This window comes from Lepisma saccharinum, chromosome 7 (genome assembly GCF_977018435.1).
Source record: "Lepisma saccharinum chromosome 7, izLepSacc3.1, whole genome shotgun sequence".
Taxonomy (NCBI): domain Eukaryota; kingdom Metazoa; phylum Arthropoda; class Insecta; order Zygentoma; family Lepismatidae; genus Lepisma; species Lepisma saccharinum.
The window spans coordinates 395,573-467,661 of record NC_139235.1 but is presented as its reverse complement, the minus strand read 5'-3'; the positions used below and the strand labels follow the sequence as shown (position 1 = coordinate 467,661).

General features: G+C 37.3%; 1 protein-coding gene across 1 annotated transcript; it reads right to left on the bottom strand.

The window, feature by feature from the left end:
- Positions 1–17,221: 17,221 nt before the first annotated feature.
- Positions 17,222–70,537, bottom strand: Glyp (glycogen phosphorylase). Its single transcript, XM_083124877.1, has 16 exons — positions 70,164–70,537; positions 56,685–56,786; positions 51,303–51,488; positions 49,214–49,345; positions 47,073–47,184; positions 39,356–39,501; positions 37,010–37,183; positions 35,303–35,449; positions 33,798–33,961; positions 31,785–31,899; positions 31,303–31,485; positions 27,584–27,709; positions 26,532–26,753; positions 22,308–22,570; positions 19,713–19,779; positions 17,222–18,409 (listed from the first exon to the last, which is right to left on the bottom strand). Exons 1-16 carry the CDS (start codon positions 70,404–70,406, stop codon positions 18,242–18,244), a joined length of 2,550 nt encoding a protein of 849 aa, XP_082981003.1. The 5' UTR covers positions 70,407–70,537; the 3' UTR covers positions 17,222–18,241.
- Positions 70,538–72,089: the final 1,552 nt, after the last annotated feature.

The window sequence follows — 72,089 nt, the reverse complement described above, 5'->3', positions numbered from 1 at the left end:
ATTCACTCATTTCGTGAATGAGTCTCCATTTATATAATAATTTCGAATATTTTGTAGTTTATAATATTTATTGTTGTATAATAACATTTATAACCTTGGTAATAATACTTATTATTTATCTACTATTCTACTTTTATCATTTGCCCAACCCTCCCTGGTGACGCCCATGCATCATGGGTATTCATTGTGAATATCATCATCATCACTAATCATCACTCATCTTCATCATGGCAATTAGTCAAAAATTGCAGAAATGTGAACACAAGTAACAAAATTACAGCATTTGGTAGCAGTAATAATACGTAAAAGAAAACCAATATTCATTGTTAATGCATATAATAATTATGAGTCAGTTACTGGGGCAGTCAGCCTAAACATTGAATAGAACTGTTTCCTGACTTACTGTGTATATTGAGAACAGCCCTGAAGGAAGCAATATGATGTGTTTGCTTTGTTGCTGTGTGGTTTGCACATTGTGCAATGAAATGTGTGCTTATTCATACAATTGTCGCTGGTGTTGTGATTTTTTATAATTATAGAAACTGAAAATATCTTTGCATTTTATTTAGCTAATAAGAGCAACAAGATAATGTTTACACCCAAATCACACAAATCTTTCCAAATGCCACAGGTAACATATGCAAAGTTTCCAAGAATGTGTTTCTGTGTGTTTTAGGTTCAATTTAGTACTGATGTATCTCACCTACACACTAAATTAATTTTGTTTCCGCCACAGGCCCTTTGGTAAGAGTATGAAAAAGGGCCTCCCCAATGGCGCAGTGGCAGCATCGTTGCCTTGTAATCAAGGGGTGACATATGATTCGGATCCCACTTCAAACTGTAGGTCCAGTCCCGATTAGCCTTACTGTGCATAAAGTGGACTTAAAACGCAAACTTAATCAATCAATGATGGCATAGTGGTAACATTATCGCCTTGTAAACAAGGGCTCCTGGGTTTGATACCCAGTGAAGTTTGGTTCCGATCCCAATTTAAACTGTAGGTCCAGTCCTGATTAGCCTATATGTGGACTTAAGTGAACTTTAAACAACTAGAATTACAGATAACAAAAGCATCAAGTAAGAAAAACAATTTAACATTTACCCTGATTTCATATACCCCTAGCACAGCGGCGTATACTCTGGGTCACCTAGGTAATCGGAGATGACCCGACTATAATTTTTTAAAAAAGTTGTTTTTTATTTCTTCGCAATATCCTTCCGAACCAATCTTTGATTCGCATATTTCTTTACTTCCAGCGCGCGAATGCTTTTCAAACGTTTGCCGCTGAATGTCCGAGAGGCTTTCAGCCACTTCCTCCAGCTGGTGGAATCTGGTGACGTCAGGGTGAGATTCCACCGGCTCCCTTTAAATCCCTTGACGGGAGGGGAAGGAAACACTGCTTCTCAGGCGCGGTTATTCCGTGGCAAGGGTAAGCTGCTTCTGGAGAGAGTCCATCGGTCGCACTCTCCACCCCAGAGCCTTTGCCGTTCCCTCGGCTGGCACCCTCTTCTGCCATTCTTCCCCGGTGGCCTTTGTATCCTAGGAGCTGTGTTGTTTACGACAGGGAAATTTCTCAGGAAACAGAATTCTGGGTTCGCAAATTACGTACTGAAAAGGAAAGTAGAGAAAATACATCTGAAAGTGCGCGAGAAACAGGGAAATGTGAACAACATTTGCGAACCAATTCTATGTTAATTCTCATTTTACATTTGCTTCTGTCTTCCTGATATCTGCTATTTCAACAGATATTGTCATAGGAAAAAAAAAGCTTTAATATTGAAGATGACGGTAATTAAATAAATTAAAATTTAACTAGAAATTCAAGACCAACCCCATATGCTAATGAAATTATAGGTGATTATCAATGTGGATTTAAACGTAACAGATCAACTACAGATCAAATTTTTCACATCAGACAGACACTTGAAAAAAAGTGGGAATATAATCAAAATGTCCATCAGCTAGTCATTGATTTAAAAAAAAACATATGATTCGGTCAAAAGAGATAAATTATATAATATATTAGTAGAGTTTGGAATACCTAAGAAGCTTGTTAGTATGATAAAAATATGCACCAGTGAAACAGAAAGTAAAATTCGTGTGGGTATTAATGTCTCTGACAAATTTACAATTCATGATGGGTTAAACCAAGGAGATGCATTATCTCCAATGTTCTTTAATTTTAATATGCTGTTAGGAAGGTAAGAGAAACTGAAGAAGGACTAAAATTAAATGGTGTGACTCAGTTGTTAGCATATGCAGATGATGTAGACTTACTGGGGGATGATGTGAATACAATTAAGAATAATGCTAAAATATTTTTCAAAACTGCTAAAGAGATAGGTTTGGAAGTTAACAAAGAGAAAACTAAATATATGCTTACAGGCCGAAACCAAGTGTTAAGTAATAATCAAAATCTAATTATTGATAACAACTCGTTTGAACCAGTTTCCAAATTCAAATACTTAGGAGTAATATTAACAAATGAAAATTATATTAAAGAGGAAATAAAATGTAGGCTTAATTCAGGAAATGCATGTTACTTCTCTCTTTATAAACTTTTGTCTTCTCGTTTAATATCTAAGAAACTAAAAGTTAAAATATACAAAACAGTAATTTTGCCTGTAGTATTATATGGATGTGAAACTTGGTCCCTTACATTGAAAGAGGAACATAAATTGAGAGTATTTGAAAATAAGATCCTTAGGAAAATCTTTGGACCTAAAAGGGATGAGGAGACAGGTGAGTGGAGAAGGTTACATAATTTAGAACTACATAATTTATATTCATGTCCAGATATTATTAGAATAATTAAATCAAGAAGACTTAGGTGGGCAGGCCATGTGGCACGAATGGGAGAGGAAAGAAGAGTTTACAGGATTCTTGTTGGGAAACCTGATGGTAAGAGACCTGTAGGAAAGCCAAGACGAAGATGGAGGGACAACGTTGAGATGGACCTAAGGGAAATCGGTAGGGATGGAAAAGAGTATATAGAATTTGCTCAAGATAGGGAAAGATGGAAGACCTGTGTTGCTGCAGCCATGAACCTTCGGGTTTAAGAAGGCTAGGGAGTTAGTTAGTTAGAAATTCAAGAAATTACATAGACCTCTGTGGCGGAGTGGTTGCCACAGCTCCCTACGACGTCAGAGCTCCAGGGTTCGAATACCGGGCTGGGCATGGGTGCTCTTTGTAAATGTCCCTTCATCAATTTCATATCCTCACTCTTAGTGATTAGCCAAAAGTGGCAGAAAAGCGACGTCAAATAACAATTTAATAAATCGATTAATGAAGTAATTAAACTATTTATATGCTTACTTTTATTCATTTTTGTATTTTAAAATGCGTGATTACTTTCTTTGTAGCCTTCAAAACCAGTGAGAGTATTTCTTTCACAGAAATGAATAATTTTTAAAAGGGAAAGCTATCAGAAATAAATTATATATATACGTACACACATATTAGGTAATTTAAGTTGCTTCTCCCCCCTCTCTAGATTAATAATGATCATAATGATAAAATATGTTTGAATGTAAAATATATAAACAAAAAACGCAATGATTCCAACTTATAGAACCTCGCGCATCGCAGGGAATATGAAGTCTGTGTCAAGCAGTAAGGAACCACAATAGAAGATTGGCGCAGGGAATTGAATGCGTGTTGTAGCGATTCGAGAATTTAATATTTGTTTAGCTGTTAGTGGTTTAGTATTCGTGTTAGTGCCGTGTTTAAAGTTAAAGGCAATGGATATAATATAATATTTTCGTGTGAAAATATTTGGAACGGGATCTTTTCCGGAGAAATTGCAAATAGTTAATGTAGGTAGGCCAGTAGAATCTCTTGTACCACAGGTCTTGAACTCAAACTTCCGTGTATAAAAACAAAAATCAGGAATCAGAACTGGGTACTGGGGTAACTTGAATTTTACACTTCAATTAATATTGAGGGTTTTTATTTCACTACCGAATTCCTTTCATATTCTTTGTTACAGGTTTTTTCTTATAGATTTATTATATTATCTTGTTTTATTGTTTGAAATTCTAAACGTAGATTAACTGCAAGTGCAATCACAACAATTATTCCACTGTGGTCGCAACAATAAGGTAACATTTTTCACACATACATTCGTAAATCCTGTATGAATGTTGAGGTAAATTTGCAGGGAGACTTCAGGAGTGGGTGGATGAATCAAGTGTCTGAGATTACCCACTAGTTAAAACCAGCATACGCCACTGCCCTAGCATACTGGTGCAATGTGCTAACCACTCTGCCACGGAAGCCGGCTGGGTAATTGTAATAAGGCCAGTGGTGGAGATGGGGGATGGCGGGATGGTATCCCCCAGCTAGAAAAATTTTCAATGAGCATCATCCCCCAATTGTCTCATTATCAACATGTTAAAACCATAGGAGCATCCTCCCTTGTTTAGATGTGAGGGAGATAGTGCTGAATGAATACAAACTTTCATGTTAAAAACAAACAAATCATCTTGTGGCAATTTCTGCAAATTTCCAATAAAGTGGCTGATCACTGGCATACGCAGGATTTTTTCGAAGGGGGCTGACATTGTAAAGGTAGATATTACATAGCAATAGCTGCATTCTAGAGGAGGTGGGATACCCTATAAAATATTTCGAATGACAATATTTAACTGTCTTAAATGTTCCAAGACCAAAAAAATGCAACTGGGAGTTATTTTGAGGCGTGGTTTCAGTTATTAATTTGGTCTCCCCCACCGAGATATTTACTGCTTTCATTTCAAAATTTTGATTTTCTCAAAATTTCGGGAGGGACTGTAGCCCCATCAGCTGCCCTCTGCGTACGCCAGTGTGGCTGATTGGTGATCTTCTGTGCAGGCCCGTAGCTAGAACTGATCTCCAGGGGGGCCCACGAGTTATCAGGTGGGGGCTTCGTAAACCAAGTTCAATTTTCAAAAGTTTAAGAGTATTAAGCTGGGCGAGTTTCAGCTGTTGCTGGTCGACAACCTAATCCCAAAAAGTACAGATTAAAATAAAAATAAAATAAAATTCAAGATTACAAAGAAATTGAACAAGAAAGTACAATAAAATACAAGAGGAATAAAATCCCATACAATGGAACAGATTAAAATTAAAATAAAATTCAAGATTACAGAGAAATTATGTGTGGGGGTAGGAAGGGAGTTACAATAAAATTAGAAATATCATACAAATACTATATTTTTTTATATCTTTTAAAACATTGATTTTTGAAGTGTTGACTGCTACTGAAATAATCCCTTACTGCACACACCATACTACTTTTAATGAAAAGGATATTTATATCACACAAGGAAAAATGCATAATATTTAATCATAGCGCCTACAGTACATTCCACCTCCCGCAGAAGCAATGAAACTCCCCTTCGTTCCGAAAACTTGGGAGCTGTTGACCTGTGACGCAGATGCGGAGGGAATTTGCATGATGTCTTTAAAGTCACAGATTGCAACAGGGACAGCGAAGGTACAGATAAAGAAGCTTCCCTATGAAAGAACTTTCTAGAAGACTCATAAATACTTCTAAATACTTGCTGCTACTTAAGACTTCTCCGAACAAATGTATTAGCAGTTGTTCACGTTCTGTGAATTTATTCTTCACCAAAGTTGTGAGCAAAATAATGTCTGCTGTCTACATTTTCACTCTTCACTGCAAACAAATTACAGAAAATAGATTTACCTAATATCAAGGGGGCTGACGGTAGTGCCAGGGGGGGGGGGGGCTGAGCCCCCACCCCCCTTGCCCCTGCCTGGCTACGGGCCTGCTTCTCTGTAAAGGTAAGGTGAAGAACGATTGATTTGGCTGTATCCCGGTACGCATACCCTAACCCCTTCCTCCACGAATAGTCTTCTCAGTCTTGATGCTTGTATTGCCTATGATTGCTTGTAGCGTTGCTTACAAAATAATTATAAACAACCAACTTACTAAAAACGTTATCTCAATTTGATTTGATTTAGTTTATTTTACTTCGCGTTTTGTGCCTCTTGGCTAATTTGCGAAGATGGGGATGAGTGATGAAATGATGAAATTGATGAATGGACATTCACAAACAACCAAGCCCGACCGGGATTCGAACCCGGGACCCTTGGCGTCGCAGCGCGATGTGCTAACCACTCGGCCACAGGGTCGGGCATACGTTATCTCAAGTTTGCGAAGTTCAGGTAAACACAGACCTAGACCACAAGGCTAGTCACTTTGTGCGAGTGTCTTTCTACATTTTCAACTTTTACAACAAAAAACTCTTAAACTGTAATACAACGGCGAATCTGAAAGTGGGGTAGTAAGTGTAAGCAGGAACGTCGGAACCCGGGGGGGGGGGGGGGGGGAGGGGGCAGGGGTTTTTCCAACTTGTGTTTCGTTTTGAAAAAAAAAATGGAAAAATATTTTTGCACTAGTTAAATGAACGTGGACCAAGTTTCCATGTCAGCAAGAAGTACGTGACAGAAACATTCATGTGCAGATAAGAATCGCAGCCACGTCTCCGCAAATCAAGCGTAAGGTGAAATTATCCAGTGGCTCAGGAACGTTTTTCATTTGGGTGGTACAAAATTCAGTCTCCCATATATATATATATATATATATATATATATATATATATATATATATATATATATATATATACACACACACGCACGCGCGCATATATACTTGCGTGCAAAGTATAAAATGTTTACTTGTTTACTTATCAGAATAAAGCAATTTAGGTTTACTTTAAGCGTTATTAAATGATCTTTCAAACTACATACTACTTCATACGACTTTTATTGTCTTATTTTCTTATTTTTTATGAAAAACATTATGTCAAAACTGTGAGGTGGGTTTATTTCTTTGCACGCAAGTGTATATACTACGCATATAGCACTACTTCAAAGGTAGTACAGTGGGATTCACTAGTATTGCTCGACAAATTGTCCATGACTATTTTCATTAATTTATTTCGTACATCCTATGTGTTTTTAAGCGATGGATTTTTATGTATATTGGTGCAGAAGTTGTTAACAGCTTGTTTTAAGTTTCCTTTTAATAGTTGGAGCTCTATTGGGTCAATTAAAGTGCACGAACATGGTGATGGACAATTTGCACTGTAATACTCATGGATCCCACTGTACCTATAGGTATAACGTGAAGGCATCGGAAATATTCCATTTTTGAACAGCATACAAATTTCCTGTTTTTTTATTTAAAAATTTGCATACATATTTTTTTATTTCTTTGTTTTTGTTAGTATATTTATGGTCATTTTAAAAACAGATTTTAACCATATAACAATTCCGAAAAATATAAAGATCTGGACTTCGTTCATGGGCTCATTTTGAATTTAATGGAACGGAATATTTCGGACGCCTAGACACAGCGTTACTTATTATAGTTACTATTATTGTTTGCGCTGTGACGTAACTATGACGTCGTTGCGTTTATTGTTAACCGAAGATTTCAAGTCAATGCTATCAATTTTACGCGTCAGGCCCAATTTCGTCTTAATCCGGTCCTAGTGGGGGGAGGGGGTCCGGAACCCCTAAGTACGTCCTTCGTGTCCTTCAATGTCGTATGGTCCCAATATAATTCTTGTCTTCCAATAAGTTCAGAGGAAATTATACAACAAAGGCTAAACGAATATATTTTTCATTATTTAATTTTAGACATATCAAGTCTTCCTGGGGGGGGGGGGTTCGGACTTCCCCCCTAATTACGTCCTTGGTAGTAAGGAGTGAAAAGTAACATGGCCCTCTCGCTACTCTACTCAGTCTGTTGCAAAGAGCATACGATGGATGTCCATCCAACCTTTTTGATCTGTTGTACAGTCACGGACACTTCTGGGTTACTTTCAATTAAATCATTACAACCCAGCAGTGTCCGTGACTGTACGATCGACACATTTGCTTACCGACAAACGTTGGCGCATGGTGCACCGATTAGCTGGACATTGTTAACATTCAGTTCCCAGGCACAAACTCGCAAGAAATTCTAAGAAAGAGCTTCTTGAAAGCATAAGCACGTACAATAATAGTAGTTTGTTCAAATTCCCATTACTTCAAGAATGTTTGTTTATAACTGTCCATCACTTCCATGAGTTCGTTAGCCATTATCATAGAGATAAGTTCGAAAACTAGAAAAGTGAAATGACAAAAGCGCAAATTAATGCAACAAGAAAACGGATAATGGATTTTATGCAATTTATACCCTCGGACACTTTTCACTAGAATATGATTCCATTATTTTACTACAATACATCTTCCCCGCACACACATACATATTTCAGATTGTTATGCGCATTAAAATGTATTGATTAGCTTTCGTACTTGCAAATAAGAGATTAGTATAGTATTTAATGCATAGTATATTTAAAAAAAGCTCCACTAAAACGATTTTTGTTTGTTTTTAGTATTATAATTACATTCCTTACTGAAAAGACAATATTTCCAGCAATTTGTCTGCACACAAAATACGTACTTTCCCACTTTATAAATAATAAGACTTGAAGCCATAAGAGTATATCGTGCTATTATACATAAATATCATGTGGAAAATTTGCGGTGTAAATATTTCAATTACTCTCCAGAATTCCTCGGATGATATGAATGGGAATCGGGGAAAATCAACCGTCCATTAGAATATATAGGTCAGTGGCTCTCAACCTTGTTAGCCTGCGGCCCGGTAAATTCGTTTCTTAAACGTCGATGCCCCGATTCCAACAATTTTAATCGTAATTTTAATTTTTAAACTTTATGTGCTAATTAATATGCACACCTGAAATATTAGCCTAATAAAATACCCTTTAACATTAATAAATAAATTATTGCATAATTATAGAGAGTAATTACGTTTAGGTTTGTTGCCAATTTGGTTTAAATTAGTTAATAACGACTGGATCTAATGGAACCTTTTAGTTTCCTCTGACCAATATCATTAACATTTATTCGGGAAGTACTGATTTTCATTGGCATGTTCCATTTCGGACACCGAAAAATTCCAATTAATCAGAATATTCCCATTTCACTATATATGTTTATGAAAATTGCTGCGCAAACTAAATTGACTGTGGTGCCCGTTCGTCAACCTCCAAAGTTGGAGGCGGGAAGCGACGCGCCCATGGTTAGATCGTTTGATCGCTAACCGCTACAAGACCAAAAGCATTTTCTGTTATCGCAGTCGAACTCAAACCCGAGCGAAAGATCATCTTCCCAGTTGGTTACCAAATCGGGCTCCAAGTCACAAACTTCAGGATTACTTCTCGCGGCCTGGTATCAGTAGCGGCGATTTGATTCCAAGACTGGGGGGGAGGGAGGGGAGGGCAAGGACACTTTACTTTCCCTTGGTAGATAAAGTTTAGCATAGCGCAGGGCAAAAGTGACAAACACTGGGGGAGTGCAACTGTCCCCCTCGCCCCCCCCCCAATCGCTGCCACTGCCTGGTATTATTGACGCCAGAACCAGGCACGTATCCAGAGGGGGGCTTAGGGGGCTCGAGCCCCCCGAAAGTTTTAGGTTTACACTAGATAAAATGAGGTTTTTGGTTTCTTGTGGTGTGAAATAAAATAATGTGACAATAATTTAAGGAGATAAATAATTATCGAGGCAAGACGGAGAATGTTCCGTAACTCTGTTATTGATAATAGCACGTATCCAAGATGGGGCACAGGGGGCTCCACCCTCTCCCCAGGAAATTTTTCAGTTTACGTTAGATAAAATTAGGTTTTTGGCTTCTTGAATAATGTGAAAATAATGTAAGGAGAGAAATAATTATCGAGGCAAGACGGAACATTTTTATACCCGTTATTGTTAATAGCACATATCCAAGGTGGGGATGAGATGGCTCGACCCCCCCCCCCAGAACCGATACCGGGCCGCGGCCCACCGGTTGAGAAACACTGCTATAGGTGACAGACTGGGATACCTGAAGCCACGGCGTTTCATTCTTTGCAGTGACAGGCGAGGGGTGGGGGAAGTAGAAATGGAAACCGTCCGTCAGTCTTCCTTTCCACGGCAGTCCCTACCTGGTCTGTAACCGGCCAGGCGGTCGAAAAGGCTACCCTGCAGTCTGCCTGTTGATCGCACCGAGGGGTGAGAAGCGCGTGAAAAAAGTGGGCTGCATGAACAGTCACTTCGATAAGACAACAAATATCGTGATATAAAGATAATAAGATGCAAATTGATTTATATATTACTGCTAGACTCGCTACTCAGTGCTCGTCACTGCCGCTACCCTGTTTCGAAGGAAGTGTTCGTCGCATTTGACAAGCTTTGCTTGTATTAAATTACAAAATATGTTGCTGTTGTGGCGAAAGAAATTAGAAATGAAGCAAGTCAATACTAGCCTTCAGTTTCATTGGCATATTTTCATAGAAGCCTACTAAACGTTGATTGATATTTTATGTAGTGGTTAAAGCATGCATGTTTCATTAATTCCATATTTTCAACACTGCATCCCTTAAATTTCATTCCGCACCGTAGATTAATTCCAGTGCTGCCGCTGACTGGTGGAGCAATGACACGGTATGTCAGAGATACAGTGAGTTCTGGCCGAGTCTATATTTTTACCTAACACATTTCTTACACAGCATATATCCTTTGGGTGTCACAAAAACATGCCTGAATGTTTGCTGTAAAAAAATCTGGACATTTTCGAATCCAGATTGCATTGAGACAAACAGTTGGATTTAAAAGAAAGGATTGTCCCAACTAAATTGCGACGTCTTGAAGCCTACTTTTGCTAGCTATAGGTAAAGGGTGGAGCCCTACACATTATATCCATCTCGCACCAAGTTCCAACGCCTTTACCTCCCAAGTAACCATTTAATTGAGGCTGGGTGAACCCCACAGCCTCGTTATGCGGGGACAAGGCCGGAAAAGCTTCGACCTTAGATCAACCACCCCGGGAATCGAACCCGGGTCTCCCATGTGGCAGACAGAAGCCCTACCAACTGGACCACCGAGGCTCCGCTAGCTATAGAGGAGAAAGTAATTTCAACTGTGTAACTGTGCGAATTGTACAGTATTCCGTATTCCCATATGAAAGCTGCGAGTGAATAATCTGAAACTGTGTTAAAATACGGATTAGAATTTAACACACTACAGTTAGAAAAACATAACATTTCGTAAACACAAGTTCTCGCGCTTCGTACTTTTTATTTCGCCTTAAAAACACTAGTGATTACGAGAAAATAAGAATTTCCTCTAAAGTCGTAGGACGACGTATCGGATCCGAGCAAAATAATGGGGATTGATTGATGTAGTTTATTTTACTTCGCGTTTCGTGCCTCTTGGCTAATTTGCGAAGATGGGGATGAATGATGAAATTGATGAATGGACATTCACAAACAACCAAGCCCGAGCGGGATTCGAACCCGGGACCCTTGGCGTCGCAGCGCGATGTGCTAACCACTCGGCCACAGGGTCCGGCAAAAAATAATGGCTAGTTTTACGCGATGGTGAGGAGTGATCTGATGATATGCATATGTTCAGAATCTTCCCCACATACACAATTTTGGATTTAATTCGTCGAAGTTTGTTTATTTGCGTTTGAGAGACTCGTGAAGATTGAGTTGACTAATGGTTGCACAGCACCCACGCCAACTACGATTACCGACCCACTAGCGGACTTAAAACAATTTTTGATAAATTGTTGTCACGATTAACATAAGAGAGGTAGAAAAGATACGTAAAATAACAATAAAAAACAGAATGAAGCGGAGTGTTAAAGTAGAAATCTGATAAAATGCTTTCACCCTACCTTATTCTGTCGAATGGTCCCTCGGTTTGGCGTCGAAGAAAAAGATTAAAGAGAGTTGTCCAAGTAGGTGATAGTTCACTCTTATTGACTGTTCATATTCCACACATGTAACACACCACATACGTAGATTACACGATATAACACAAATAAGACACTGTTTAAACTTCTCAAAGAAACCGACAATATGACAGTTTCGAAATCTCCTTGATGTCGACAATCAACGTACTTCAATGTTCTCTGCAGTTAGGATTTGACGAAGCACAGTTTTTGCTCGCTAACGAATGCACACGCTCTAAATTTTATTTTAAACACTCAAATTTTAACAAGATTACGCAAGAGCAGAGAAGCGAACCCAAGCACATGCAACAACAACCGTGCTCAGGAACTGACGACAGGTGTCACTACTTGTACTGCCTCTTGTAAACAGTTCATGACGGTTCACTTTTAACATTAAAATATTATCTGCGATAGCGAATAGTCTGGTGACAACTGACGTACACAGAGGGGGTTGATAGGGTTACAGCCCCCCGAAATTTTGAGAAAATAATTTCTTTTCAACTCGGGATAAACCAGAGTGGTTATTTGAACATCCCCCTTGAAATTACCCCCAATCAGAGGCGCCAACTTCACAAATATTGACGGGGGTACCAAGATTGAAAACAAAACAATATATTTTATTTTATATATAATGCATATGCTTCTTGATAATTTTTTTGGGGGGGTGAGAAGTGCCTTGCTCCTATTTACACTTTGCAAGTGGAAAGTATACGAAATATCTTACTGTGTTTGCCGCCCTTACTTAGAAAGCAGCTATGTACAATTTTTTACAATTTCAGCCCTCCCCCGAAAAAAGTCTTGCGTACGCCAGTTCTGGTGATGCAAGCCGATTGTTAATTGCATTTTTCTTATTTTACATAGTCTTTCTGCCACTTTCTGTCTCTCGATGATGAAGACGAGCCATGATTAGAGAAAATAGATGAAGGGACAATTCCAAAGAAACTCCCAGGCCAGGACTCGAACTTCGCCAGTGTTTCAAATTTTAAGTCACAAGCCGCATCAATATAAATGGCAACTTTCTCCTCTAGTTTCCCAGCAGCTCTTCCCTCTACATTTTCAAGCTGGCTTAAATCTACAACTGAAAGTGCTAGGCCACTGAGCCTTTAAAATGCTTGCTAAAGACCTAATTGATCCCGGTTCATGAGGATGAATATTGTTGAAATTGTCCTTGGTTTAGACTTGTTTTAACTTGATGCTGCATGTAGCCTATGTTTAATTCCACTTGGGCCCGCTTTACAAATGACCATTTCAAAGAACTATCCAATATTCCAAATACAGGGTGCTGCAGAAATAATGAGGCGATTTAAATTTGCAAAATCTATATTATACTTCAGAATAACAATGAAAACACTTACATGACTGGAAAATAGATACAAAAGCATTTCATGTGATGTCTATGTCTTTAAAATAATGTCACTCAGATGGGCACCACTCTCCCTCAAACAAACTTCTGCACGTCGACGTACAGCAGTCATTGCCTTGTGCAGCATCTCCTGCGGAATTTGCTGTATTGCAGCACGAATATATTCCTTTAAATCATACAACGCGCCAGGTCGGGTCATGTAGACCTTTTGCTTCAACCCCCCCCCACAAAAAGAAATCACACCCTGACGCGAGATGATCATTCCTGGAAACATCCCATGAAGAACAGTCATCGATATCCCCGCTATGCGAGCTGAGCAACCATCTTGCTGAAACCACGACATTACCACGGAGCCTATGAAGAACGAGCCTGACTAGAAAGTCTGTCAGCATGGTCACATATTGGTGAGATGTTACAGTTACGTCACTGGAGATACTGCACAAAGATATGACTGTTGTATGTCGACGTGCAGAGGTTTGTTTGAGGGAGAATGGTGCCCATCTGAGTGACATTATTTTCAAGACAGACATCACATGAAATGCTTTTGTATATATTTTCCAGTCATGTAAGTGTTTTTATTGTTATTCTGAAGTGTAATATAGATTTTTGCAAATTTAAATCGTCTCAATATTTCTGCCGCACCTGGTAGTTGAAAAGTTATCTATTCAAAACTTTCAAAGTTTTTAATGTTCTTACATTGCGTCATTTTTCTACCTCTTAAGATTAATTTCAATGATAAAGAAGATTTATGGATCAATGAAAAGAATTAGGGAACTGCTACAATGAAACGTCCAGACCTTACCCAAGGTTCAAACCTGGCAACCCTGGTTTTGTAGATGTCTACTGGATTGTCTCCACAGTGTCTTCCTATACTCTATCCTGGGAATCTCTGGAACAAGGCCGCACATAAAGGCAGAGCAGGGGTGAAAGAGTGGACAGAGTGAAGCAGTACACACTGTTCCAAAGGCTGGTAGCTGCAGTCATGCAATCCCGTTCTCACGTGTTCATTGGTCAAGCCCTCTCGAGTTACTACTTGCACAGAGACTTACTTTTGTTCTCTTGCTCCAGAGTACAGGTAATTTTATAGCTTCTAACCTGGACTAACTTAGAAATGAAGGTCTCTGGTGTAAAACATGGTAAGTGACATTTTGGTATTTTTTGAGTTACAAAGTAAAATGTGCCATCCTTCAAATTTCGAGTGAAATTACCATGTCACAGAATTTGCATTGGACTCAGTGAAGCCTTCTGAAATTGGTAAATGCAACACTAAAACAATTTATCTACAATATATTTATATTAAATTTGTGAGTAATTCGCACAACTTTCATCATGAATTCGAATTTATCTACAGTATAGCATCTAATAACATTTTTTTTTAATGAACTCTGAAATTACCAAAATGTCACCATGTTTTACACCCGAGCCCTTCAAATGAAAACTAAAATATAGTGAGTACTTTAGAGGGAATGAGGAGAGGGTGAAGGCATGTAATTCATCAATCTTTGACCAAGCTAATGGTATAAATGTAGGGTTTCATCTGAAAGTTTTGTTTCATACCTTTTTTGAGTGTGTAAACGAGCCTTTGTTCTCACTTTTGTATTTGCTCTTTTTGTGTCATGTTTTTTCTTTCTTTCTTTCTTTTTCTTGTTTGTTTGTTATTTGTACAAACATTTAGTGTGTAGTAGTATATGTATCCATTGGGGTTAGGTGGCAGAACAGCTGCAGGCTGAACCTCGCCCTTCAATAAAGGAAAATTGAAATTGAAAACCATCTCACATTTTGTTCGGATTCCTGATAACCTAAGTTTAAATTATTGCTTGCTTTGTACCTCTGTGGTTAGCCAACTTGCATTGTTTATTACATTCCAGACTGTTCTGTTCTAGCCTAACAGCACATATAGCAAAGTTAAATCTTTCTAAACTGCATCATCTTTTTAGGTTTGCCCACATTCTAGGCATAGCTTGGAGTAGATTGCTATACATAGCCTCTCCAAAAATTTTACATGTAATAGTTTATATAATAAAATTATGATTTGTATTTTTGCTATTTACAGTCTCCTTCCTTTCACATTTGGCTAATTGTGGCAATGAGGATGAGTAATGATTAGATGAAACTGATGAAGATATGTATGACACATTCGATATGGTTAACCCATAAGGATGCACATATGGGTAAAAATAGCCCAGGAGATTTTGAAATATATTTTTGATCATTTCTGATGAGTGCCTGAAGCCATTCTTCTCAGTTCCATTGAACTCTTCAGACTGCTGGAACCTTGAATCAGCAGTCTTCATTAGTACTATTTGAAGGACCGTCGAAAACATGCCTGGTAAAATTTCATCCATACGCTCATCCTTACGTTCTTCCTTTCTCATTTTTATCAATTGCATGATAGAATAAAAATGTTTAACTTTAACATTACTTACGTGAGTGAGTATGAAGCTTTTTTGGTACAACGTTTCAGGTTCCTACTGCCCCCTTCATCAGGTTCGTAAATATTTTCCTAAGCACTGAACATAGTGTCACGTTAAAAAGTGTTAAAAAAGGATTCGGTTGAAAACACAACACTTTCCCCGACACATTCCTAATTAAAAACTCCACATATTAGAAATCCCATAAAGACAAACCACCTATTTCGATTGAAACCACTTAAAAACAGTTGCTGGCCTTGCAACTGACGTGGGTTTTTATAGATTCCAAGTGTTCCCGTTTTTAAGTGGTTTCAATCAAAATAGGTACGTGGGTCGTTCAATATATAAGTTTCCGTATGCTGTAAAATATTTTATTTTTAACATACATTAGAAAACTATACATACATGTGTAGGAGGATCCTTCCTCACTTCTCCACATAATCCCCATAGAGATTCAGGCATTTGTCCCACCGTTGCACCAATTTGTCCATACCCTTTGCAAGAAAATCAGGGCTCTGGCTATTGAGCACTATTCTCACATTCCGCTTCACTTCGTCATCGGTTTCAAAACGGTAACCTTGCAATTCAGACCTTAACACCGGAAAAAGATTGAAATCGGTGCTAAATCCAGGCTGTGTGGAGGGTGGGGCAGCTGTTCCCACCCCAATTCTTCAATTTTGTGTTGTGTTTGCACTGCTGAGTGGGGGCGAGCGTTATCATCAAGAAGAATGACACCAGCTGACAGGAGACCTGGTCGCTTATGTCGAATTGCGTTTTTCAGTTTATCCAATGTTTGACAATAACGGTCAGCATTAATTGTTCTTCCTCGTTCCCAAAAGTCCTTAAGCAGAACGCCCTTAGCATCCATGCTTCTGAACTCCTTATGACGCGAGCCTGCGTTTTCCAAACAAGCATTTACTTTTCGCCCTTGAGCGCATGCGCCTTCACGTCTGAAACGAATCAATTGTTGTTCCTTGTAGACGAAGGATGGCGCTTGTCAACCATGTGCTTCTTTTTAACTGCATTGCTTTATACAATATTTTATAGCACAGGGAAACTTATATATTGGACGTCCCTAGTAGTTTGTCTTTACGGGATTTCTAATATGTGGAGTTTTTAATTAGGAATGTGTCAGGGAAAGTGTTAAGTGTTTTCAACCCTACAGTCAACCTAATCCTCTTTTTAAAACTTTTTAACGCGGCACTATGTTCAGTGCTTAGAAAAATATTTACAAACCTGATGGAGGGGGCAGTAGGATCCTGAAACATTGTTCCAAAAAAAGCTTCATACTCACTCACGTAAGTACTGCTAAACTTAACATAATACAATTTTTAACTTTATTTCATTTAATAGTGAGTAATACACACCAATCTACAATGATTAAGAAAATTAGTTTCATCAATAATGGCATTATTAAATTTACATGCTTTAAAGAATTATAATTCGAACTTATGACTTTATAAACGATTTGTACATAATGTCCAGGAAGCAAAAAGTATAGCTTGCAACAGAGGTGTTGCATTTCCAAAGGAAGACATGTCAATAGTATCCCCTCCAACCCCATGTACTTATCGCCATTACAAATAGGTAGATAGAAAAAAAGCATGTGCAATTACAACAGGAGAACTCTGTAAAAAATGGACATAAAATATATGAATTTCATATTTTATTGCAAAAAATAAAGTAATACATCAAAAATTTTTGCAACAGTCCTCGACATAGTTTATTCTCATCTAAATTGGATTGAAAAATATGTGGATGGAGCATAACAATAAACAAAGTCTATTGATTTCTGTTGATAGAACTTTTATAAACAAATCCAAAACTACAGCTCAGCACAAAAACTGCTAACAAACATTCTACACAACTCGTAAAAAGTAAATATTGCTATAGGGAAAAATGTACTGCATGGCACAAATTAGAAATTTATATATTTCACAATGAAAATAGTATTATGAACATATTGCATTGGTGCGACAGTAGTAGTCTTTTGTTAAGAGAATATTGCAAATTGTTGGAAGATACACATAGGAATTCAAATTTTCTGAATGTACAACTGACACTTCTCCATTACAGTTATCACAGATTATTGTAGTTGTGCTACTATTGCGTTTCTCTCAACAAATAAGATCTGTTCTATTTTCTTCTTTCGGAATAAATATAACTTGTTAATATTTCAACAGACATTACAAATTTACTCCACTATACTCAATAATATTTCACAAATCTTGTAACAATATGGCAACTTTTTATAATAAATATACAGTTACACAACAATGATAATTTTGGCACTACTGTACTATTTACAAAAAAAAAAGTTCTGAAAATTTTATCAGGTTTTACTGAGTATTATCCACAAACCTTTATTCTCTTATTACTTCTAGATATTTGGAACATATAAAAATATTTTTCAAACAAATTACTGGACTGAGTGTAATTCACATTAAGAGAATTCATTCAATAAATATTCAAAGTAAACAATGTTGGTATATTTCCACACACAATGAGCATTGCTTACGTTGTTATTGCTGAATTGAGGTGTGTGAGCTGAACTTACAGATTACATTATGGCAGTGCAGTCAGCCCACTCACACACTCCAACATGTGAACACCTGAAATTTAACTAGGCTATTCTTAGCTATGAAGTATGAAGTACCTATTGGCTACATTTACTTGGCTGGCTCTTCCTCCCGTGGCTCGTGAGGAGCCGGAAGCTTCTCCCAAGTTGGCTCTACTCCCCAGATTTCTCGAGCGTACTCTGAGATTGTTCTGTCGCTTGAGAACTTACCTGAAGATGCTATGTTGTATATTGCCATTTCGGTCCACTTCGTTTGGTCCTGTTGAGAGACAAAAGTTAAAAAATAAGTATAACTATAAAAGGATAGGGCAGATTAATTGGCACTCTATTGGTTTTGGTCAATACTGATTGATTCAATTGTTGTCTTAAGTGCACTTTATGCACAGATAGGTTAACTGGAACTGGGCCTAAGTTTAAAGTGGGATCTATACCACTGAACACTGTGCCTCCACCAGGTATCAAACCTGGGAGCCCACGTTTACAAGATGATGATGTTACCACTACGCCATCAGGGAGGCATGTTTTGGCCAATATAGGCATATAGCAGTTTATCAGTGAAATTACTAATAATTTCACCTAGCCACTGTATCTATAAATATCCATTTTGTAACAATACAAAACAAATAATTCATATCCCTTAGTTTTAGAGTAAATGTCTAATTGATTGATTGATTGATTGATTTGGTGTTTTAAGTCCACTTTATGCACAGTAAGGATAATCGGGACTGGACCTACAGTTTAAAGTGGGATCCGAACCACTTGTGCCTCCACCAGGTATCGAACCCGGGACACCTTGGTTACAAGGCGACGACGCTACCACTGCACTATCGGGGAGGCCCGGAGTAAATGTCTAAATACACAGTTCTCTTTCAAACCAAAACCCATTCCAAGGGTCTCGTTATGTACATTAATTAAGGAGGTTAATGAACCATTTATGTTCAAGAAAAATTTGCAATTTTATATCGGATCAGTTGAATATTAGTTATTGGTATTGGCAAAATTTTCATAGCACTCCAACCCTAATATAAATTAATGACTGAATGTGATAATGTGGAAAATACAAAACATGTGATCTTTATAATCTGAAGAATAACAACAAAATGTCAGAATTACGCAATTCAAATTTATAAAAATATAAAAATACCAGTAAGTATAGTCGACGTGCTAGCTACGTTAATGACCGGCTGGCTTTGAAGTTGACAGAGAGCACCCACCAGCTCCAACAATGTGACTGAGACTCCACGTGGAGTAGACTAGTACAATGACAGCTGCGCCATTGACTGAAGGTTGAGTGTCATTGGAAGAAAACAACTCGCCCGCTAATTATCCTCACCAACGTTTGTGGCGGTAGTTTCCTTTGTTCTTCGACGTTAACGAGTCAACGCATGGACTATACTAACAAGTTACTGGTTGATTTATCACATTCCAATCATTATTAATATATTACAATAACTTCCCATGATGAAAAGGCAATATTCGAATAATTATATTTTAGACTTCACAGATAACACTAAAATACAGTTAACTTCCCATTCAAAAAACAAAAATTCTCCTATACTCACCAGATATGTTTCGCTGACAGTATCTTGGCATTTTATGTATGCATCATAGTCAGCCAGCAGCAGGAACCTTAAATTAAAAATAAATAAATAATAAACTTTTAAGTAGGTAGCGATATCTTGAATGCATGCAATTTTCGTACACACATCAATTTACCTGGCATTAATATTTAATATGTGTAGACACACATACACAAAATATGTTATCCTTCCAACCAATAATAAATCAAACAAGAATTTACAGAAGCATGGGAGGGGGGAGTAAATTATAAATAACTAGAAGTAGTTCCATTGCTGAATATAACTGGAGTCAAAATAAAATTCCAAATAGTAAACAGATAACAACTCCATGGTTAATACATGTATTTCATTATCAAAAGATGTATAACATTTTGTGAACATGCTTCGGAATTCTGAAATAAGACTTTGTTCAAGAAAATTATTAAAAAAGGGAGTTAAGCCCTTGGATTGGGCTCAGGACGTCAAAGTCAAAAATGCAACTTTACAGCAAACAGTTTTTTTTTTTATGTTTATGCTTTTAATAGCAAACATTACAGACATGATATATGTGTTATATCATTGCTGTTTAGAATCTTTGCATATGAAATTATACTTACGATATTTTCTTTAATTGATTCAGAACTTAAACAAAAGAAACAGAAAATTAGTTTTTGACTTAACAGTTGGGCTGAAAAGTTCGTAGGCTAATATAGTAAAAAATATTTTTTATTCGATTTTATTATTCAATATAGTTGCCTTCGAGGGTGATACAACGATTATAGCGGTCATACAATTTTTCGATGCCATTTTTATAGTACGATTTCTCTTTAGCCTCAAAATAGGCCTCAGTTTCGGCGATTACCTCTTCATCAGTGCTAAATTTATTTCCAGCAAGCATTCTTTTAAGGTCTGCAAACAGGAAAAAGTCACTGGGGGCCAGATCTGGAGAATATGGTGGATGGGGAAGCAATTCGTAGTCTAATTCATATAATTTTGCCATCGTTTTCATTGATTTGTGACACTGTGCATTGTCTTGATGAAACAGCACTTTTTTCTTCTTCAAATGGGGCAGGACTTCATCCTTTAAACGCTCCAACAACGCTATGTAATAATCGCTGTTGATGGTCTGGCCCTTTTTGAGGTAATCGATGAATATAATACCATGCGCATCCCAGAATACTGATGCCATAACCTTGCCAGCCGACTGTTGCGTCTTTCCACGCTTTGGATTCGGTTCATCACGTGCAGTCCACTCTGCTGACTGTCGATTGGACTCTGGAGTGTAGTTATGGAGCCATGTTTCATCCATTGTAATATATCAACGGAAAAATTCGTGTTTATTACGGTTGAATATCGCTAAACATTGCTCCGAATCATCAAAACGTTGTTGCTTTTGATCGATTGTGAGCACGCGCGGCACCCATTTTGCACACAGCTTTTGCATGTTCAAATATTCATGCACAATATGTCCAACACGTTCCTTTGATATTTTTAAAGTCTCAGCTATCTCGATCAACTTCACTTTACGATCATTTAAAATTATTTTGTGGACTTTTTTGATGTTTTCGTCGGTAACAGCCTCTTTGGGGCGTCCACTGCGTGCATCATCTTCGATGCTCATTTCGCCTCGTTTAAATTTAGCAAACCACTTCTCAACGGTTGATTTTCCTGGTGCAGAGTCCGAATAATGTTTATCAAGCCAAGCCTTGGCTTCAACAGCATTTTTTTTCGCCAAAATGCAATGCTTTATTAACACACGAAATTATTTTTTATCCATTTTTTCACAATAACAAAAGCTGCTTCACTCACAATGCTATATCTCACGAACTAATTATCCGGCAGCTGTGAAATTTATACACGTATCTTTTGAAGGTTAGTACTAAGTAAAAATCACATGGATTTAATTTTAGTAACGCCATCTATGAGTCAGCCTACAAACTTTTCAGCCCAACTGTTATGTGCTTTTTCCTGAACACCCTAGAACTAACCGTTCCTCCCTTAAAAAGTAGCTGGACCCTTCCATATCTGGTTTTATCTTTATGATATAAGGTAAAGCAAAGTTTCCCGTGCCATGAAGGCACATTTACGGCCCCACACATTCTCGATCTCTGCTTTTTTGGAGGTGATGCAATCAGCACTATGCTCCTGCCACCTTTACCCCTCAGGGTTGGGCCCAGGTGAGCCCCAGAGTCGCTTTATGTGGGCACAAGGTTAGAAAAATTCTGACCTTAGATAACCCAACAGAGGAATCAAACCCAGATCTCCCACACAGCAGTCAGATGCCCTATCAACTAGCCCACTGTGGCTCTTTGTAATATGCTTGTTGGATTGAATATTGTGCCAATTGAGTGCAGAACATAAGTTATAGAAGGTGATGTCCAAATTGTGGCTCGCCAAGGAGGAAGTGAACCTGACTCTGAAATCATGTGACTGAGTCATCACTGAGCTGCTACGTCAACCACAGAGTTTTAATAACAGACTGTTCTGAACATTTCATTTTATATTCAGAATAAACACCATAGTAAATTGTCTCCAGCCTCTGGGAAATGATCTCTACTCAGAATCTGACACATGCAGCTGCCGTTATCTCAAACCCACCTGTCATGGTAGAGGAGGACATTGGACACATCCTTGAACTCGTCAGGGTTGCCAGGACTGAAAAATCCATTTTGGATCTGATCCACGCACTGCCTCAGTTCAGGGTTCCTGTTGTAGTAATCAAATGCATTGTAGCCTCTCTTCTTCAAGGATTCCACCTCATCCACAGTCATTCCGAAGATGAAGATGTTCTCTCTGCCCATCTCCTCTGCCATTTCGATGTTGGCACCATCAAGTGTTCCAATGGTAAGAGCACCATTCAGCTGCAACAAGGAAACAATATTTTACCTTTATACTCTATGAAGATAAAATTTCCACTCAATTTTTTGTTACAGTGACAATATTGGAAGCAATGGCATGCAATTTTTATTTTCATACGTTGGTTATTTTATGCTGCTTTCTACTTGTTGGGTGAATCATTAGAATGAGGATCAATGATGAACTGATCAAATGGATGATTTGAGAAACACAATGAGACACACAAACCAGGATTCAAACTTGGGACCTCAGGCTTCATACCAAGTTATATTAATCATTCTGTCCTGGAGGTGGCAAACCATTAAACATAAACTGATCACATCTGGGACCAGCATCTGTTAACCTCATATGCTGGCTGATGGCTCTTTAGATGAGCAGCACACGATTCTTTCTTACCATTTCTCTAGGACATTTCATTTGTTCTGTTTTTAAATTTATACACACATTGGAAGTATGGCATACATATTTGAATTTCAATGCAATATGAGTATTGTAAGTTTGTCAAAAGTGGTTTCTTTTTAAACATATCAATTTAAATCTAAAAGCATGGGCTTTTGAATACAAGGATACAAAAAGGATAATAGAATGAGAGCTGTTTGTTACAGAAGGTTATTGTAGGATTTACTCTGATCAGACTTTCATAAGAACTATGATTTTGCTCTCATCACCTTAATACAAATTTAATTGATTTGATTGAGCCATACTGACTCACCAAATGAAGAGTTTAGGATGAAATTACTATTTCTCTTCATCTTGTAACTATGCTCCTTTGGGGGGGGGGGGGAGGCGGAGATAAAAATATTAAATTTTCTACAAGAGCATGGTGTTTCCTTGCAAAAACAAAAACCAACTGCAACTGTCTACAATAAATAGTTTTCTTAAACGATATTCTTTTACATAACAGGATTTGAAAAGAAGGTGCCTGAGAAAATGCCCTTTGAGAAAAAGTTATTAGATCATACATTATAATTTATAAAATACAAATTGTTACAATGTTACTTACAAACATGGTTAAAAAGTGATGCTAAAGAAGCTTTGTCAAAACGGACAATTAAGACTAAATATGTATGAAGATTGGTTGAACTTAGACTTGTCGCATCTATGATATTTTTCTTCAAGAGCGTCATTTTAGATCTGTTTAATACTTCTTCTAGGAGATCTGTGTGTGGACTACATTAATTGTTGTGAAGGTAATGGCAATGAAAACAGGCTTACAATGCTGGAAACTTATTGCAAATATTTGGAGAATAGGAAAAGTAATCCATATAAAGATTCTTCCAAATGCTTCAAGAGGAATTCTAAATACATGTAAGTTTTAAAAATTTAGAATATGAATATGGTCCTTAGAAATTAGATATTTTCAAATAACAATTTCTAAGACAGGGCTAAGATACAGAAAAAACCTTTGAGGTACTGGGGGGGGGGGGGGGAGAGGAGGGATTGTCCCTGCTCATTTCCCTAGATTCATATATACAGATATATACAGTGCGTCCATTTCGATCTTCAGCCGAGAGATCGGGAGAAGCGTGGCGGGCGGCGCTGGCGGACATGCCGACATTTGCGGCCTGTAATGCTCGCTTATTTTTATGGACATATGCAGACATTTATATAAATATTGCAAAACGAGCACTAACCCGTGTTATAATTTATCATCTGTAATTCATCCAAGTTCTGCCCTTATATACACAAAAAATACGCTTTAAAAAACAATGTAAAGAGCCACAGATAATAAAGCATTTTAATCATAGTTTTGACCAGTAACGTCCTTCTTAAGTTTATATCCTTGAAAGAGTTTTGTGTCGATGGGGATCGTTTGGAGGTTTCGAATGTGCAACACTGTATCAAGATTAAGCTGTAGACGAAACCGTTAAAAGTCAATGGTGTTCGTGAGCTTCCTTGCAATCCGAAATCTCCCAGCTCGAGTTTTTTGTTCCTTCGCGACAAGAGCTGTGAATATAGTGGCGAGCAGATGTAAACCAAGAGCGTGTTAATTTCGTACTGTGCGCAAGAGTGTTATTATTGGTTACTTGCCGTTACTTGTTTGTGTTATTGCAGTGTGTATGTGTGTTGTGTCAGTGAGAGGATTGGAATGCCAGCAGCAAGGTTCACGTTACGAGGGGGCTGATAAGTTCTCGGCCCAACCCAGAAGGACTTTAGCTACAGGCACGAAAGTTTCAGGCTATTCAACGTATTCTCCCCGAAAGTCTACACACTTGGCACTTGGTGGATATCAGTTTGAACAACTCTTATAACACAGGTTAGTGCTCGTTTTGCAATATTTATATAAATGTCTGTATATGTCCATAAAAATAAGCGGGCATTACAGGCCGCAAATGTCGGCATCTCCGTCAGCGCCGCCTGCCACGCTTCTCCCGATCTCTCGGCTGAAGATTGAAATGGACGCACGGTAGCTGCGCATAGTATCTATGGTCTTAGAAATGACACTGAATAGTATGTACGAGGTGTGTTAAAAAAAGACTGATTTTTTTTAATAGCATGCCAGCGGTTGCAGATGGTGTGATCAGGCTACTGTGCACAAATAGTGGCATATTTTGGTAAGAGAGTGCCTTTTACTGGGTTCCGATCTATGCGTTAGTTGTCAAGTAGCAGCTGATTGAGTGAGGTCGTGCACAAGCAACTCGAGTTGGAGGAACAATGCGTGTGTGTGAAATTTTTCATAAAACTTGAGAAAACTTTTACGAAAACATTCCAAATGCTGAACCAAGCATACAGGGATGACTGCATGAGCTGAACGCAGTGCTATGATTGGTTTAAGTGCTTTAAGGAGGGCAGGAGTTCGAATGCCGAAGATCCAAGGGCTGGACGACCTTCTACGTCAACAGACGACCAACATGTTGAGATTGTTTGTGCTGTGATTCGTGAAAATCATCGTTTAACTGTCCGTGAGGTTGCTGAAGAAGTTGGCATACGTGTAGGATCCTGCCATAAAATCCTGACTGAAAAACTTGGCATGCATCACGTCAGTGCATATTTGTGCCGCATTTGTTGACAGATGACCAGAAGCAGAATAGAGTTCAAATCTGTCAGGAACTGCTTGCAAATGCAGACAAAAACTTTCTCAAAAAAACATGAAATGAGACATGGGTTTATGAATATGATGTGGAAACGAAGATGCAATCTTCGCAATGGGTGGGTAAAGGGTCTCCTCGACCAAAGCGCGGATGAGTCTGTCAAAAATCAAGGTGATGATGGTTGTGTTTTTTGATTAGAAAGGCGTTGTGCACCATAAATGTGTACCACCTGGTCAGACAGTAAACAAGGAAGTCTGCCAGAGAATTCTAACACAATTGAGCGATGCTGTGTGTAGGAAGAGGCCTGAACTGTGAGGGAATCAGTTGTGGATGTTGCATCATGACAACGCTCCTTGTCACAAGTTAAGGTAAAAAATCGCACTTCTGTTGTGCCCCATGCACCCTATTCTCTGGACGTGGCCCCTGCAGACTTTTTTCTCTTTCCCAAACTTAAAATAAATTTGAAAGGACGGCGTTTCCAGACCATCGAGGAAATTCAGGAAAATGCGACGAGAGTACTGCGTGCCATCGAAGAAAGTGCGTTTCAGCAGGCATTCCAAAATTGGAAGAAACAATTGCAATGGTGTATTAATGCTGGGGGGGGGGGAGTAATTTGAAGGGGATAGTGGTTGAAAGTGTGAATCATGAGCAATAAAGCAAGAACATCAAAAGTTTGGTCTTCTTTTGAACACACCTCATATGGTGTCAGGAACTTTGGTTCTCAAGATATATAAATGGCAATTTTGAGCCAGCAGTGTTGGTAAAAATATACACATCTTAATGTATCTTCACATTAACTCTGAATAATATAATCCAAGTTCTCTGCATATATATTTTCTGTCATAACAGTTATTTTCTACTAATTATTTATTAATAGTAACTTGAACTTGCAAAGAAAGAATTTTGAAAATGTTCTGGAAGTTCTAAAGCTCACCATGAATTTCATGTTCCCAGTCCCAGAGGCCTCCGTGCCAGCTGTCGAGATCTGTTCACTGAGATCAGCTGCCGGGATGATCCTCTCTGCAAGAGTGACTCTGTAGTTCTCCAGGAAGATCACCTTCAGCTTGTCTCCCACAATTGGGTCATTGTTGATGACATTTGCAATGCAGCAGATAAGTTTAATTATCTTCTTGGCCATGTAGTACCCTGGGGCAGCCTGGAATTGAAAGGATATCAAGTAAGCATATGAAAGTATCACCATGGAATGAAGCTAATATGGAGAGAATTTATTAATTTATTCATTAAAGCAAACACACTTCTTATCAAGAACTAAAACACCTGAGATGAAAGCTTGGGCTGTACAAAGGCACTCCACATGTACAAGGACAACACACACAGTCTCTGCAGAACATTATCCTAACATTATCCCCACTCCCAAATCACATCCTGATTTTGTCAGAAGAGTCCCAGTGTTTAACCCAGAAGTTAATTAGGTAATATTTTCTGAGTAAATAATTTTATCATTGTCATCATCTGATAAATATAACAAATCATATGGTCAAACTGGTTTTCTTGTAAGATTAGGAATACTTCCATTGTAGTTAGCATTGTGTAGGAATGCAGCAATGCTTTACATTTTTGAGGCAGCAGATTATATAGCGTCGCATTGGCAAACTATACATTTTAATCTATCTTCACATACGTTTCACTCTCACAACATAAATTAATAAAATGGTTACAACATTTCTAAACTCTGTATTGCTTTATTTGATTTTTTAAATGTAATTCTATTTTAATATTAAAGACTCCAAGCCTACTGATACCTGTGACTTGTCATGTTTCTGCTGTTGCATTGAAAATATTGAATGGTAAGTGCTGAACCAAAGAAAAAACTGAGTGTCCTGATTTTCCCCCTTTACACCTCCAGATTCATCCCTGGAATCTCCCCCACCCCCTTTAGTTCCCACCCTGAATGCACCCAAGTATTAAGCAAGATCTGAGTTTTGTTTTAGCAACTGTGACACAAAAGAAAGAAGATCCACTTACTTTGCCACCAATCATGATCGTGCGAGGAACAAACGGAGCACTTGGATTCTTCTTGATTCGGTTGTACAGAGTGATGATGTGCAGGCAGTTCAACAGCTGCCTCTTGTACTCGTGGATTCTTTTCACCTGTAAGAAGAAGTTGCAACAGTTACATCACTTTACAAATGACCAAAAATTACAAACTAAGTTTCACTTTATGCACATAGTTAAAATTGTGAAATTGAATCTGCATTGTAACATATTTTATTTAATGTGATTTGTTTTAAATGCCTTGTATTATGATTAATTTCACTAATTTGTATATCATATACATACACAAAGGTAATGCATTTATTGGAATGTAAAAAGTAATCCAATGAAACATACAACAAACCCATGAATATCTATCTTGACTGAAGCTCAATCAACTTAACAAATGAACCAAACTGCTCTTGAGTATACATGTTTTTGGAAATCTTAGAATAAAACTGTCCAAAATATAAAAAGGGAAACTAAAGATATCCATTTGGCAGTTACATGGAAATGGATAATTCATTCTAATGATTTCATGTTTCATTTTTTCTTCGCATAGTTTTTATTTGTTAGCGATTTCGTCACCGCAAACGCAAGTGGCAACAAAAGGAACCACACCACCCGAGGCAAGACAGTACCAAGGTGGCTACTCTAAGACTATGATAAAATTCAAGTATAATTCCTGGTTTTCAAGGCGAACTTTCCAAAAATTCAAGGATACAAGTAAGAATTTCTTCTATTTCAATCTTATTTATTACCGTTCTTCACCCCTACACACACACACACAAAATATATTAACAATATGAAGGATCATTGTGATTCCAATGTATCCAGACAAACAATGAACTGATGCTAAATACAGTCAAATTTCTGTCATAAAGGAACTCTTATCTTAAAATATTGGAAAAGGTTGGACTTGGCGCCATCCCATGACTAGCATTTCCTGTCAAAGAGACTTATGCGAGGAACGTTAACAAAGTATACGGACTGAGAGAAATCTGTTTTGTTTTCCACTGCAGCTTTCTTTTACTTCCTCGATAAACTGTGAACAACGAACCCCAGAGCATAGATTCAATGAGATTTGGATTAATAGAAGTTGCAATTTTTCATGTATAGGGAGTAAAATTCCCGCAGAATTCACGGATAATACCCGGAGCCAATAATTCACGCGTAATTCTCAGAATTCAAGGAATTCCCGGTGAGTAGTCACCCTGAGTACACAACTGACGAAGCCACCAGATAGGTGGTGAAATTGATCGTGAATAAAAACTACGCAGAGAAAACAAGAAACTTGAACTCACTAGAATAAATTATTCAACATGCATGCCTTTTGTGGCTTGATACGAAGTCTAATTGCTTTCTGCTAAACGCTACCAGTTTTGTGAAATTATTAACCAACATTGGATAGCATTTGTTTGTGAAACAAACAGCAAAAATAAAAATATCAGAGATTTATATAAAGGTGTAAATGAGTTTAGAAAGGGGGTGGCAACCTAAAGTAAACTTGATAAAAGATAAAGACTGTGATTTTCTAGCTGACCCAAGCGATATTCTAAATAGATGGAAGAACTACTTTAATGACCTTTTAAATGTTCATGTAGGAGATAAATCAGAAGTAAATGAAGTCCACACAGCAGAACCTTTAGTTCCAGAACCTAACTTGACTGAAGTTAAAGATGCTATTAAAAGGCTAAAGAATAACAAAGAACCTGGCATTGATTTAATACCAGCTGAGTCAATTAAATATGGTGGAAATTCATTAATATGTCAAATTCATAAATTAATTTGTTTAATATGGAATAAAGAAGAAATCCCTCAACAGTGGAAAGAATCCATAATTGTTCCTGTGTTTAAAAAAGGTGATAAAATGAACTGCAATAATTACCGTGGAATTTCTCTACTCTCAACAACATATAAAATATTATCTAACATTCTTTTAACAAGACTAACCCCATATGCTAATGAAATTATAGGTGATTATCAATGTGGATTTAAACGCAACAGATCAACTACAGATCAAATTTTTCACATCAGACAGACACTTGAAAAAAAGTGGGAATATAATCAAAATGTCCATCAGCTATTCATTGATTTCAAAAAAAGCATATGATTCGGTCAAAAGAGATAAATTATATAATATATTAGTCGAGTTTGGAATACCTAAGAAGCTTGTTAGTATGATAAAAATATGCACCAGTGAAACAGAAAGTAAAATTCGTGTGGGTATTAATATGTCTGACAAATTTACAATTCATGATGGGTTAAAAGAAGGAGATGCATTATCTCCATTGCTCTTTAATTTTGCCTTAGAATATGCTGTAAGGAAGGTAAAATAAACTAAAGAAGGACTAAAATTAAATGGTGTGACTCAGTTGTTAGCATATGCAGATGATGTAGACTTACTGGGGGATGATGTGAATACAATTAAGAATAATGCTAAAATATTTTTCAAAACTGCTAAAGAGATAGGTTTGGAAGTTAACAAAGAGAAAACTAAATATATGCTTACAGGCCGAAACCAAGTGTTAGGTAATAATCAAAATCTAATTATTGATAACAATTCATTTGAACCAGTTTCCAAATTCAAATACTTAGGAGTAATATTAACAAATGAAAATTATATTAAAGAGGAAATAAAAAGTAGGCTTAATTCAGGAAATGCATGTTACTTCTCTCTTCATAAACTTTTGTCTTCTTGTTTAATATCTAAGAAACTAAAAGTTAAAATATACAAAACAGTAATTTTGCCTGTAGTATTATATGGATGTGAAACTTGGTCCCTTACATTGAAAGAGGAACATAAATTGAGAGTATTTGAAAATAAGATCCTTAGGAAAATCTTTGGACCTAAAAGGGATGAGGAGACAGGTGAGTGGAGAAGGTTACATAATTTAGAACTACATAATTTGTATTCATGTCCAGATATTATTAGAATAATTAAATCAAGAAGACTTAGGTGGGCAGGCCATGTGGCACGAATGGGAGAGGAAAGAGGAGTTTACAGGATTCTTGTTGGGAAACCTGATGGTAAGAGACCTGTAGGAAGGCCAAGACGAAGATGGAGGGACAACGTTGAGATGGACCTAAGGGAAATCGGTAGGGATGGAAAAGAGTATATAGAACTTGCTCAAGATAGGGAAAGATGGAAGGCCTGTGTTGCTGCAGCCATGAACCTTCGGGTTTAGGAAGGCAGGTAGTTAGTTAGTTTTTTGGATAGCATTTTCCATGTTGAATTCTGTAATGAAGGTGCATTGTAATAACAGACATTGCTTTCTCTCGAACAGTCATAATTTTGAATTACATCCATTGATGTAGAAGAGCATTGGAAAATATAACTTTCTGATTTTCGCTTTCACATTCTGTGGGCAATTTTATTGAAGCAGGTGAAGTCAGGGAATTTCCTTGGAAAATATTTGTACTACCATAATTATGTTGTACTATTCATCAATAATATTAACAACATGAAGGTGGACACTGGAGTGTGATGCTGATCACATGATACTATGGCCAAGAGAGTGTGCTGCTTCCAACCTCCATGGATGATTCATGGCAAGGTACTGCACAGAATATTTATTTTACCTTATCTGTTTGCATTTTATGTGTCACCTAAACCCTAACAACAATTTTAAGTTGCCTTGTAAAAGTTGCTGTAAAAATAGTTGCACATTTCTACATTTGGTACTTTCATTTAGAAGAAAACTACTCACTTGGATGTCAAATATAGAAGATGGATTAATCTTGACTCCATACTCCTTCTCCAGAAACTGGATCAACTTCAACTTGTTCTCCTGCTTCACAGTCTGGATGCTCCTCTGGAATCCAGGGTCATCCACAAACTTCTTCAGGTCTCGCAATTGCTCCAAGTGGACAGTCCAACTCTCTCCAATTTTCTGTTGTAAATTATAATAATACCCAATACATTATATTTTCAATCAACACTGAAAACAATAAAATACGTTCCAACTGAACACAATTCATTACAATTGGTTCGAACTGAACACAATTCACTACAATTGGTTCCAACTGAACACAATTCACTATGATTGGTTCCAACTGAACACAATTAATTACGATTGGTTCCAACTGAACACAATTCATTACAATTGGTTTTAATTGAACTTAATTAATTACAAACGGTTCCAACTGAACACAATTCATTACACAGCATAAAATATACTTGAGAACTTACTTCTGCTATGAGATCAGCCAGTGAAGGGTTGCACAGCAGCAGCCATCTTCTGGGAGTGATGCCATTTGTTTTGTTTTGGAACTTCTCAGGGTTCATCTCGTAGAAATCTTTGAATCTGAAAGAGATTGAAATTCAAACGGATTCAATATACATCACTCAATAAATACTAAAATGTCATCATACTGATGAATTTGTGAAATATTAATAATTAAGTATTCTATTGGTATTAGCCAATATTTGTGTCTTGGTAAAACTACTGATAACTTTACAGATCCAGCATATATAAAAATCGCTTGTAATCTAGAGAAAAAATCTACCATTATTGTCATAAATTCTATGAAAAGTGGTGTAAATTAATTTAAACACACAATTCTCTTTTCTATGGCAAAACCCATTACATTAAATAGAGATGTTGATGAACGATCTGTGTTCTTTGAGGAATTTCAGCAATTTTATATCTGATCTATATAATATTCACTATCTGAATTGGTAAATTGGCATTTTATCAGTAATGGTTAAATTTTCATATCTGTCCATCCATATCATAAATTGTCTAAAAAAATTTGAAACCAACAGGTGTTCTCAATGAAACCTTTTTTTAACCTTAAGATTTGGGATGCACAGGTGGTGTATTATGTAAAAATTGATGCAAGAAATGCAGGGTCAGCCAAGACTTGTACCAAGGTCTCTGGCATACAAATTGAGCCACAAAGCAAGTCATTTCGGGTAGTTATCTTTCATTGTTCAGCAACAATGTCACCTTTTCTTCAATTGTTGCAAGATTTGCCCAATTTTTTGCTTCCACTGCTTTACCTGTGTGATACTGCAACAGATCTGCTGCTTCGAAACAGTGATGATGTGAACAGTGCCTAGAACCTCCAGCATGGAGCTGTAACTTATAACCTTTTTCTTTCTGTTTTGCCCACCCTTTCATTTCCTCAGTGAAATTCACCTCCCCCCCCTCATCCAGGCCAGTAACAATTTTATTTCTTAATTATTCTCTTAACACCTTCAAATATGTAACTATCAATTCATGTAATTTAATTTTCCTTCATGAAAGATATTTAATTTCAGAACATTCATCCCCATCTCAATTTTCAGTTACAGAAAATACATTTTTTGTATTTGTGACGGGTGTGACACATCTGAGACTGACTTTGAGACTTTCATCAGTCTTTCAGAAAACTCTGTGAAATATATGGGTTTACTGAAACAATTTTATTTTATTTTCACAAAGCAAACTTTACTTCACATTTAGATGCTTTTAGTTTCTAAAAATATTACACCATACATTTTTATTTAAACATTACTTGCCTGTGATGGGTGTGACACCATGCACATTATATACTTTCTAGGATTATGGAACAATGCAAAGGCTATAAAAATTATCATAAGTATACTCTTCAAATTAAAGTTTGTTTCACAAATAAAATAGGATACTTCCGAACTTAAGATGTAGAAACAATACATGACACAATTAGAATGAAATTAGGATTAATTTAGTTTTGTTATACTAATGAAACTAAATTAAGTGGACACAGCAGACATAAAATCCCACTTCTACTACAAAAAGTAATAGGTTTGAAACAATATGTGATTTAAAAGTCGTTAACCTAATGTTTATAATAATAATTCCAAATTCTGCAGTTTTCCCTTTAATTTTACATATAATAAGTGACACTTTGAACAAAAATAAAATTAACCTTGTTTGCCCACTTTCACACGGAATGGCTCCTAAGGAAGTAAAATTAACACCACGATACACTATTTAAATTTGATATTCGTTGGGTTTTGGGGAGGGGCCTTCATCCCCAAGCCATCCCTCTGGCTACATGCCTACCCGCACCCTCCCAGAAGGAAAAATGTGACCTTTGTATAAAATTACAGCAAGTAATGAAGTAGATGGAGTACGAAGTTTAATTTGTTATATTTTACCCACTATTTAACATCAGGGATACAATTCTTTACTGGCCATGCCTACTATGAAAGAGGTAAATACATAAGAACACATACATGTCGTCCTTGATAATCTCAGAGTGCAGCCGGGCAACACCATTCACAGCATGAGATCCTACGATACATAAGTGAGCCATGTTGACCTTCTTCTCGTCATACTCCTCGATCAGGGACATCCTCCTCATTCTGTCCATGTCCCCTGGGTACTTCTTCTGCACATTCTGTGGAACACCAGTCATTAATTGCAAATTTCTTTAAAGCAAAATTTTAGTAATTTCAGTTCTAGAAAACTTTGTATTTACTACTCTTCAAAAACAAAGTTCTGTATTTCACAACAGGGGAAACCTGTTTATAACAGTCACTCTGTATAGGAGCTGTCAATGTTTGGAAGTAATGCAGTTACAAGTTGCAGTTACTCAAAAAAGTTACCTCTTAAAATGACCAACTTACTTTTTCTGGTAACAATTACTTTTCTGTATGTCTCAAATTGTAATATTCATAGATACATTTGTCGCAAGCAAATATCTTGCATGGTGTAATTTTTTTCAAGTACAAGAATATTTTTTGAAATGTTTTACCTCTGTCTTTTCATATTTAAATATACGAAGCTTTATACTATAATAAAAGTTTGTAATTGGAAAATGAGCTACGAGGTAGTACATAAGTATCTTGAAACTAGTACTCATTTCTTCCATGAAACTGTTTTTATTGGGCCACTGAAATTAACAGAACCACAAATAAAACAGTTTCGTGGAAAAAGTTAATACTATCTTCTCAATATTTATAATAAAAGTTAGTGTACAATTTACAATATAACAAGCAGCAGCAATTACTGGTAAGACTTCTTTTTTAGCAGCACAATGCATACCAACAACAACATAAAAAATTCTGTACTTGTTTCACAATCATGAAGCATAAGAAGATAGCAACAGGTGTTCTTCAATATAAGAGAACATGTTAACGGACAAAGGAGAACATGTTAAGGGACAAAAGGGAACATGTTGCCTGCAGGCACTCAAATATAGTTAAGTAGTTACTTTCAAAGAGAGAAACTGGAACTAACCGACTTTTAGGTAAACAGCACTGTGCCATGAGGACACATTTAGGGGATGTGGGGGTAGGGTACCACATATTCTCGATCAGCCATTTTAGAGGTGATCCCCAGAGCTGCTTTATGTGGGAACAAGGCCCAAAAAATTCCAAACTTAGATCACCCATCTCGGAGAATCAAACCCAGGTCTCCCACGTGGCAGTCAGACACCCTACCGAGGGATCTTAACTGGATGTTTACAATATAACAAACAGTAAACACTGCTAAAAACATATTTTTTGTCAACACCTGTTGCTATCTTCTTCTATACTTCATGATTGTGAAACAAGTAGAACAGTTTTTATATTGTTGTGGGTATGCATTGCATACATTGCATTCCCAGAATGCATTACACTGCTAAAAAGGAAGGGCAAATTTCAACATCTCATCTTGCCTAAAATTTTATCACCTAAGTACATTAACTCAGTTCTAATAAGAAATTGTAAAGTATTCCACTCAAGAAATCACATACTTGCATGTGGAAGAAATTGATGTCATAGATGATCTGCATATGTCGAGGTAATATGCTTTCCAACATGCTGCACGGCCATCTTTCTAAGGCTTCTGGCAACACTGTGTGGTTTGTATATGCACAGGTCCTCTTTGTGATGTCCCAAGCCTACATTACGAAAAAATATTTGACAATTAATTAGCACATGTAACAATGAGTGGCATTAATACTAAGAGTTAAAAAATTTCCACATAACAGTTTGTTACATTTCAACAGATGGGTGAAGGTTATTGTTTGCGTTTTTTGTTGTTTCATTACTAACACGAGCACTACAAATAATGAGACATGTTGAAAAGTTTGCTGTTTTTGCACAAACGTCCAAGCAGCCACACTATCCACGAATTCTCGCCTGACTGGTGCAACGTCTTACTGGCGAAAAAGAAAAATGTTTGTTGGCATTTACAACGAAACTAACACATGATTATCATACAGTTATGATTGCCACCCCTAACAACCAGCAACTTGTGATCTTGTTATCTGCTCTGATGCACAACTGCACAGTGTTGCTAGTCTACGATTTTTCTACCATCTGTCTGCTAGAATTTTTGTGTTTCTGTTATTAACTGTTGCCTTTCTCCCACATTTTGCTAATCACAATAAGGAGGAGTGTCAATGGGATGGAAAACGATCACAAAGAATACTAGTGCCCAGGCTTCGATTTGAATCGAGGAACTTTGGTGCCAAGATCAAAATTCAACCACTTATATCTTGGTTGAACCTTCGGCCAATGCCAGCGAAGTTTCTTCAAAATTTTGTCTCCTTTTAAAGAACAGCTATGATGTTCCCAAATTTTAAAAATTACACAGACTTAGATTTTCTTCTAGAGCATTCACAGGATTCTTTGTATGGTTTGCTTTCATTGTTGTTTAGATATTTGCGTCTGGAAGGGGGGACAAGGGTTGGCCATGGCCCCCCCTGGAAAATTAAAGTCAACCAAAAATTATGTATTTCACACATAAAAATTTAGCCAAAATAATATGTGTTAATTATTGCATGAACACCATAAATTCAAATTTAAGCAATGTCTTTTAGGGAACAACACTCTTTTGGAAGAAATTCTGATTTGTTTGCCCCCCCCCCCCCCTGGAAAATATATACCTTCCTTGTCCCTCCCTGGAAAAAATCCTGCGGACGTCCATGTAACCATGTAGGGTTAGGTGAGGGAACTTCACCTGCATATTATTATTATTATAGTGAAAAAATGGAATGACGGAAAAGTTGTTCGAATTTTAATTTCAAAGTGCTTGATTTCAACATAGAATGCACCGTTGAGGCTGTACAGTGGGATCCATGAGTATTACCATGCAAATTGTCCATCACCATGTTCGTACACTTTATTTGACCCAATAAGAGCTTCAAAAATTAAAAGAAAACTCAAAACAAGCTGTTGATTACTTCTGCATCAGCATACATAAAAATACATTGCTTAAAAACACACAGGATATAAGAGAAAAATTAATGAAAATAGTCATGGACAATTTGCTGAGCAATACTAGTCTATCCCAATGTACACTGGTACAAATCTCAACGAGAACGGAAAATGAATCGCAATACCATACTGTACTAGATAATGTAAGAATTTATTACGATAGAGGCAATTAAAAATATGAATATGTGACACATACATGCTTCCAACAAATTACATGAAAAATGAAACTGTGAGCTTACTGTGTCCCACGGAAGCCCTTCGATATCCACAAGTATTCTCATCAGCTCAGGGATGGCTAACGAGGGGTGAGTATCATTCAGCTGGATCGCCACCTTGTCTGGGAATGCATCAAAATTGGTACGGACTGGATCACGACACCCAAATTTGGAAGCCTTGAATCTGCGAATAATATCCTGAAAGAAAAAGAAAAAAAAATCCTTTAGTTCATATGCCCTTTGTTTCCAACTCTGTGTCAGCTAATTAAACATGCCCAAAAAACCAGTTACAAGAGGTTGATCTCAGACTCTTCCTTCCAACATTTCAGAATTCTCCTTCAAGGATGTCCACGAATTGAACCTCAGAAGATAAGGATCAAATGGCAATAAAATGACAATTCTAAAGCACCCAGACCTTACCACCAAAGGCCTCGAACTTCTGGGTCATCCTGACTTTTACAATTTTTCCAGTGTGACCCTACATTCCCATCCCATCCTTTTTAAAAACCATTTGAAACCTTTTTCTCAGGTTTCAATTCCTGGAGATTCCTGAAGACTGAACCAGAATTTCTGTAACATTGGACACTTGCACATACAATGTTTTTCATGTGATTTTTACATGTTATCTCATTTACAAGTAAATAATATAACAGAATTGTAAAATATGAAACATGATAGAGGCACTTGCATTTATAACAAAGTAATATAAATACAGAGAAACTAGTATTCACTTTTATCCGCGAAGCTGTTTTTTCTTCTTTTTCGATTAATTTCAGTGGCCACTGCCACCATCCTCGTTGGAACTTGCTGTACTGTTGCTTGGTGTGCGTCTTTTGTTCGTAGTTTTCTGGCTGCCGCTAGGTGCTTTGTGCATCTGGGTGTGTCGTCTGCTGTGTCGTCCGCTATTTCCAGGCGATAACTGCTGTAGTAGGGGAATCCAAGTGTGGTGCACTTGCCTGCTATCGATGTTTAGTTCGTGCGGGAGTGCATTATGGCGTGCGTTTCCTTGATTTTGGTGTCTACGAGCGTGTGGGCAGTGTGTTTGACTTTAACTTTTTGAATTTTATGTCTATTGTATTTGATATGTTTAGCAAGACCAGTAGTGGGTTGGGCTTTCTTCCCATCTGCTAGGTGCTGTTGGATTCTTTCATTGACAGATCTGATGGACCTGCCGATGTAATGAGCCTTGCATTCACACTCTGCATCGTATACACCTGGGTTGTCAAGGGGGGAGAGGAAGTACCGTTTGTTTTTGTTCAGTTTATCGGCTCCTTTGGAATTGGGTTTGTGCGCTACTTTGATGCCATATGGGAGAAGGGCTTTGGCTATGCAGTTGGAAGTGGTGGGATGGTAGGGGACGCACGCCAAGCAACAGTACAACATATTCCAACAAGGATGGTGGCAGTGGCCACCGATATTAATCGAAAAAGAAGAAAAACAGCTTCGCGGATAAAAGTGAGTACTAGTTTCTCCGTATTTATATACTACCGCGTCTCTTTTTTCCCAATTATGAAAGTAATATAGTTCACATTAAGTGTTTTATTTTGCACACCTTAGATTAGATATTTCATTCTAGTATCGCACAAAATTCTAAAACCAATTTTAAAGGGAGGTACATCTACAGATGAAAGTGGAATTAAGAGATCTTAGATTTTAAACTCATAGTTTTCTTATAATTGAAAACATTTCAAAATAATCCTTTTTTATGAAGAACACTTTTCACAAGGAAAACAAACTATTAATGCATCATTATTTACTTTTTTTCACAAGCTGTTAAGAGGAATTGCTAAAGAATATTTATTCTGCACTGCACATTCCTAGCTCTTATAGTTTGAAGAAAGAAGAATAATGAATCACAACAATTGTTAATATTAATCATTGTTATATCAATTAATCTAAAGACAAAGGTAAAATAACATGGGCTTATTTAGGAAAAACCACATTATTTACATCCAGCTAGGTTAAAAATACAATAATTCAATACAATGAAATTAACATACAAAGCTACATATAAGTTACAAAATGTACAACAAATACAATTTGAAAAACTTTAAATTTGGTATAAAGCATAGTTGAATGAAAATCAGTTAAACAAGATAAAATTTGCAGTACACAACAAGAAAATGTATGTGAGATTAGCTACATGATGTCTCATATGTATATGCATTAGTATTAATTTTTTTGAGATTCTTCTCTGCCACTTTTGGCTAATTATGATGATATGGATGGAAGGAACACTCGGCGGCTAGATTGCGAGTCAATCATTCAATGAGCTCAATCACCATATATTTATATGCAAGGACACAAGAACAGAAGTAATTTCATATATCATAATATGCTACGTAGGATAATGTGCAACAATAGACTAACCTGCAAAGTGGCTGCAACCATGAAGTATTCTTGCTTCAGCCTGAGCTCCTTGCCTTCAAAAAAGTTATCGTTAGGATAAAGTACACGAGAGATGTTTTCTGCTACGTTCCTGTCAAGCACAGCTTGGATGTAGTCACCATCGTTAACTGGGGAGAGAGGAAAAAAAAAATTCAAATTAACCTTAGTTAACCTTACTGACTACAACTTCATTTCAAATGAGTATGTTATATCAAATTTTAAAATAAAGTTAGAATAAACTATCTCTCAGAAAAATCTCAATTATATTTTGTCTGTTATGTCTTTAGATGAACAAACATGTTTGTATATGAATTCCTCAATAGTGAAGAAAGTTCTCTGCATGGTACGGAATCATGTTTCATCAAAATTCATTATTTGGATTGACTGATTGATTGATTTTGAATTTGAAGTCCACTTTAAGTGCAGTAAGGATAATCGGGACTGGAGCTACAGTTTAAAGTTTGATCCGAACCACTGTGTGCTTCCACCAGGACCTCTTGATTACAAGGTGACATTACCACTATGCCATCAGGGAGGCCTTATTATTTGGAAATAAAGACATCAGGGAGAGATTAAATTCAGGCTTCTCAAACGGTCCATTGTAATATCAGAAAACAAAAAAGGAAAACAAAACACTAAGACTATGACAACAGGGTAAGCAAGGCATTGTCCTAACAGTGACAGAGAAAACATTGGTGGTAAAAGAACAAAAGGGTTTGTAGTTTGCATATATTGTGGCTCTACACCTAACATGGTGACACAATAATAAATTATAAAACTGAAGAATTGATAAATATCATGCGGATGGAAAAGATGGGATTGATCTTGCCCAGGATAGGACAGATGGAAGTCTTGCTGCTGCCATAAACCTTCAGGTTTAAGAAGGCTTGAGAGAGGTAGTTATTTCATAGGCATCTACTTCAGGGGGGCAAGGCACTTCCTCCCAAATTCATGCAGAGGGACATATATATATTTACATATATAAAATATTGTTTATGCCAACCTTACCCCCTCCCCCATTTAAGTTGGCGCCTCTGAGTTAGTTACTAACTGAAAAAAAGCAGATTTGATCAGAACCTCTGTCTCTAATGTGAACCAAAAGCATTTTGCATTATGGCCTGCGATTGGAAGAAAGCCCTTGCTTATTGGAAGTAATTTGTGTGTTTAAGAATGTGGGAACCTGTAAGGCAATTAGAAGTTTACAAATAATTTAAGTATGGACTAAGTAATGGAGATATTTGCAAATCTTCATAGCAATAGGAGAATTTGACTTCTATGTTGTGAAACAGCAACACAGGCAGGCACGCATCTAGAAATATATTTCAGGGGGTCCAAACCAAGTGTCTCACAAATAATAATAATGTCTAAATTAAAGCAATTATAGTAGAGGGAGGTTATTTCTGTTGTTTACCATCAGACAGTCGGCCGTCGAGCGCCCCCTTCATGCAACAGTTCCCGGCAAATTGACTTGCAGGAAGTCCGTAACAGAAACCTCTTGCTTTGTAATGTTTCCACTTTTCACAATTACAGTTACAATTACAATTGAAATAAGCACGTACCTTGTCGCAAGGATGCTGGAAAAGGTGTCCTCCCAAATACAAATATTTCTGGCACCTTATTTCTGACATCTAATCTTAGATTAGACATCGCTACTTTATCCTCAGTTGTCGCGACAGCGCCGGCAGCTTATCGGGGGCTGGGTGAGTTGTCAGCCGCGAGAGGGCGCTTCATACTGAACGAATGTGACACCTGTCACCAGCAATGCCAACCGTAGGGACATCTCCCTACGCATAGGGACTTTTCACTATATTTCGCCCCACGTAGGGATGGATTTTACCAAATAAGGGAAAACGTAGGGACTTTTTTCAATCTTGGAAAACAACATTTTATTGTACAAAGGTGCAAAGCTTACTCGCCAGTCAGTTGCACTTTCTTCGTTCTCGGTTTGGAATTAATGGATTAGTTTATCTGGATACTTTAGCGAGGATGAGAAAAAAAGAACTAACCAACAAATCTCCATCAGAATTTTGAAACATGTTATCAGTTACCAAGAACTTTCAAGGCAAGTTCTTTTTTGAAAACATTTCCACCCTCGTGAAAATAGTGCTAACATTGCCACATTCTAATGCAGAAACTGAAAGAATATTTTCAATGTTAAGTGATACAACAACAAAAAAGAGAAATAAAATGGGACCAGAATTGTTCAAGACTGCAGGAAATACAGCATCACCAACCAACATCTATCTCTTCACAGCAGCGGCATGTATAACTTCAAATAACATAATCAACAGTAAACGACTCAACGTTATTCATTAGGGGTGTGCGGGATCCCGAAAAGTTAGGACCGGGATCGGGAAAAAGATTTCCCATCCCGATCCCAACTTCGGGAAATGACTTCCTGACTTTTCGGGATCCCAAGCAGTCAGGAAATACCGAATGGTCACTTTAAAAAGTCGTTAATTCTAGACGTTTTCTACATTGTAAGTTTCTGGAACTTATCGGAAATTGTAAGTTTTTATTCTAGAAATGCAAAAACAATCACTTAAAGTGAAAAGCAAATTTTTTCGTCCCGAATGTTGGGATATACAAAAATCCCCATCCCGACCCAAAACATTTTGTCCCGCACACCCCTATTATTCATTAAGGCAAGAATTTACAATACCAGACCATTCTGTAATTTCTATGCTACGTCTTATACTCACGAAATAATTAATCGTGATGATTTATCTCAAGTTAACATGTTGGGGTGAGGTGAAAAAATTGTTCATTAACATGTAGAAGTTATAAAATAAGCTTTTCAATTCTCGCAATGATTCTCAGTATGCAAGTATGGTAGCCATATTTGTTGATATGAACAATTGACGACGTTCGCAATTAGTTACGCTGTCTACAGCGTAGCCACACTGTTGATTTCATATTTGGAGAGCATGGATCGTGTAAGAATGGCGGAAGAGAACAGTAAAAATGTTGTTCATGTTGTACAGATTTTTAGGTGGAGTGTGCAGGAGGATGGCCGTGGGATAATTAATAAACTTATAGATTTCGGTATATTGCCAGACAGTGACAGTGAAAAATCATGATGTAGTAGAACATGTGTAATGTGGATTGATTTGATTACAAGTAAGTTTGGCAACAGTGCATCAATCGTAAAATTGCAGGATACGAAAATGGCGTCTTCGATGATGAACGTTTGCCGTTAAATTGCTACGAATTTTTTCTTTTTTTATATCGGTTCGTAATCACAATTAGTGCAAAACCATTCTCGGATAGCTACACTGACCATTACGGTTACGGTTAAGTTAAGGTACGGTTAGGTTAAGTTAGGTTAGGCAAGGCAAACATAATTAAAATTTGGGGTCGAAAAACCATGCACGGGTAACCCCACAAACCATTGACGGATAGCCCCACGAAACATTCACGGTAAGGTTAGGTTAGGTTAGGTTAGGATAGGCAAACATAGTTAAAATTTGGGGTCGTAGTAATATCAGGAATGAATATTTCGTTTCTTAAGTATTGGAAAAACAAAATCTTTCAGTAAATAATGGCAGGGTTGCCGATCGCGGACCACTCAATTTAACTTTTTTTGCAATTTCTACACGTGACCCCCAAATTTTAACTTCAAATTCGTGATTAGGAGGCCTCAATTAGTGAGTATGCAAAATATTACAAAAATCGGGGAGTGGTCCTGTATTGTAAATTCGCTCCTTCATTGATTGTGGAAGCACTGAGCAGACAGATTTGGTAAGTAAATGTGTATATTTTATCTTCTGTGTTGCATGCTCATGAGGTGTTTTTTTTTTTTTTTTTTTTAGTTGCTTTACTTGGCGTAAGGACATTTGGTCAGTTGTAGGGAAAGTTTGACTACGTCTTTAGGGACATTGCCGGAGAATGGTTAGCAACACTGTCGGCAGTGGCGTCTCGTCCCTTGGGGCTTCCGGGGCTTAGGTTCTAAAGAAAAATGGATGTATTCACGTAATTATCAATCACCATAACACATAACTATCACACAGTCTTTCAAAGGCGATTTTTACCCACGTAAATTCATCGTCTGTTGCAATGGATACGACAGCGCTCCTGGCGGCATTGATGTCAATTATTGCTTTCCGGGGCACATCGCAAAGGAAGGCGTGGCCTACACCCACCTACGCTACAGTGAAGGTCACATGCTAGCAGAGAGAGGAGGGGAGAGTGCAATGGATTTGAGTGCTGATTCGGGGCTACTTCCGTTGCATCACGTTCGATCTTGCGTGTTGTTCTGTAGTGTTTTGGTGGCTTTCATTCGCTATGTTTGAGTGAGTTTGGCAGGGTTGATGTTCGAACACAAATTGATGAAGGACATAGGTTGTCAATTACAAGACACAATGAATTTGTCCGGAAAAATAGGCATATATTAAATAGAATTATCGATTGCTTAAAATTCTGTGGTCGACATGAACTTGCTCTACGAGGACATAATGAAAGAGAACAATCTTTAAACAGAGGCATCTTCCCAGATTTATTATCCCTTCATAGAAGAGGGAAAACTAAAGAGGGAACTTCGTGTTCTTTATTGTAATGAAGAGTTGAAAAACATAAACTCTACCAGTAGAGTGCATTCATTTTTTATTTAAAATTATTTAGAGGATACCTTTTCAGAAACAGTAAAACTGACAAACATAGTTTTAATAACTCCAGTGGCAACAGCTGAATCTGAACGATGTTTCAGCACATTGAAGCGTATTAAAACCTGCTTAAGAAATGCAAGGCACTTGCTTACAATAGAGATAGAATACATTTCAAACATAGAGGGCTTCAACGAGAAAGTAATAACAAAATTTGCTGAGCAGAAGAACAGGAGTCAACGTTCGTAGAAAGGTATGTTTCACAACAATACCTGTTTCTTTTGTAATCATGTGAATTGTCATATTTTAAATTCTTTAAAAAAATAAGTCCAGTTTTGTAGTTTAGAAGATAAATACCCATTTTTTTGTAATTCATGTAATTTGTCATTACATTTTAAATTCTTTCAAAAAAGTAAGTCCAGTTTTGTAGTCTAGAAGAAAAAATACCTATTTTTTTATACTTCATGTGAATTGTCATTATATTTTAAATTCTTTAAAAAATAAGCCCCGGCCAAATTTGAGGCCACGAGACGCCACTGACTGTCGGCTACCATGTTCACTTCTGTTTGCGTTTATCAATACACGTGTTGTTTATACTGTGTTATTGAATTGGTGTGATAGTGCTTTATTGAGTGTTAATTGTTATTCATTCATTAGTTATTCCGCTAAACAAATATAGTCTTTAACAAAGAGTTTTTATGTACGATAATTACGTGAAAACGAACTCTTGCAGAAAAGTGGTCAGGCAATTATGAGAGACAGGATCTCTTGAACCTAAGAAACGTGTTGTATTGCTGTTGAAGGAGGTCATTTTCAACATCTCTTATAACACAGGAGGTTAGTGATCATCATTATTATTACTTTTAAATATCATTTTACGCTTTCGGTTTGCTTTATGTGCCGGGATGCTGTCTTCCCTTTCTATCAACTGAGGATAAAGTAGTGATGTCGAATCTAAGATTAGATGTCAGAAATAAGGTGCCAGAAATATTTGTATTTGGGAGGACACCTTTTCCAGCATTCTTGCGACAAGGTGTGTGCTTATTTCAATTGTAATTGTAACTGTAATTGTGAAAAGTGGAAACATTACAAAACAAGCTGTTTCTGTTACGGACTTCCTGTAATGCAATTTGCCGGGACCTGTTGCATGAAGGCGCCGCCAAGCGGCCGACACGCTCGCGGTAAACGACTGAAATAACCTCCCTGTATAATTATATTAAATTAAATTAATACTAATTAAAATATATAAATAAATTAATACAGACTACTTTATACATAACTCAGTTCTTAGTAATTCTGTTTTATACATAAATTACTCTAGGTCCCGGGAAAATATAATTTAAAAACGTGTTAATTAAGCCTTATTTGTACATAATTTGGTGTTATGCATACTAATTTTCATAAAATACAGTTGATTTGTATGTAACCAAGCTACAATGTCACAGAGCAGAAGTGACAGTTTTCAGTTGCTACTGGTCTGCTATGGACAACAGAAAGAGGAAAAGTTACATGCTTGACCAGAAAGTAAAATTTATACGGAAAGTGGATGCTAATCCACATAAAACTAAAAACAGAAATTGCTGCAGATTTAGGCATTGCATATACTACACTTTACACAGTCATTAGTAAAAGAAATGCCTTTTTAAAAAATAGGGTGGTAAAACTATAAAAAAAATAGTGTCTACGGTAGTATTTCAGTATTAAAATGTTCACTAATAAAGTGGCAAATCTAGTGTACTTAAGAATCAAACATTTAGATTCGTTAATTTACCACTTTATGACAGAAACAACCTGTATTACGTGCATCATGTTTCTCAAAATAGATACAATTACAGTATTTTAATAATGATATAACATAGTAGCCACATCTGATTTGTAAGTAATTCACAGTTATACGTATTATTTTCTCTTCACCTTGGCATACGTATAACTCAGGTTCAACTGTATATTGTTATTATTAAATGAAAATGTAAGAAAGGCCATATAAGAATAGAGATATAACAGCACATATTCATTATCTAGCTTACCTGTAGTTAAGATCAGCATAATTTATTATAAACAACTGCCCTGGGAAATAAATTAATGTCAAATAAATGAAAAATTTAACATATCTTGAATAAGAAAAAAGGATGTTAAATACAGTTGGAGAAAAGTAAAGTTATTGATTAATATTTTAAGCATATTATCATAAATATTAGTGTGCAAGCACAAATATTTGGCACTGTCCTTCAAAGTCGTATGATCGCAATATAATCTTTGCCTTCCAATAAGTTCAGAGGAAATTATAACCATCAATTATACAGTAAATGTTAAACAAGTATATTTTCATTATTTAACCCTTCGTGGGTCACGTGAGAAAAATTGCGTCAATGGTCGCTCACGGTGCCAGATTATGGTCTAAATTAATTGTCTAAAATGCCAAATCCTCAATTATTATGATTAGATCTTTTCTTTCAACCACTGAGATTCTATAAAACTATAAAAATTGAAATCCTAGAAAATTATAAAAAGATACTCTTCGTTAGTTGGGCACGGATTAGGAACTAGGTATGCCTGCAGTTGCACATGGACTCAGACAGCAAGGGGCTTCAACGAACACTTCCAAGTGGCTCGAACATCTTTCTAACACTTAAAACAAAATCGTCGTGCAATAGAGGAAGGTTAGAAACTCAGCTAGACAGAGGGAGGGTACTGACAAAACAATCATTGATAAATACAGACGTTAAAACCACAGACCCGGAACTAGAGACCGTACACAACCAATGCAGGGTTAATTTAATACTTGGTAAGTATTTTGGGTTGGGGGGTCTGGTCACCCTGGACCTCCCTCCCTAAATACGTCCTTGAACACAGGCTAATTAATGTAGACATTTGTAAGAAAAATAATGCAGACTTGATCAGGACTCAAACCCAGGTGTGTGTGGCTTATGGTGCCAGTTACTTAGGTGTGAAGTCCTGGTCAAGTGTGCAGTTTCTGCTAATTGTCTTCATTAGTATATCTCAACAGACTCTTTTACGTAATTTTATTAATTTCTTAAAGCAAGCAGAAAGGAACATTTATAGTAAAATGATAATTCGAAGATAAATATTGAACTTACAGAACTTGAGGTTAAACTCTACTGGAGACTTGGCTGACCACAGGCGAAGAGTATTTACAACATTATTTCCATAACCAGGTATAGGACTGTCATATGGCATAGCAAATACTACCTGAAATCAAATATGTTGAAAGAGAGATAGCTCATGCTACAATGGACAACATTGAAAAAAAAAAAATTCATGTAAAACCATTCTATATCACATACACTTTTAACAATGATTGTGTTTCATGTCAATGTATACTTAGTACAGAAATAAAAGATAAATTATGATTATTCAACTCCAATGGTCAATCACTTAACACTAGAATGGTGAAGGATCTGATACCTCTAGAACAGTGGAAAGGGGTCATTTTTACCCCTCGTAAGAAATGCATTTAAAATTCTAATTATTCTAGAATGGGAACATATTTTTAATTTATATTATTTTCTGTGATTTATGTATTATAATCAAAGTGTTTAGGTGGTTTATGATACATTTTGATTACAAATAAAAATTATAATGACCAACAACTGAACACTCCAGAATACCCAACATTTCACCACAAGAAACTATTAATTGGCGCAACATGTTCGCAGACACCAAGAACACTACCTACATGACGACATGTAAACTGTGACAAGTGGGAACATGCTAAAGACAGGACGACACAGGGACTGCAACCTAACGCTGATATTGCAGCATGCATAAATGAAACTTTACAGGGGTCAAATTGACCTCTTCCGCTGTTCTAGGGGTATAACATGGAATTTCACAGAAAGAAATTATATTTTGTATATTTCAACATACCATCTGAAAAAGGACAAAGAATTATGAAGTCACAAAATTTCGAGGAAGAAATAAGAAAAACAGGATAGTTATTAAAGATAAAGGTAGGGGTCATTTTGACCCCCTCCTGCCATTCTATTAATTCAGTAAATAAAACAAATGCGCAACTGCAAGAATAAAAATGCCATTTTATCATAAAAAATGTTATAAGATCTTCCAAGGATAGTTATTACGCTTAGCCTATTGCATTTTCATAATTTCTTCACAATACTATATCAAATTGTTTGATATATTTATTAATACTATTATTGAACATTCTTAATGCTATCTTAAGATATCAAGAAACAGACTGCTGGTGGCAGTAGGAAGTGAATGAAGAGCATGTCTTATTGCTGATCTACTTATTACTAATTAAGCTGAGGAATAAATATCTTCCTGTACATAGGCATCGGGAGGGGGGGGAGGTCGAATGGGTCGGTGGACCCCCCTGGCAATTGACATCGTTCAATTAAAGATACAAGAAAGCCAAAAGTTTGTTACTCTTATGATTCATTTAGTTAGTATTCGAACAGAATAATTAAAGTAAAAATGCATTGGATCGAAAACATTGAATGAAAAATACAGGAATAAGGTTATATTCTACCATTTCATCAAAAGAACAGATGGTTCCACAGTTTTCAAAATTCTAATAATTACAGTTATAGGTGAAAGGTCACACAACAAACTTTATGAGCAAAATATCTCCCTAACATCTAAAGGCAAAAGTTAACATCAAAATGCATTTCAGATACTAACTGCATAAAATGCAAAAGAAATGAAGGAAAATAGTTGTGCTGGTATTCACTAGTTTCATGGATTGAGTCCACATTTATATAATAATAATTATTATTATTTTTAAAATAAAATCTGTTTTTGTAAGTTTATAATATTTATTATTGTATAATGACATTTATAACCATGATAATAATAATCATTGTTATTTTTTCTGCTACTTAACTTTTATCATTTCCCGACCCCCCTGCAAAAATTTCTGGTGACGCCCATGTTCCTGTGTTGCTTCTTAGATTCACTCTTGTCCATATGAAAATCTGGTTTACCTTTGGAAACTATATTACACAAAAAAATTCACCGTACTTTGGTTACAGTGACATGTCCATAAAGAAAGAGGCAGGGGAATATCCCATCCTCTCCACCTGTGTTCCTAAAAAATAGATTGCCCAATGATGGTGATGGCAAAAATTCTGATGATGTCACTGCTTGCTTGGGACAATATTAGTGCAGATTAACAATTAAATAGCCATGTTATTTTTCCAAATGGTTGATGAACTCAGATTTCCATTTGAACACAAAAGAGAATGGAAAAGAACTCTACCTGGGTGTCCACCCATTTCTTTCCCTGAGGCGTGTCCTGGACTCTTCCATACAAGTTTACCGGGAGCATGTACTCAGGACGGGCTTTCTCCCATGGATTGCCAAACCTCAACCAGTCATCTGGCTCCTCAATCTGCAACAACAAAAGTTGTCAATTGCTGGACTCTAAAGAAGATAATATATATATTTTAAATATATAACATTAGTAAAGGGATAGTAAAGGTTTTAGAAAAAAATTCCAAATTCTGCCTAAACCTAAACTGTACAGTTTCCTATTTTCCTGACGTTTGAGATGATTTGACATGGCTATGTCATATTTCTGGTGGTCGAAAAAAAGAACCTGAAGAAGGGAACATTTGTTCCTGAAACGGCGTTTGAAATAATAGATACTCGCTACACGTAAGTACAAAAGTTTTGTATTTTTGATTAATTTATTGAGAATACGAATTAATCTATAACATTACCTACCTAGGTATATAGTTTGTAGTTCAGTTTTCAGCAGCTGGTTCAATTTCTTAAATTTGCTTTTAAATACTTATTGGTCTCTTTGGAGACCAGCAGCAAGTGACAGATCATTATCAGTTCTCTAGATCAGCACTTGGTACTTTGTTTTCATTTCCATATTACATATGGAGATACAACATACTTGCCATTCAATACAATGAAAGTGTTGTAGGTTTGTCAAAAGCTTTTGAAGGTGTACATAAATCGATTTGAATTTAAAAGCCTTTCTAATATTTTCTTACTTGTTTTTTATTTATTTATTTATTTATTTACTATTTACTAGGAAATGTGTCAACTATAGATTGTATTCCGACAAGGGTTAGGTGGAAGAACAGCATATGCTGAACCTCGCCCGCTAAATAGATATATTATTATTATTAGGGCTAGGATTTTTATGACTTAGCATATTTTTTTGGGAAAGGGTGATGTGTTCCCTAAATATATAGAAATTCATATTGTGAAGAAACTCATTTAATTAAGGGGTTTTTGAAGGGCATATTTTGGCATATTTGGCCATTTCTGTGAGAAGAGCATATTTTGATGGATTTTCGGTCATATTCAGCATACATATTTTTGCATTTTCAAGAAATATACAATCATTTTCGAAGTGGATTGATTCGTTCTTACTCCCATGTTTACTCGAGAGTTTTTTGTTTTGTTTTGACAAGCAAAATCTTCATTTTTATTTGAGAATTTAGAGAAAGTATTCATTGTGCATTACAACTCAGGGCCCATAAAGTGAACTAAAATTAGTACATATGTGAAAATATCTCATTTAGATATTGATGTTTGAAACAGTCCAGTTATAAGGGCATATTTTTCAAATTATAGTGCATATTTTTTTTTAAATTTTAGGTCATAAGAACATATTTTATTTTGCATGTTTTGGTGATTTTTAGGTCATAAAAATCCTAGCCCTAATTATTATTATTATAATGACATGTACAGAAAAATCACCAAATGAGAAATGTTTGTTGTAGAGCAATGATGTTTGATTTTCCTCAGCAGAACAGCAAGGACTTTCAAAGGAAGTAAAATTTTGACATCTCACTTTCATACAAGCACAAATAGATTTGGTTGGATCATAGTGATTCACCAAATTAATATATTTGGATCAATTTTTTTCTTTACCTTCTAACTACGCTTGTAGGGAAATATGATATTTTTATACATCAAAAAGCACATGCCTGAAGACCTCCCAACCTGCTAAAAATTAATGGTTTCCTGCAATTATGTATTATTTAAGTTCTAAGACTTCAGAGAAAATTTTGAAATCCGGTCCATGACATCTGTGAATTAAGATGGGAGGAGGCATTTGTCTTTGCCCAAGACAACTAAAGCTAACAATAAATCATCAATTAGCATAGCAGTAAGTGGTATTCAACTCTCTCTTCATCGTCTAAGCATTCATACCTAAAATTAAATGATCAACTCCCCCTAGGAAATTTTGCTGAAACTAACAAATATCTTCTTTCAAAAAAATATTTTCTTACGCAGGATATATTTTTCTTTCCATGATCATAAACAAAGTATGAAGAAATTCCCAATCAGTGAACACAGCGTATATATAACTTCCTTCCTCTCACCTGATCTCCACCAAGTTTTATCCTCTGTGCAAATATTCCGTACTCATATCGAATGCCATATCCATATGCAGCAAGTCCCAGAGTGGCCATGGAGTCCAGGAAGCAAGCTGCAAGTCTCCCTAGGCCTCCATTCCCTAGACCAGCATCTTCCTCCAGTTCTTCTAGCTCTTCTATGTCCAAGCCCAACTGAAACAGAAAGTCCATGGTGTAATTTCAATTAATTACTACTCGCGATCTTTCTCGATGTTGATATTTCTTCATAGTGCATACTTTAATATTAAAATAAAACTTTCAGAATTAAGTTAATTTCTCATTAATGCTTGTTTTTTTCATTTATCAGAAAACATAGAGAAGAAAATTATCCAAATTCATTATTGAAAGTTTTATATATTGAGGGAAGTATTATGCATGCTTTTTCACAGAATGTGACAATTACAGGGTATAATTTAGAAGTTGTCTCGGATAACATAAGCACTAAAATGCAATATTTGTATTTTGAGATACAAACAGATTCCACAATAACAACTAAATGAGCAGTTTGGGAGTAAAACTAGATAACCCACAGTATGGAACCAAAAGTAAAAGTTTGTACATCAGGTTGTGGCTTATGAGTTACCCAGATGTTTCCCTAGGTTTCTCCCTGTCACAGGCTACTGAACAACTGCATCCAAAGATCACTCAATTTCAAAAGGAGTGTGGGTTATTATGTTAACAAATTTTAAAAAAATAACAGGAATTTCGCTTCTGAATAAGTATGTTTTTAAATGCTTTATTTTGAAGTGAGTAGTCTGTATGTGACAATCTATGAATTTCTTTTGCCTCCTCCCCAGAATACACCATTTTTTTCTGAATTATCTTTCCAAGTCTCCACATTTCGAAATATATTTCCAACAAGGGAAATATGTTTTTTTACCCCCAAAGAATATGTAGTATCATGTTTACTCTTTATTATTCATCAGGAATTTACTAAATCAAAAGTTAATTTTAAGGTGGGAAAGTGAATGGAATAAAAACGCAGCAACTAATAAGTTATACACAGTTAATTTTTTAAAAAAAATGTATGAAAATAGCTACATAATTGTGTAGGTGTAATTAAAAATCCTGTAATTTGATTATTTCACATCTTTCAATTCACTCTCCTTCTCCAGTTAAAATGCTTAAATCTCAATATTTGCTAGAAATTAATAAAATATGTATAATATTGATGAAAGTGTGTCAGTGCAGAATATCCAAATGTATATGGCACTTTAGTAGGCTAGCAGTTCTTGTAACAGTTACATGTGAAGGACTTTTATTATTCTTTAGACGGGAGGCTGTTTACCCACTAGAAATGTGCAGTGAAGATCATTCACCTTGAGTGTGCTTAAAACATCCATTATTCATCACTACTTGCTGAAAGACTGAGCTAATATTGTTGGTGAAGCAGGACTTTGGGTCTTGTGTTATTAGGGTTACCAGACGTCCGGTTTTTCCCGGACATGTCCTACATTTTAGCCTTATGTCCGGCGTCTGGGAGGAATTTGAAAAATATCATAAATGTCCTACATTTTGAGCATCACATAATATTAATTAGGAAAGTAGGTAACAGAAAAAAGCATGCAAGTTACAAGTCTATGGACTGCGCTTCCAAACTAAATTTATTTAGATTCAGTCATTGCCCAAAAAGGACAGAGTTTGTCCTGCTATTAAACAAACTGGAAAACAGAAGCAATTAATGAAGAAAGTTTTGGGACCACTTTCTGATAACGTCACTGTTCAATGCTTGAGCAGAATTTGTTGCCTTAGGGTTTATACTGATAGAACAAGGTGTTGCCCATTCTTATTCATATTCAATATAATTTGATTGTAAAGAAGGGGTATAGAGAACAAAGTTATTCAGGGCATCTTCTAGTCAAGAAAGTCATGGAAGTCAAGGAAAAGTAAAGAAATCAACAAGTAGGTTAAGAAGTCAATAAAAAGGCAATAAATTATTCTTGTGGTCAAGAATTTTTGCTATTGATTGGTTAATTTAGTTTATTTTACTTCACTTTTTTCTGTCCCTTTGGCTAATCGCGAAGATGAGGATGAATGGTGGTAAGATAAGATGGATGTAGGGACAGTCACAAACATATAGGGACAAGCGACATAAGCACCACATAAGATTATACTGGCTGTGAGTCCAGATGCCAAAGCCTCGCTTGTCTGCCAAACACAGTTCAGGATGCATTAATACGAAATAGCAGATCTAATTCTCTTCTTAAATTCAGCTTCAGTTTTTATCTTAACTGACCCTTTGGTAGTGGTTTTCATTAAATATTTATTTTCATAATTACTAATTTCCAACTTTACCTAAGTAGAGGTTGAATATATAAACATTAAGAAAAACTGAAAAAAGTCTAGAAAAGTAAAAAAAAAAGTCAAGAATACTGGATGTGTTATTTTGGTAGATATCCTGTTATTGAACTAAAAACTACCCAAGATGAAACGTCTGGAACTATTTTAAATTACGGTAATTGCTGAATATTTGTTTCCCATTACAGGTCATAATTCAAATGTTGAGAGAGCACAACAGACTCACGAGAGAAATTATTTTTTCATAAAGCCTGTAAAATGTTTGGTACTGGTCCCTATAATTTCAAAGAGTTTGACTGTCAACTCTAACATAAATATAGTTTGACTAAACCTGAAATTTTGATAAAAATAGTCTTCTCTGAGAAGTACCACTTAAATCATGTAGTAAGAAGTGATTGATTAGTATGATTGCAAGTTTTGAAATTTTGCATTTAAAAATTCATTAAGAATTAATGTTTTCAAACTGAAAAGTGTAATTTTTCAACTACTTTCTAACGTGTTCTATAGAAATATGTATTATTTACAGAGAATGTTTTGTGTCCTACATTTTCACTTAATGTCCTACATTTTAGGACACCATGTCCTACATTTCCCTTACAGCGTTCTGGTAACCCTGTAGTCCTATGTGTTATGCAGTAAAGGGCGATTCAAAAAGGACTTTACAACTTTGAAAGCATATAGAAATTTATTCAGATAACTTCTTAGAGAGTCAGTTGAGGTGCCATTGCAAAGCAAAACACATCAAGTTTTCACTCACATGGCCCATTAGTACCGAACTCACCCACCAGTAGTGCTGTCAGCATTGTTCTTGAAAATGGCTACATTTACTGGTGTGGAACGTGCTCGCTGATTTTTTTTTTTTTTCACGAGATGCAATCAGCAACTGCATTGCCTCTTAGTAAGCCTACAATTTACATACTTAGCACCAAACCTTTGTTGAGACTGATTGAATGGGCACTTTGCTTCCCAGATTTGAACCCGCTAGATTTCTTCTTGTGGGGTTTAATTAAAGGTCGGTTTTTTGTACCACCTTTACCTGCTGATCTTGCTGAGCTGAGACTTCAAATTAACGCCGCCACTGCAGAAGTGATGCCTGACTTACTGGTGAAAGTCGGAAATGAAATAGACTTCAGGTGGGATGTATGCCGCATTACAAATGGGAGCCACATCTACCCAACATGAATGTTGTATGACAAACTTTATGTGTTTTGCTTTCCAATGGCACCTCAACAGACTCTCTAAGTTACCTGAATAAATTTCTATATGCTTTCAAAGTTGTAAAGTCCTTTTTGAATCACCCTGTATAGTATTTTCTTGAGACTAGAGTGCAAGGGCAGAAGTTTTATGTCATTTCAATGCTGAAGATGCTTTTTTTATTGCTATACTCCTGCTATTACATCATAGAATATCACCTTAATGACTCAATCATCCCTCAAGCTTTCTTTAGGTTCAAGTCTTGGCAGGGGCGAGGGATGTTCCAACAGGGTGTCTACCAAAATACCAAATCCAAAATTCTTGACTTTTTCATGACTTTTTCCTTACCTTTTTTTCTTTTTCTTAACCCTTACTTATACGGCCTCTACTTAGGTAAAGTTGAAAATTAGCAATTAAGAAATTAAATATTTATTTAATGAAAAACCCCAACCGAAAGACCAGTTAAGATGAAAACTGAAGCTGTATTTAACAAGAGAAATAGACTTGCTTTATCTATTAATGCATCCTGCTTGCATTTGGCAGACTAGCAATGCTCTGCCATTAGGACTCACAGCCAGTATAATCTTGTGTGGGGCTTCTTTTGTCATCCCTATATATTTGTGATTATTCCTTCATCCATCTTATCTTACTACCTTTCATCCTTATCTTTGTGATTAGCCAAAGGGAGAGAAAAGTGAAATGAAATAAAATAAACTAAATCAATCAATCAGTCATTGTGATAGTAAAAATTCTTGACCACAAGTGTAATTTCTTGACTGTTTATTGACTTCTTGACCTATTTGTTGATATCTTGACTTTCATGACTGGTAGACACCCTGTTCAACCTGATTCTAATTTAGTCGGTTTCACACATATCAAAATTTGCAAGAGTTCAGTGCAAACTTTGTTTAGCTCGTTGCTACAGTGTTGAAAGTTTTGAAGGCATCCTTGTTGCTTTCACAAACGAGAGGCAGTGAACACATTCAGCTTCTCACCATGGACAAAAGTGCTGCGATGGTGCACTGGGACCATACAACTTGGGTGTCCCAACAGATGACAGCCATCAGAGATGCTGTTAAGCAAAGCTGAGGCAGGGATGATAAGGAGATGTCTGATATCATTGCCTCATGTCTCCTTCTCACCCTTCTCTTCAAACATCCCTTGTTGATTCTACGATTGATGGGGGATACTTCCACTATGTACACAACTGCTGTGAATTTTACTGTGATCATTCGCCTTTATCCAAAACAAAACTCTGTGGTGGAAACTAGGGATGGCTATAAAATCCGGATAATGGATATCCAGATTTCAAATTATCCGATATTCATTTTGGATGCAATGGATAATCCAGATGATTCAGATATAACAGATTTGATGAAGGATTTGTAGAAAATTCGTAGAGTGGAAATATGAAAATCATGAATAAAAGAATATGTGAATAGCCTGTGAAATGGATAATGATAAAACTGTCTGGATAATGCACACATTCACATACCCAGACATTTTGGATGATCTGAATATTGTATATCCAGATAATCCAGAAACTTTGGATATCAGAATATCCAATATCTGTATAATTGAAATCCAGATATAAAATTATCTGATAAACAGCCCACTGAGGACCAAGTCCTGCCAAGTGGCTTTACATTTGGCGATGCATCATGTCCCATCACTTCTGTTTTTCTGGAGTCTGCTACATTGCTTTCGTGTATCTCCCAACTGCGACATACAGTAGACTGCAATGATAAGTAGTAGTAGTAGAGTAAAAATTTCACACCTAGCTTAGTGGCCAGAAGGATTTTCTAGTAGGAACTCTATTTCCGTGGGCAATAAGCTTTAGAAAGAAATAATACTAACCTGATACATCGCTTCATCGCATGCTCCTTGTAGTCCAAGATTGATCATAGTATTTTGTAGTGATCGTCCCATGTAATACTCCAGTGAGAGGTAATATACACGCTGAAATGGAATAACATTTAAGTGAATAACTTTCGAGGGACTATACATTCAGAATATTTTTTTTAAAAACTATGCATAACTGAATAACACACTGAATTTCTAGAGAAAATTGATAAAAACTGTGTAGATCAAAAACAAATAATTTGAAATAAGAATATTTACAGTTTGACACATGTTTCATTAATGCTTCTCTCCACAGTAATGGTGTAGTTAAAGCATGGCTATCCCCACAGCATACAATGTTTTCTTTATATTCCTGGGTTGTTACAAAGCCTCAGTTACATGATATTATGTTGCATATAACAGGTGGCACAAAAGTAATCATACTATTTGAACTGACCTTTATTTGGACATCTTGTTGTTTGTCAGTAGTGTTTTGTCAGTTAAATAGAAGATACTCACGAAATTTATTGTGTGCGAAAATGAATAAGTATACCCCACATACAGCCTTAGCTCTTTTGCATGAGACTTTTCCGGGCAGAGTAATATCCCGTTTTAGTGATTTGCCATGGCCGGCCAGGGGATATTTGAAGTCATTTGTTTATGTGAATAAGCCACACATGTTACAGCAACTAAAGGACAATATTCAGCATGAAATTGAAAAAAAAATTACCTGCAGATTCTTTCCAACACCACCAACGCAATAAAAAGAGCCCAAAATTTGCATCAATTCGAATGGTGGTCATTTATTGGATGTTATCTTTAAAAATTGAGGACATAAAACTTACATGCATCAATAAAAGTTTAACACAAAAAAACCTACTTTGTTTCATTTAAAACCCAAGCTATAGGCTAAGAAAATCAGGTGATGACTTTTGCGCCACCTTGTACATAGATATTATGTATCACTCTTTGATGTATGGATCTGGCTTGATCCCCTTGAAATGTTCTTACCCCATAAAATGTTTTAAGAATAATTATTAGGATGTAAGGAGTGACCTTTACTGAAGGCATTTAAATACCAGCCTCTCTTTCTCACTATATAACTTGGAAACGGCATTTTTAGAAAGCTTTCAGACAGAAGTGACAAGCGACACGAGTCACTTGGAAACCAACCTTCAGAAATAAATGGTCTCTTCACGCCAGAGTGTCAGAAGCTGCTGGTGTTGCTTGTGTCACTTGTCGCTTCAGTCTGAAAGCTCCTTTAGAGGCTAACCAGGCACTGGCGCCTGGCCCCATAGCCAAGATAATGGGTCGTATGTATAAAATTGAGTTCCCACTCCAGGCGCGGTTGGCCTTATAGCGCACAGGATCAGTGAACCCCCACTTATAATATACGGCATTTACCTCGAGAATGGATAATAAACAATGTCTGTACCTTTTGACAATTTTTCGCTAAAATTTCTACACAAGAAGTCATGTATTTGTGTCCGTAACACGGCAAATTCTTTTGCTGAGAAAGAGAAACCGCGAGTCGGCCGCCCTCGTGCAGACCCTCAGCTGAACCCCCGCAGGAGAGCTCCAGCCATATAGTAAAGGTTCGGGCGGCAGGCAGAAGCTCGGGGTAGCTATATGAGCAATATACATGGAAGAGGATACTGAGGAAACTCGATCTCCAACCAACGGTCATGCGCAGTTCGTGCTCTCTCAGAAGCCACAGCAGAAGCCAGAGGGCACCGTCCTCGCTGCGAGCGAGACCCAGCTGGTTCCTCCTTTCCAGTGTTGCCCTGTGAGGTTTTAAGTTTGGAGCGCATTCGTTACATATTCTATCTTCTCTGTTGAATAATTTTTGTGCTTAACTTCTTGGCATAAATGCAAAATTGTGGGAGAGAAGGATGAGTAGAAATGAATGAAAGCTGGAATTAGACACGATGAATTAAAATAAAATAAATACATTACTAAAATAACTCGTGAATGCATTCAGACTTTTTCCTTAAAGATGGAAATACTTCGGATATGTGAAAGTAAAAGAATGGCGCGATCTTAGACAAGAAAGGAAGACGTGACAAACCCTGTTGGTGCCAATATTTCAAGTTTGTAAGTTTTCGAAGTGCTTGGATAGTTGTTGCAAAGTATTGATGCTCCAAAGGATGGACTACTGTATATTACGCCATTTGATGCAGTGTAGGTGTTGCTGTCTGTGCAGGTAAGAAATGGCCGCTAAAATGCATACAATTTACGGAAACAAATTTTCTCGTATGTTGAAAGAAAATAAGAGATAATGCGTGTGCTGGTCGACCAACTCCAAATTTGAAAAAAGAAAGAAAAAAAAGCTGTAGCGTTTCAATGATAGGGTCATGCACATGCCATTGGTTGCCATTTCCCTTTAATAATTGTAGGACCATTGTGATTATTCGTTTTATAATTGCAGGCATGCACTTCCGAATGGAAAAAGGGGTCACACCCGCCTGGAAGATCCACATATAATTTCATTTCAGTCACAGTAATTTATGATAATTATTATGAAACTTTGCTATGAAACCTCATTCTATGAAAAAAAAAAAAAAAAAAATATGTACCAATCTTTTAAGCCCCACCCCCCGATCCCTTTGTTTCGCGAAGAAAGTATTTGTGGAAACTGAATATGTGTCATATGACTTCGGTGAACCCCCAGGAAAATAATGCACGAGCCGCGCCTGTCCCACTCATTTCTCAACTTTTTAGAGCAGGTACTTCATTTCATATGAATAAAGGGTCCACAAACTTGCTCACACAGGGAGGACATACTCTGATAATGAGAAGGGGTTTAAGGGATGTATCTTCTCGGAAGGTATCTAAATGTCAACCTCTCTTCCACACTGAATACCCTGGCACACTGCCATTTGTGCAGGCCAACGAGGGCCTGGCGCCTGAATCCACACTCAGTGTAATCCTCTGTGAGATTTCGTGAATCGTCCATGTGTTATTGATTGACCCTTCATCCATTTTACCTAATCGTCATTCATCCAATTCGTCGCGATCGGCTACAAACGGAAGGCAGGCTACGTAAAATAAATCAACAACAAATTAACAAATGTAATTGGGAACTTGTTTTCACCTTTTAACATGAATGAAAATGACACGTTGTCAGAAATTAAACATTTTATTTTAGACGGACTTACCCCACTCAAATGTTGCGGAATAGTATTGTAGGAAAACACGCAACTAATAAAAAAGGGATAATGGAAACCTTTGGAAGGTCTCCACTGCCCTAAAATTTCGTCACCAGAGGTGGCAGCATGTGCCAAACACGCCACCAGAGGAAAACATCGTCGCCAGCTGAAGAGGTTAGCGACACGGGCGAATGTCACCTTCAGAGAACGGGGCTAAGGAGGGCGTCCAAGCATGTTCTTTAATTGAACACGCGTTTCACTCTTGAGATAATTCTGACAGCGTCAACTTTAATCAAGGTCAGAAGTGTTTTATGGGGGAGATTGCGTAACCTTCGGAGTTCTTATCTGCTGGCTGATAACTTGCAAGAAAGTCACTTCCGCGTCAGTGACTTCGAAACGATTCGAGTTTGGTTTGAATTCAGCACTTTTAGGTTAAAGGTCCAGGAACCCATACATTCTAATGGGTTTATTTGGTTCCGTAACAGGACCGAAACATTTTTTCTCTCGCACAATTTAAAGGGCGGTCCAAGTTCCGTATTGTTTCATCGAAAAAAGATTCCTGTACCATATTTAAATTCATTCGGAGAAAATGTTCCTGGGCAGTATTTAAATTGATCCAAAAAAAGTTCCTGGACCGTATTTAAATTTATCCAAAAAAAAGGTTCCTGGACCGTAAATTGATCCGGAAAAAGGTTCCTGGACCGAATTGAAATACTTTAAACATAAAAAGCTTCTTTACGGTCCAGAACCCATTTACGCTTGTTTATTTTCTCTCCTGGACCGGAATTGATTTTATTTAAAATTTCTGGATCTTTAACAACCTTGCTTTTAACCTTATGACCGTAAAGTAATATAGTCGTTGGAATCCCATATTAAACTGTACTTCTAGTCCCGATTAGCCTTTCTGCGCGTAAAATGGACTTAAACAAATAGCCACGATTATGTAATCAGAAATAAGGTTTTGGTGCTAATCAAAGGGGGCGCCCCGGGTCGCTCGGCCCTTTAGCCGAGTGAAAGAAAGTAGTAATAATTATTTTCCCACAATTGATGCATGGGTCACTTCAGATCCAAGAAATGTAATAAGCTTAGTTCAGCGCTCTCGTGTAAAATAAATAGTTCTCCTATATGAAGAAATTAGAATGTAGAAATGCTCATGAATGTCGTCGCAGTCGCATGCGTTCACGAGACGCCTCTGCTTGACGGACCTCCCTGGCGCTGTTGTAACGTTGTCGCATTGTAATCACGGGATCCCGGGTTCGATTTCCGGTGAAGGCACACAGTGGTTCGGGCCCTGCTTTAAACTGCACGTTCAGTCCCGATTAGCCTGTCTGAGTGAACTTAAATACTGACAATAGTTTTTTATCTTCACGTGCAACAGGAATGTTTGCATCTACGAATGTTTTACAGACAGTTGCACGTGTGTTACAAACTGCCCTCACTTAGCTTACCGTTAACAACGATGACTACCTGCCAACTTTTAGTTGTCGTGGGAGAAAGCAAACCGAAGCACGCCGCTTTTTGTTATTTTTAGTCTGTCCATTGAGCAACTGTGGAGGCTGAAGACTTTTCTCGGAGCTCTTCTTGCACAGCTTTATTCACAGAGAAAGGAAATAAAACCGCAAACCTGGCAGAAAATAGGCCAGAATTAATGTTCACGGGCGTACTGAAGAGGTATGGGGTCAGTATCCCATTCCCTTTTGAAAAATTTTCCTGAAGAAAGGGCAATGTAGTGTTTTAAACGTCCCGTCCCTAACTTTGAGTGTCTATAACATGAAAACTGTGAGCGATATATACACACACGTCGGGTTTACTGCACGATAAAGCCTCGTCTATGGAGATATTTTTAAGTATCTGCGATCTGCAGTATATTGGATGCACGATCATAATTCGAAGTTTTGTGATAAGCAGTGCTGTACAAAAAAATAATAAAAAAAACGTAGGAAAAGATGGCAAAAGTGAGGGCTGGCTAGTGAAAGAAAATATATACCCCCCCCCCTTTTCGATAATCCTGGGCACGCCACTGGTGATAGGTACCATGCTAGTCTGGGTTTTGAAACAGATAGGGGCCGTGTGTTGCAGTTAATGGATTTGTGAATAACGATTTTAGAAGGAAGTGAAAAGGTGGTATTTTAACGGCACAGAATCTTAGCAATACTACACACTGTCCATAGAATCTCTGGAGCGAGCGAACGAAGTAGTGACTCGACCAATGAAGTCGTGAGAGAGGAAGTGAGTGCAGCTATCAATCTTTTGTAGCAGCGCGTACTGCTTTGTTCCGCCCACTCGCCTTCTCAACTCTCTCTCCTTCTTCCTCCATAGATTCCCGAGAGAGAATAGGAATCAATAATTTGCTAGACGCAGAGAACATGTGTCCGAGTACTGTCCATACAAGATCATGAAAAATCAAATTATAATTGATTGGGATTCTGCTTCGAGATCTATTTCTGTGAGTGGCAATGAGATCACTCACAGCAGGAGAGATTTTTTTTATTTAAAAAAAAAATGGCTGTGTTGAGAGCGGTAGTTGCCAGGAATATTTCGAAAAGGGATGGGGAAGGTCTTAGTTATAATGATATTGATACAATAAATATCAATTATAAGTTATAATAACAATTATCATTAGGCTACATCCCTGAGGAGACTTTTCACCAGAAATACCAAATGATCAAAGATCTGGCACACTTTCATTTTTTCGCATTTCCCATACTTAATACACTGAAATACATATCGCTCTATATTTTGTACGCCTTTTACCCACCTCAATCAAGGAAAATCTGAAAACTAGGGGAAAATATGTCATGGAATGAGTTTTGTGATATCTCGCATAAAAATCTCATTTGCATTAAGTGGTAGAATTTTAAAATATCAAGATCTGACCTGGTTTTGAACTTGCACTCCTTTTCGAGATGGCTATTTTTCTTCAGTTATTTTGTTGGAATATCTATTTGTATACGGTATTAATATTATCCATTATCATAAATATAAGCTAATTTTTCTGCGATCATATGAATTATGTCAATTTCCATTGGGAAGGGGCCGTGACCCGTATGCACTCCCTCCCCTCGACGCCCATGACGCCGAGGGTATTGGCTTTTCAACACGTGCGTCGTGCCTCGTCCCTGTAATCTCTCGGTTGAACGCAGCAGTTTTGTAAAACTTTAGACTTCGTACTTCACACATCTGTCAATCACATTTCATGTCACTATCTTTCGCATATTAGCGTATATGAGTCATTATCATGCGGCATATCGCAGTCAAATGGGAGGTTTCAATAACCAAGGACAAACTTCACTACATGATGTGCGAAAATATTAGGACCTTCAACTTATCTTGGCGAGTGAACGTGATATACCTATGAGCGATAAGTTGGATGTACAGAATGTTCAACTAGGCAGCAAAGCAATAGTGTTACTTTCTAAAATGAGTAGATGCAACTGTGTTAGGCAAGGTTAGAAAGTAACAGCCTGGAATTTCTCAACAGTAACAATTGTAGTGCGTATTATCGTAAGATTATCGACAATAACATATCTCCTATGATCTAACAATACTTTTTATCAAGCGAAGAAGACAGGGATCTTTGATGTATTACCCCGCCCTCCTAACCCAGAAGCCGAAATACCAGTTTGGTTTAGAATCCAATAGCCTATCGGGAATGTAGATGGATTCTCGTTCATGCGAACTTGGAAGTGAACACTGAAGGTCGTCTCCCTTCTTGGCTGCCGTCCCCAGAAATCCCCTCCACCAGAAGAAAAACCGTCCTGCTGAAACCAGAATGGAACGTATTTCAACTCTGCAGTTCCGTGTGCTCGTCCATCTACTTGCAAATCAGAAATCAGAGAGACCGCTGCTGCTTCAAATTATAGTGACTCAAGTAGTGGCGGATCCAGGAAAGTTTCAAGGGAGGTGGTCAGGATAGATTTTACTTTTATTGTACCAAAGGCAAGAAAGGAACAGCCTTGCGATTCAAATGCTGCGATAAGAAAGAAGGGGTAGGGAGAGAGTAAAGAAAGCTAATTCTTCATGCTTTGTGCTAATATTCGTATAGCATCGCAAGATTCGTCTTAAAGAGCTTGTTACGTTCGCCACTAGAATATTTCTCAGCACTCGCTGCCGTGACGTAAGACAAAGGCACTGCCAGAAGCAACACTCCCGCAACACGTGAAAGGCCGGTTATTTTCTTATTAAGCTTTCAAGGGGCTATTACGTCACAGCAGCATGTATGTGGAGCAGAGAAAAGAGCAACAGCCACAGACCATGTTGCAACATTGAAAGGCTGTGGTGTTTGGAAGGGGGATAATCATTACGAATCTGGGATTTCACGGGAGGAAAGGCTTCAAACTAGCAGTCATGTGGGAACTTTCGCGGAGCCTAATTATCCTCAAAATTATGCATTTCATTTAATTTTGCACGAATATTGTGTGGGAAACATGTATTTTGCGATTACATACGAGGTATTTTAATACTGTATGTAATTCTGGCATTTTTAAAAGTAAAACTCTAATAAATTGATAAATATCACTGGAAGTAGATTGAACAACTCTTATAACAATTATCAAGCATCGGTATCGGTTTGGTATGCATATTGGTGAAAAGTGGTATCGACTCAGCCCTATTAATAATGAAATATTTCATTGTCTATTCCGACTTCCCCCAAGAATGCAGTTATGTAATATTGGCCGGATTAACCTATGGGCAACTGGGGCAATTGCCCCGGGGCCCCCACCAAAAGGAAACTGTCAGGGGCCGCCACCAAATAAATCTTTTAACCGGCTGGCTATGCTTGTGAAAAATTACATAAGAAGTAATATTTTAAAAATAAAAAAAAAACCTTCAATATTGTCGTATGTCTACACTCTTCTGGATCCAATTGCAGCACAGCTCTCAGTCGATCTGTTTGTAGATATCTGAAGCTCTCTATATTTTATACCATGGATTGATTTGGATGCGGTGTGGAAATACGGTACACTTATTCAAACAATCAATTCTCAGATACGATTAAGATAATAAATAATCCTATGAAGTACATAACTTTCTTTCGTTAATAATATCGTATTAGAACTGAGTTTTTCTAGGGGAAAAGAATTGTAGAGATACTAGCGCAGCGCTCTCTCTCGGTGCGTCAGTGAACTACGGGACACCTAACTTTAAGCAGCGCTTTTGTGAACCGCGCTAACATAAGCTAACGGACGGCGGAATGAGTTGATTGTTTCCTTTCGGCCATTGAGTACTTTTCTCAACAGTGTGTGACTTACGTGTTATTGTTGAGTATTGACGTGTTCGTAACTAGACGGCTTACTTCACGTAGTATCGAGGACTTGTTTAATGTTTTTTACTAGCATATTAGGCCAAGCATATGGCGGTATATATATATATATATATATTTATTTATGTTCCCTCATAAGTCATAAGATAAGACTCTGTGACGCACCCAAATAATTTTTAACAATCAATCAATAAGTTAAGACTCAGTTATCGGATTTCTTTTAAAGAAATACCACAAAATGTTGATACCCAGGGATGTGCTGCAGCACAGCAGGCTCGGAAAGGCTTGTGCGAGCCGTTTGTTAAATTCATATTGTTCTTCTGACACGGTAATTCAATTTGCATGTATGTGTGTATTTATTTATGTATAAGCATCAGTTAAACTAGGTTCTCATAAAGAAACAATCATACGACATGTATTCTGAATACATGGATATTTGTATGAGTCCTTTCGTTTCATTCACAATCATCATTTCATTCTCATCATCGCGATTAACTTCAATAGGAAGAAAAGTGACGTTGAATAACGGAAATAACAAATAATCGTAAAAAGTTGGCAATGCTGTTCCAGTTCCTAACAATAATGAAACATACTGCTACTCTATCAATTAAATATTTTGGTTATTGAGTTTTAGTTTCCTTGCTGTTGAATTGTCGTGGATTGTCAGTGGCGACGTGTGAACGTTTTTCTTTAAATTCACTTAGCTTCAGGGTATATGTTGAAATGTTGCATGGGAATTTTGTATAAACGTTGATATCTCTTGCTCTACTAGTTCGGTAAGAGATTTTGTGACTATTTGAAAGTGTTTTAATGGGAAGTTCGAGGAAAGAGAGCAGTATTACAATTTTACATGTAGGCTACCTATCGCTCAGTAGATATGAGTACAAAGGGCTCGAATGGACGAGTAGGCTTGAAGCACACGAACGACAAACAGCCACCACAGCCACATTTAGACGCAGAATTTTACTGCTGCTATAGCGCTACACTTTTCGTCCTGTAACTTAATTTTAATGCGCTATTCTCCCTGCAAACCTATCTGCGATATGTTCGATTGTGAATGACTACTGATTCTAAAATCAGGTCTATCATTTCAACTGCTGAAAATTGGTGGTTAACATATTGAGCTAATAAAGCTGCTAGTAAAAAATAATAAAAAAAATGGGGGCCCCCACAAAACATTTTGCCCAGGGGCCTCCACAAGCCTTGATACGGCCCTGAATATTAATATACACCTTTACAATTCAAGCCCCCGCCGAAATAAAATTCTGCATCAGCCAGTGCCTCTGTGCCACAGCTTTCACACTTGCTACAAGTCGACTGCACGAACTCGTTTTCCACTCAACTCTGCTTGGCATGCATTGCTTCTAAAAATATCATGTAATAGGTGACATATGTCGAGCGGGCTCTGCATACGCATTTAGTGCAGATTGAGTGCTTCCGGGTCTTCCCGGAATGTGCTTACAGGTGCTACCCTCTGGTGGCAGGACTGAAATTAAATATTACAATAGAGTGGATTGCTGACGTCACAAGCTTACTATGACAGGCCTTATTTTTACAAAGTAGCCCAACAATAGTCAAATTGCACAAACTATACCCTGAAAAGGACGGTTTCGGGGGATGGGGTACGAAGCAGGGTTGTTAAAGGTCCAGGAATTTTAAATAAACTCAATTCCGGTCCAAGAGAGAAAATCAGCAAGCGTAAATGGATTCTAGACCGTAAGAACCTTTTTACCTGTAAGTATTTCAACTCTGTCTAGGAACCTTCTTTCCGGATGAATTTAAATACGTTCCAGGAACCTTTTCGGGATCAATTTAAATCCGGTCCATGTTCCGTATTGAAATGAAACAATACGCAACTTGGACCCCAAGTTGAAATTGTGCAAGAAAAAAGATTCCGGTCCTGCTACGGAATCCAATAGAATTTATGGGTTCCTGAACCTAAAACAACCCTGGCACAAAGCTTTCCTCAATACTTGTAAAGAGAGGGGAAGTTAAAAGGGGAGAAGAGCCAATCCCCGTTCAGATTTTGTACGTACAAGATTTGGGAAAATGGGAGCCTCCATCACCGAAACACTACTGTACATTTGAAAATGACGATTTCGAAATACTGGAACGAGAAGGGGCGTATTTTATCTTTCTACCTCTAATAATTTCTGAGTATAACAGGTGAGTATCGAATGAGTTTGAGTTGGTGTTTTAAGTCCACTTTATGCACAGTTAGGCTAATCGGGACTGGACCTACAGTTTAAAGTGGGATCCGAACCACTTGTGCCTCCACCGGGAGTATCGAATGAGACTACAGTTGACTAGAACAAATGAACACTCGAAAATATGAATATTGAGAGAAGTTGATGATTCAAGTTCCTCCAACTCATCAAATTTCATAGTTGCAGCTTGAATAGTTTCCAAGATATTGCAACGTAAGAAGATAGTATCCCCGGGTGATTTTTGAAGGGGGTTGAGGGCGGAACTCCCTTCCTCTGGTTGCTAATTTTTGGCATGGAGGTGAAATTATGTATATATATTTTTTTAATATCCTGATGCTTCAAGAGTAATAACTGGAATTTCCCTCCACTGGAAATATTTTCAAATACCACACTGCATATAACCCTATATTGCATGTAAATATTCAATCAGCGTTGTCTTGGCTCTGCTGCAGTTATCGAAAATAAAAAAATAATGAGACCAATGGGAAGATCTAGGAGTCTACAAAGTCAGGCTGGTCCTCTTATATCGTTTAATATAAATCTGATAGGCTGAATTGTTTGCAGATTTCCATTAAATTTATTTTTGAAAATTACATTATTTGTAGACATTTACGATCATGTAAAATTCAGTCACGTTAAATTCTTATTTGCTTTTTAAAATATTTGTCATTGCACAATTTTCTGGCGATTGACCTTTCACGACAGACCATTCACGCTGTGATTCATGTCACGTGACATGGTGATTTGATGATTTTATCCAGAAAAAATATGTTTACTCCGACACTACTCTAACGGTAGCAGCATTTCTTGAAACAGAAATGTGAGAATCGGTGTGAATGATTATACTTAAATGTTCAAGAGTTGAAAGTTCTCGTCGAGTTGTTATCTATGTAAAGATCATGAGAAATAATCATGTGTTTGTGTAAGAGTATGGAAGTAATCCAAATATCTACAACTTCCAAGCGAAAATCTACACATCGTGTCTCGCTTGTTTTGGGCATTTAGCCAAACAAGAGCCATGCTTACTTCTCCGACACAACAGATTGTTCATACTCTGTCACGACTCAATGAATTTGAACAATATTGTAGTTATACGTTATCCTTTAAGAATCCCCCAGATCTTTTCTCTGAAATTGCACGAGTTATTTGAACTCAATCAACTGGTCGCCTATGACTGGGAATTTTTATCGCATCTCATGGTCGTGAATGGTCAAGTCAACGTTCCCTCGTATTCGATAAACCATTTATATCAAAATAACAAGTTACTTTGTAGATTTTTTTTCGAAAATGAATGCTATTTGGTTTCGTTGTGCCGCAAGTCTACTTTCCACTAGAAATTTACCAGCGAGTGCGATCTCAGGGAGATTTAAGAGGGGGGATCCTAAGGCATGGCATGACTGGACTTGATTTTTTTTCTTCGAGACACGCTCAAGGACGAGCGGAATGGTTCATTTCGGCAGCCCCTTCATCACACATGGGCGATCCAAGGCTATACTGCTTATTTTGGTTCAGTTCATTTTATCTGAGAGGCTCATTGGTACTGGACACACAGTTCAAAGTGGGATGCGAACCACTGTACCATCCTGATCTGGAGATCGAACCCAGGACCCTTTCATTACAAGGCGACAACGTTATCACCACCGGGAACAAGATAAGGATATGTTGTGGGAGCTCTAGTCTCCTTTTTACTGATATACTGACAAATAATATTGGATACGCTAAATGATAAAACGTAGAATAGGCACCGACAGGCTCAAAAGGCAACGACGCCCACATATCAAAATTTCCATTAATCGCCGTTTAGCATAGCTCTATCGATGAATACAACACTGATTCATTCACACACACCGAACACTCCTACAAAAATACCTAATACCCCAATAACATTGTTTACATACACCTACTTTGTGGTCATTTGGACTTTAAATTTACCGAAGGAGAGAGAGAAAGCGAGAGAGAGAGAAGAATGGAAAAGCGAGAAAGAGAGGGTGAGAGAAATAAAGAAGCAAGAGAATCAAAAGAGAAAAAGAAAGAAGGAAGAGGGAGAAAGAAGCAATGGAGAGGGAGGGAGAGAAAATGTAACAAGTGTGCATTTCCTTTACGATTTTATTATATGTTTCAAGAACTGAAAATACAAGCATTCACTATCAAACATGCCATGTATTTGAATGTTACATCCTTTTCTACAACTATGGGAAAAGGGACTTAAGAAAAACTAATATAATCCCGGATTTAGAGCAACCATCCCTTTCTTCGCTGTTGAGCGTCATTCATTCCTGTGTGTATTCTCTTCACATTCACACAAATCACGTAAAAAACACATCAAAACAAGTTGTTCAAGATTAAGCAAAAGGCGGGGAAATGTGGCATACGTTAGTTTTAAAAACACAAATAAAAAATTGACAAAAATCTCCCTGAAAGGCTTTAGTGTTCGTTAGTGTACTATCGGAAAGGCACACACGAGAATTTTATTTCATTTTTGTTGTTTCGCGACGCATTCTTCCACTTGTCAAATCGCGACGATGAAGACGAATATATGAAATTGATGGGCAGTCGTAAACAGGCACGAACAGGAAACAGAGGATGCTACAGTCACGCACACTGCCGGCTTGGAACGATTGTATTGAAAGTCGATGTATTCATTACAAGCCGGCAGTGTCCGTGACTGTACAAACTGTTACGCCCAGCCGCCAGAACCTCGTTAGCCGACAGTTATGTAGTTTCGACTTGTCGAGGGTGCACTGCGTGCATTTTAGTGCCTTCCGAAAATGTCACTCCTTTCCCTTACACACCCTCTCCCCTATATACGAAAACGATCGACCCCAAAACAGTCACTACATGACCTATTTGAAATTAGTTTCTCTCACTCACTTACCTTGGGATCCTTTTCATAGTAATGCTGCTGAGTTCGAATCCATCTGGAGACGAGGTGGTCCTTCACTGTGTGGGCCAAGGCGAAGTAATAGTCCCTCGGGGTAGCAACATTGCGATCTTTGACAAGCGTATAATGCAAATGCCGGTTGAATGTTTTCTTCACGTTCGAAACGTTTTCCACCTGCGCGATCCCCCTCACGCTAATCTGCTTCCTTTTCTCTATGTCCGACTGCGGCGTAGACATTGCAACGAGATACGTTCACGAAATGCAGGGCTCACTTGCGATAATTATGCCCGACACAGAAACAATCGTCCACGGGCAACAGACGAACCTTTTCCTCCGTTGACGATGAGCGAACGAACCACAGACAACATTCACCTTCCGCAAGGTCGCACATGCGCGTTACGGAAGTTGTTGGTAGATGTCACTACTGTACGCACAGTTCCGAGACGAATGTTTACTTTCAACACAATTCAGCAACACAGTGTTGAGAATGGCACAAATGGATTTATACGGGATACGGAAAGTTCGGTAGTGAGGTGAGGAATCGCGTCAATTTTTTTTAGAACCCGTAAATCGTTGAATTGGAGAGGTATCAATATTTCACGATCAAAAAATAAAAAATTACTACACATTTTTACAAGTAAATTTCGTCGATAGAGAAACAGAACAATATTTTTTAAATAATGGGAATTCGGAATCTGAACGTGATTTTTAAATTAATTTCGATTTTGTACTTCGACGGCCAGCAGTTATAGAACAAATACAGAGTGATTCAAAAAAATGTTAACACTATATGGGAAATATAAAATTTGCTTAAAGGAGGAAACTTTGCTGCAATGACACGAATTTATGTTTAGTGTGTGACAGTCTATGCAGAATAGGATTAAATGTAGATTAAAGGAGTAAACGTAGACGGTGAGTAGTACATTTTCTATTTCCCATATAGTGTTAATATTTTTGAATCACCCTGTATATTATTAATAAGGCGTTTTACTGTCACGCAGGAGATCCGGGTTCGATTCCGGTGGTGGGTGATTTCAGGTGAATTTTTTCCTCTATAAAGTGAGGCTCATTCAGCCCTTAAGCGATTGGTACTTAAAGGACGTAAAGGCGAATGGAACGTGGTGCAGATTACCTCAAGCAGTGATTTATCCACACATCCCTAAATTTTCTCAAAGCCCTCCTTAAAATTTTCACAAAGACCCAATTTATGGCAATTTTGGCTCTAAATTTACACTTCCCTTAATTATGAACTTACAGCCCCAGATGGAAAATTCTGGATAGACCCTGACCTCAAATATGTCAGTCCTCACCTCCACCCCTTCCCCCAATGTGCCTTGCAGCTAGTTACGCCTATATTTTGATGTAAAACATCTTAATCTAAGCATGTTGAACAGATATAATATATTTTGAAGTTAGTCATTCATTAAAATAATTTACATATACATATCTAAGAGCCGCGGTGGTCTAGTCGGTAAGGCGTCTGACAGCTAAGCGGGAGACTCGGGTTCGATTCCTGGGGTGGGTGATCTGTAAAGCGGCTCTTGGGCTCACGCAGCCTCAAATAAATAAGGGAGGAGGGGGTAAAGGCGGCCGGAGCGTGGTGCTGATCATATCACCTCCAAAATGGACGAGATCGAGAATGTGTGGGGTCCTACTCCCACATCCCCTAAATGTGCCTTCATTCCACGGGAACTTTACCTTTTTATCTATATATTTATCACGTCGCTCTTCTACCTCTAGGTTAATCACGATTCACGACATAAGAACGAACGAATCGATAAAATAGCTGAAGGAGTGAATGCAATTAAACTTCCACAATTTACCAAGATTGGACACACCACAATCTTCCAAGACGTAATCGATTTTGGCAGTGGCGTCTCGTGGCCTCAAATTTGGCCGGGGCTTATTTTTTTTAAAGAA

Coding starts and splice junctions, on each gene's coding strand:
- Glyp (XM_083124877.1), bottom strand. CDS start 70,406: ATGTCTACGCCGCAGTCGGACATAGAGAAAAGGAAGCAGATTAGCGTG. Junction 56,787..70,163: donor ACTATGAAAAGGATCCCAAG/GTAAGTGAGTGA, acceptor ATTCCATTTCAG/CGTGTATATTACCTCTCACT. Junction 26,754..27,583: donor CGATCATGATTGGTGGCAAA/GTAAGTGGATCT, acceptor TTTCAATTCCAG/GCTGCCCCAGGGTACTACAT.